This window comes from Carex rostrata, chromosome 25 (assembly GCF_964058835.1).
Source record: "Carex rostrata chromosome 25, lpCarRost1.2, whole genome shotgun sequence".
Lineage (NCBI taxonomy): Eukaryota > Viridiplantae > Streptophyta > Magnoliopsida > Poales > Cyperaceae > Carex > Carex rostrata.
The window spans coordinates 2,822,671-2,894,157 of NC_135942.1; the positions used below are offsets into that span (position 1 = coordinate 2,822,671).

The window sequence follows — 71,487 nt, forward strand, 5'->3', positions numbered from 1 at the left end:
GTTAAATGCAGTGGGTGGTAAATTACCGGTATCAATCCTCATAGATCAAGATCGTGCAATTCAAAATGTCATTAGAAAGGTTTTCCCAACCGTTTCCCATAGATTTTGCCTTTGGCACATCATGAAATTTTTTCTAGAAAAGTACGTTTCGATTTACAAGGAAAACTCACCATTTTGTCGAGATATGAAGAACTGTTTGTATTATTTGATCACTACTGAGCAATTTGATAATGCATGGAAGAAAATTATGATAGATTACAAGCTTACAAAGGATGAGTGGTTGAATAATTTATTTGATATTCGGCAATCATGGATTCCCGTTTACAACCGTACCATATTTTATGCCGGTATGAATACCACCCAGAGATGTGAGAGCATACATTCTTTTTTTGATTCATTTCTCAACAAAGGTACCACCTTGCAAGAATTTGTGATCAAGTACGAGCTTGCTCTTGAGCATCGTTATAGGACGGAGCATGAAGAGCAGTTCATCTCCATATATAAAAAACCAATTTTAAAGTTGAATTCGCCACTTGAAGTACACGCTGCTGATGTGTACACACGAAACATGTTCAATCAATTTCAACATGAGCTTTTAGAAAGTATTAAGTTCAAGAGAGAGAAGTTTGAGAAAAGTGGATCTACAAGCAAGTACAACGTATCAAATTTTCATAACCCTAATGAGGCATTTGTAGTGACTTTGGATGTTGAGTCATAGGAGGTTTCTTGTGAGTGTCACTTGTTTGAATTCAAAGGTATTTTGTGTAGCCATGTGTTAGCAGTTTTTAATAAGAAGGAAGTTGCAAGAATTCCTTCGAAGTATATCTTACCAAGGTGGACAAAGAAGGCAGCAGAAGGAATCTTCATTCCTCTTTTTAAAAAGGATGGAGACAAATCTTCGATGGATCATGATTTAAAATTTAACAATATGATAGTTCAGTTGAGACCATATTTGCACGTGAGCGCTGATACACGAGGCATCGTGATGGAGGCCTTAGATGGGGCACTTCAAAGGATTTCCAAATTAGAGAAAAACCAAGAAGGGAAAAAAGATGCAACAGTAACCACAGATCATGTTGAAAATAGTGTTTAACAATCCTCAATGGCTAATCCACCAATTATTAAAACAAAGGGCCGTAGAAAGGGGGATGTGTCGAAGAATTGGCGCTTTAGAAGTGGTTTTGAAATAAGTATGGAAAATTCAACAAAACCAAAACGTCAATGCAAAAATTGTCATCAATACGGCCACTACTCTTCAACTTGCATGCAAAAGAATTCCAGAGATGATGTTATGGAGGATGCACCAACTGAAATCTAGAGGATGCTTGCTGCTCGAAATATGCACTCAGGTATAAAGCTTCAATGAGTTCATTTTTGCTCAAACTAAATAAAATTTTAAGTTTAATTTGAATTTAAACTAATTTGATTTGTTCTTTTGTGAACTCAAAGTGACAGACACAAGATGGGAAGTGATCTTGAAGGAAGTGCTCAGAATTTCAATTTTACTAATTTGATCATATAATATTTTGTTATTGATATGTTTTGTAGTACTATTTTATGTTATCAATTATGGTTGTTTATGAGAAGTGATATGCACCATTGGAAAAAAAAAGAATCAGTATCGGTTATATACAGTTATCAGTATCGGTTCACAACCGATCCTGATGAGGGCGACACAGATACCAAACAAATCTGTATCGGTTGTTACAACCGATACTAATAATACCTATCTGCATCGGTTGTAATTAACAACCGACACAGTTATATTTTGTAAATTAGATTTTTCAAAAATCAGGAAAAAACTATCAGAATCGGTTGTACTGTACAACCGATACAGATGTATTTTGTAAATTATATTTTTTAAATTCAGAAAATAGAGTATCAGCATCGGTTCTTACTTAAGAACCAATGCTGATTTGTATTTTAATTCAGAAAATAACTATCAGCATCGGTTCTTAAGTAAGAACCGATGCTGATACTATATTTTCTTTTTAAAAAATATTTTTTATTAAATGGCCAGCTTCCATATTTATTTAGCTGGCCAAAATTTCAAATTATCACAAATCCTAAATTATCAATAAAACACATCCAAAATTAATTTTCAATAAAACACATCCTAAATTAATTATCAATAAAACACATCCTAAATTAATTATATATCATACACATCCTAACTTATTACAAAAAATTCATGTTTCTAACTTCCTCTCGTCTTAATTTCTTTCAGCAAGACTTTGGCCCACATTTGGCGAAAGTCGGCCAAGCGTTGTAACGTATATTTAGCGGGAATATCCTGCATTTTTAGAATCTTCGTACAAATTTCCACACATCGACTGTATCATCCAGGCAAACAGGGCACGCTTTCTCTCCTTTGACACTATAACCCGACAAATTTCCATAAGCCGGAAAATCATTAATGGTGCAGAAAAGCATGGCTCGTAAGGTGAATTTCTCCTTGCTGTATGCATCATACATTTGCACTCCGGGTTGCCATAATTCTTTTAAATCCTCAATCAATGGCGCTAGATACACATCTATGTCGTTCCCGGGCTGTTTGGGTCCTGATATGAGCAAGGTCAACATGATGTATTTGCGCTTCATACATAACCAAGGCGGAAGATTATAAATGCACAATAGAACCGGCCAACTGCTATGCTTGCTGCTCATGCTACTGTGCGGATTTATTCCATCTGCACTCAGCCCAACCTTTAGATTTCTAGGGTCGCGTCCGAATTCAGAAAACTCTCTGTCAATATTCCTCCACTGAGGAGAATCAGCGGGATGCCGTAATTTCCCGTCTTTCTTCCGGTTTTCGGCATGCCAACGCAGTAATTTCGCATCTTTAGCATTTGAGAACAAACGTTTGAATCTCGGTTTTACGGGGAGGTACCACAATGCTTTTGCAGGAGGTCCTTTATTCGGTTTACAATCATCACTTTTATCACTGGCAATCTGCTTTGGTTTGTAACGTGATGCACCACATTTTGGACACTCGTGAAGGTCTTCATACTCATTTCGATATAATATACAATTATTTGGGCACGCATGTATTCTTTGAACTCCCAAATCAACTGGGCACAATATTTTCTTCGCTTCGTAAACATTGGGTGGTATCTCGTTTCCTTCCGGAAGCATTTCTTTTAAAGTTTGTAATAGCTCAGTAAAACTTCTATCACTCCAACCGTTAGATGCTTTAAGGTTATACAATTTTAATACACCTTTCAATTTTGAAAATTTAGAACAACCAGGATACAATTCCTTATTAGAATCTTCGTACAAATTCTCAAACAAACAATACTGCTTATCATTATCAAAATCCTCTTCTATATCACGTAACATTTGATCAAAATTATCACATTTATCTACCACTATATCATCATTTTCTTCGGTATGATGCTCCTGTTGCTCAGTACGAGTACCTACGTCGGTTTCCAATCCCCGTAAGTCATTCCCCTCATCCCCAACGGTATGGTATTCCTGATGCTCAGTACCAGTACCTATGTCGGTTGGAAAACTCTCACCATGCCATATCCAACACTTATATCATTGCTTGAATCCACGACGGATTAAATGGCTCCTCACTTGGTTCGGGTTGGAAAATTTTTGACCATTGTTACAATCACGACAAGGACACGACATCATTGTACTCCCCTTATTCGCCATATCTTCCTTAGCAACTCTGATAAATTCCTCGACACCTGTCGTATATTCATCCGATAGACGTGATGCTTCGTACATCCAACTGCAGTCCATCTGCAATTATAGTAGAACACAATTAATTTAGAACAAGCTTGGGGTACTAAATTATATTCACAGTAAGGCTTACATGGGGCCTGGTTACCATCCTATCCCACTCTTTGAATACTTCGTCTCAGTAGTGACCACTTGTTAGTCGTGTTTTAGTATTTAAGAAAATTTCGGCAGCATTTCCTCTTAGTTCCCCGAGTATTCGGGGAACTAATAAGGAGAAATGCTGCCGAAATTTTCTTAAATACTAAAACACGACTAACAAGTGGTCACATCCTAATTGAGACAAAGTATTCAAAGAGCAGTCCCAAAACGGGGACTATTCAAAATTAATCCCTAATGGATTAATTTTGAACGGGTATCATGACTTAAAGGCATTAATCATGCGGTTTTGGCTCTTAAGACAATACTCTAGCTACATATATACTTACTACAAATCTATTTAGTCTAGCTATCGAAATACACATTTATGCACAAAACTAATTAAACATGAGTTTTATGTTGTACTTACAACTTTTTTAGATGCCGTACCGAGTGAGATGAAGATCGCTGCACCAAATCTCTCAATAATAGCCAAACTACAAAATTAAACCATCGGAACCTAAATAAGAGATGTATATATATATAACATGGACTTGGCTACGATGCTATATATGGGTTGCATAGAGGCCTTCGGTGCTACGGCTCAATATTTGAGTTTTCAAAATACTAACTGTCGATCTGAACCGTTTATCTTGTTCTCCGTATTAATATGTGTTTGGAGACCAAATTTTACATTTTTTGGAAATTTTTTACTATTTTTTTAGATTTATTGAAAATCGTTGTTTTTCAGACAAATCTGGACCATAAAAAAATAGTAAACAATTTCCAAAAAATGCAAAATTTGGTCTCCAAACACATATTAATATGGAGAACAATATGAATGGTTCGGATCGACCGTTAGTATTTTGAAAACTCAAATATTGAGCCGTAGCACGGGAGGCCTCTATGCAACCCATAGCATATTAGCCAAATACTATATAACATATATATGATGCATGCTAGGGTATATATGGGTATATATCAAAAGCTCAAATATAGCATGCATGTACAAATATAGTTATATCAAAAATTCATATATATCATGAATTTGCTCATCTTCACATATAAAGAAAAGCTTAAAATATAAAAATGTATTAAAACCTAAAGATAGATTAGGGTTTATAAAATGGGCCGAATTAGAACCTAAATTGTGCTAGATCTAACATCAAACTTGAGAAAAGAGATGATTAATCAATTAATGAACCTGAGAACGAAGAGTGAGATAGCTGATCAATGCCCAGTAAGATAGCTGCTGCGCCAAGCAATGGAGGAAGAAGAAAGAAAAATGATTCTGTGAAGAATCAGACTTCGGGATATAGCTAAATATGACCTATCAGCATCGGTTCTAAGCTTAGAACCGATGCTGATAGTATCAGCATCGGTTTTAAGCTTAGAACCGATGCTGATAATGCATGTGCTGTGCTTTCATTAGCTTTTAGTATCGGTTTTAGTGATAGAACCGATTCAGGTAAGTAGTAGTATCGGTTGTTTAGTACACCCGATCCAGATAAGCTGATCCTGATTCCTGTTTTCCCACTAGTGATGAAAGGAAGTGCTCAGAATATTCACTTCTGCTTTTGTTACTGATGTTGTTTGTACATATCTTTTATATGAAAAATTTGGTTGTTTCTCTTGCTTATTTCTATTTATCTCATGTTATCTATTATTATTTGTTCCATTATAAAGAATTTGGATGCAGATGTGTTATTTCATCATTTATAACGAAAGTGTGTTTGCTGTAAATATGTTAATATGTGTTTGTTGTATGAATAAGAAATACTGAAGGGCATTATGGTTAATAATGCAAATATCCAATTTTTATTTGTACTATTGTATGAATGAGATGAGATTGAAAACCAATAAATACAATAAATATCCATTTTTTATATGTATGAATGAGATGTGATGAGCTTTTATTTGGGTTCATAATAAAGGCTTTAGTAGTAATTATACTTTTTTTAAGGGCAGAGTTTTTTTAGAAGAAACAGAAAGACAAAAAATAGGGTATAATTAGCAAAAAATACACTAGGATATATGCTAAGTGCACCAAAGTGTGTCATCTCCAACAGTTAGAGATATGTATAATCATTTGCATACAACTAAAACATAATAGATATTCTCTAATGAGTGTCACATTTGCAATCCAAAATGCTGAGCATCACAAGTAACACCAACTGGTACATACCAGCAAGACAACTGAAGCAACTATGTATATTTTTAACAGAAAATAAAATAGAGGCTCAATAAGCATGCCAGTAACACTCAATAATTATTTTTATCAAAGATTACACTGTAATATAAATTGATACACATATCTTAACCTTAAAAAAAAAAAAATTGGTACACATTTTTAGCATCTTTAAACAACTAATAATTTGTGCAACACCTTGCTCTGCATGCCTCTCTATGACTCCATCATTTCCCTAAACTGCATATAGACACAAATTGTTTAATGAGTGATCGATTTACTCAAATTCGAATATCAAATTAATTCATGATCAATTAGTAATTAACTCACTTCCAACAAATTGCTCAATCTTCGGAGCATGATTTGCTGCGATTGACAAATATTCGATCAAATTTAAATAACAGCAAGGAGATCACAATGTTGAATTTCATTACTCTTTCCAAATTGAAAGAAATTTTAATAGAAAATTAATAAAATTTAAGAGAGTTTGGAGTTGGCCGATGATGATGCTTGGGCTGGTTTGATAAAGGGCCATGCGGAGGGAGTAGCCACCTCGTATTCACTGCTGGGAGGAGAGTGAGTGTCGTTCACTGCAGAGAAGGAGCGAATTGGAGGGAGAGGATCGAAATGAAGGAGAAGAGCGAGTTCTTGAGTTAACGTGCGAGTTTCGTTTGGCGGAGAAGAAGTTCAAGCGGTAGCAAACTGGAGAGGAGAGAAAGAGGTGAAGCGTACTTGGGAAGTTAATTAAAAGGTTTGAAGCAGGTAAGATCTGAACCGCTGATCTGAAATTAGATGTCCGGTCTAAATGATGGGATATCCTTTGGGGTATAGGCATTGGTGCATTATAACCCTCCTCATTAAACTAACGAACATCTTATGTAAATATTTTTGTAGTTAATTAACTTATTATGAACGAACGTACATATAATAATGTGTGCATTAATTCTTTTGTAAAATATGTTATCATTTTATTTCAATATCCGAATTGTATTCTTCCTCTTATCCGTAATCATCTTATTTTTGACACATATTCATATTTATTTAATATTCGATTGGTTATCTTATCCGAAATTAAAAATGGTAATGAATATATATATACAATATGATCTGTTGACCCCGTTAACATATATATATATGCATGAACCTTGAATCAACTTGTTTATTTATTTTTTTCTGTTTTGCAATCAACTTAATTGTTTTTTTTTTTATTTCTTGGATATCCTAAATAATTTTTCTTTCAGTACATGTTTAGTTGACATTGCAACCTTTTTATTTCTTAGCCTTCATAAAACGTCTGTGCTTGTTCACCCATATAAGTTTATATTTAGTTTAGAATTGACATTGATATATTGAATTTCAATACCTCTTCAGTGAAATGCTGAGATGTATGGTATTAGATCTCCACTAAATCCATTCTATATGAAGCTTTCAGTTATACATGTTACATTTTTTTGTTTTTCGAGGAAAAGTTATACATGTTATAGTTTGACTGAGGTGTTATATGTGGAATTCTACGTACGTACGTACAGACCTTCCGTAAGAACCAAAAATAAAAACAGAAATCACTTGTAAGATAATACGCAAATAACACACAAGTTTTATCTCAATATATAAGTTGTTCTTTGGTTGTGAAAATAAAGAACTTATATTTTATATTATTTTATCTCAATAACACACAAGCTTATCACTTGGTGGGTTCTAATTAAACGAATTTGAATATATAAAAGCATATTAGAAAATGAAAGGTAACGTTGATTAAGTCCAATTAACACTAACTGTAACATTGATTACCAATAAGTAATTTAATTAGTTGATATTATATAAATAGTTAGTTAGGTTGACTTTCAACTTTTAATAATAAAAAATAAGTATTTTAAGTGTAAGTGCACTAACGAATTAACTATATATGCATGCATTTTCTAAAAGTCATCTCATGCCATCTCATTATTACCCTTTACGTGTATCGAAATTTATCCAGGTTAGATATTTTACTCTATATATTTGCCTTTCACCGGGCCAATGGTCCAAATCCTTTCAAACTAAAGAAACCAGAAAAAAAAAAAATACACATGTCTATCGTTTACTTGCTGTACGTTGTTCCTCCTCTCTTTCACATCTCATGTGTCATCTACTAAAGATGATGAAATCATACTTCTCAAAATGAAGAAGCAACTGGGTGATTCCAACATTCTTCGTAACTGGATTAAAGGGTTCGAATACTGTGAGATCGGATTCAATAAACCACCAAATTCCTTGGTATATTTAGCATGTACCAGCACCGGTCGTGTAAGCAATCTCAGAATCCAAAATTTAGATTTCTATGCACCCTTTCCGAACGCCATTTGCAGCTTAACTGAACTAAATTCTCTTGAGATCTATAATTGGACCGGGCTTCATGGTCAGATTCCTTCCTGCATTAGTAAACTTGTCAATCTTAGATCCCTTGTTATAACAAAGACGTCTATATCTGGTTCTTTGCCTAGTTTTTCCAAGAATACCAATCTCATTGGCATTACTCTATCAAACAACCACCTATCTGGTACAATTCCACCATCTCTGTCTACCTTACCAAACTTACATTTATTGGATCTTTCTTCAAATTACCTCTGTGGAGAGATACCTAAGGGGGGTAACATGGGCCAATTTAATGCCGCAAACTTTGCGAATAATACATGTCTTTGTGGGAACCCACTGCCAACATGCTTCAATTCAGCACATACATCTGCACCTGCACCTGCTCCTGTATCTACCACAATGTTTGATTCGGCACCTGTACCTGCGCCTGTATCCATCACAATATTTGAATCGACACCTGCACCTGAGATGGCACCTGATTCCAACTCAGAGTTTTTATCTCCTAGAGATCTGGATACAGAAATCTTGCTTCTCCAAATGAAGAAGCAACTGGGCGACCCTGGCTTTCTTGGTAACTGGGTCATAGGTTTTGAATATTGCGATTTTGGATTCTATAAACCAGGATCTGGGGGGTAACTCTATCTTGTACTGAAACCGGTCGTGTAACCTATCTCAGAATGACAGACTTAGATGTCTCTGCACCCTTTCCAGATGCCATTTGCGGCTTCACCGAACTAGAATACCTTGAGATCTATCATTTGCCAGGACTTCATGGTCTGATTCCTTCCTGCATTAGTAAACTTGTCAATCTTCAGATCCTCCTTATAACAAACACATCTCTCTCTGGCTCTGTTCCTGGTTTTTCCAATAATACCAATCTCAATGTCATTTTTCTAAGAAACAACCATCTGAATGGTACAATTCCACCATCTCTCTCTACCTTACCACCAAACTTATCTTCATTGGATCTTTCTTCAAATTACCTTTGTGGAGAGATACCTCAGGGGGGTAACATGTGGAAATTCAATGCCGCAAATTTTGCAAACAATGCATGCCTTTGTGGTAACCCGCTACCACCATGCTTCAATTTAGCACCTGCACCTTCACCTTGATTACACCACACTATTTGATTCAACAACCTTAAGTGCCTGTTCGACATATACTTGATTGAACAAGTCAAATATACTCATGTGATGTTGTTTTGATGTATCCAATGTGACTTCAGTGTTTTTAATAAGTATAATATGCATTCGCTGATCATAATGTGATTTTTTGCTGAATTTGTGACATATATATGGAAAATAGCATTGCTTTTTTCACCTTTTTAGCAGACAAGGAAAAAATAATCCAATAAACAAAAGAGGAAAAATAGGATAATGGCCAAAATGAGAGGAAACTGACATTAACTTAAGTTGATTTTTTTTTTGGTGAATTCTAATGGAGTAGATAAATAGAAAGCGGAGAATTTTGAAGTTCATATCAGACGTTCAAGATCCTTTATGGACCAACTCAAAATTTAAAATTTAAGTTACTTCAGATGATATGAATTTATTAACCAATAGCTGGTCCCACAGTCCCACTAGGGATGGAGTTACAGATGCCATCGACAAAAAAAAGAAGTTAAATTAATACCATTATGATGATTTTAAAAGATTAAAATATATGGTTAAAATTTTCCAAATTTTGCCATTTAATAAAGAAGGCAGCTAAAATCACGGTGGATCTGACTTCTTCCAATTTTTATGTGGAGCGTAAATGTCATTGTTCGATTGTATGTCAGATAATTGCTGTCGTCAAGTAGCATGGTTGAGAGGCGAAGCAATGAATTTAGCTCAGCCATGCTTCATTGCTTGTATTAACACTTGTGTTCCTGGAAGGATGATCGGAGAAGGTTGCCATGGATCGTTTTCTTTATGGTTAGTGGAAAATTTCCAACTAACAGATATATCAATAAGGAATTTTTTTTTTTTTTATAATAAGATCTCAACTTCGATCAAAGACTGATTCAGGAACCCTCCAGATTAATTAAATGGAATCGATCATTAATGTGGCTCTTTTAATTTGCCAATTTTCAGAATCATTTGGTTTGATAACCTAATTGCTTTGATACCATATTACACTTCTTGAATTTGATTAAATAAGAAATCTGTTGATTTATCTCTTGAATTTCAATGTACAATGTACGACCAATATATCAATTACTAAGCTAGAGAGCCGTTACAGTTCTGTATGGGTGAGAAATACAAGCTGGTAGCCTGGTAGAGTACCGTTAGGTTTCTTACGAGAAATGGTAATAATCGAAAGGAAGGTGCGGAGAGATATATAGAGGGTTTAATTGGTTAATCTTCATACTTGGGTATGGTATGTGTACCTAATTAGTTTGGTATGGCCACAACTTCATCCTTTTTGCAAACCATACTCATTTCTATGGTATTAATTAAGCTGATTAGTCCAAAAACTGAAAAGCTAATGCATATTCATTATTAGCATCATAAACAGTTGAAAAGTACTAACCACACTTTGCTGTCGAAAAGTAACTGTAGAACTGACCAAGTGTGACAGTGTGTAACAGATAGTACTTGTTTTTGTACGCTTTGCTCTTTGTCTGGTACATGTATATATCATCATAATCATCAAACAAAACCAGAACCAGAACCACATGCACTTTGATATATTCTTTACATTTTACTTGGCAATTTTAGTAATTCTAATATGATATGCTTATATAGAAAAATTCCATGCATCGCATGGGTTACATTCGGGTTTGAATTCGTCCCGGCCTGTTGTAATTAACATGATTTGGTCTGGTACTGATACATATACCATTTTTAAGCTGGTTCATTGGTATCGTCAATACTGGTTATGCACACTCTTTGTAGTATAACAATTAACACAACAGCTTGTAGCCCAGAACAAAAAATAATATATTCTTACAAAGCAAAAAAATAACCGTTAGACTATTCCTTATTTATACTTGCAAAACAAAAAAGGAAGCTGATAACAGTACCCGCGCTGCAATACCTACACTGTACCTGCAGGGGAGACCACCAAAAATTAAATGTGAAAAAATAATTTTTTGTGAGGATTGCAAAAACTCCACAATTCGAATTTTTTTTCCTAAAGTATTAATATCTAGCATAGAAATATTTATACCTATGTACGGAAGTATTTATAGTTATGAGATTAACAATTATTTAATGTGCGGGTACTATAGCGCGAAGATAATAGTACCCACATCACTGTACCCGCACTGTACTCGCGGGGGGGTCACCAAAAATTAAATGCAAAAAGATAACTTCTTGCAAGGATTGCAAAATCTCCACAATTTTAATTTTTTTTCCATATTATTAATATCTACGTAATATTTTCTTTCAAATGAGATCCATGATGACATACTTTCCAACTTGTCATCGCGCAAGTATTTATACCTCGCCGTACAAGTATTTATGCCTATACTTGCAAGTATTTTTTACATATGACACTGAAAGTATTAATATCTAAATATTGAAAGTATTTATACTTATACATTAAAGTATTTATACGTATGAGGTCAACTATTTTTGTTAGAGGAAGGCTGATGCGGGGATGATAGGAGAACTCCAAAAAGGATAATCATAATAAGTCACGCATCAAAGTATTAATATTTTTTTAAGTGTTAATATCTTATCTTTTAAGTATTTATAATTATGAAGGTATACATATCTAAATATTTTTTACGTATGACTATGAAAGTATTTTATAACTACAAAGGTATACATATCTAAGTATTTTTTTACATATGAAACTGAAAGTATTTATATCTATGCATTGAAGTATTTATTCTTATGATGTCAACTATTTTTGTTAGAGAAAAGTTGACGCGAGAACGAGTGCGATGATTGTAAAAGGGAAACTATATAATTAGTGGGGACCATAGAGAAATAATGCTGCTGAAATTTTAGAATAATAATTAGTTTAGACTATATAATTAGTGAAAACCATAATATATTATTTCTTTAAGTGTGGGTACTGTAGACAAGTACTAAAATAATTATTCAACAAAAAACTAGCTGTTAACATATTTATATGTATGATATGAAAACGAGTTGTTCTTAATATATCTGAAGACGAGTTATTTTTAATAGGTATGTGTTAGTGTCATATTTAAATCATAAATGTTAAACTTTACCATTATTATGCAAGTAGAATATATATATTGATCCAACTCTCTAGAATTCTTTTGAAAAAAAAAAAATGAACTTGGAGTAATGTGTGAGTCTACATTCTCTGTGGTAACAGAATATTTGGATTTAGATGTGGGCCATCCGATCAGAATCCAGACCGTATGGAATGCACAGAGCTCCTTCAATACTCGTGCCTAAACAGATCGGACAGTCCATATCTAAACTCAAAATTTTTTTTTTTGATCACTGCCCGTAGGCAACACACTCACCCCACAACTCACTCTCTAATTACCTGCGGACTGCATCATGTGTGGTAAGGGCGGAGCTACATTGCCACAGGGGTAGGCAGTTGCTTACCCTTGAAATTTTTTTTTTCTTCTTTTTTTTGGACTATGATCTTCAATGGGTCTTGCTTATTCATAGATTTGATTTTGTCTATCTCTGAATTCAATTCGGAGTAATGATTGTCAGTTCAAATTCTAATTGAGGAAGAAAGATATTTTTAAATCTTTGTTCAATTCAGAGTAGCAATTTTCCTCCGCCCAATTGATATCAATTGTTTAAGTAATTTTTGTATCAATTAGTAATTTAGAAATTATAACCAATTCGATAGGTAAAAATGCAATTTGGTAGGTGGGCAAAGACCGAAAGAGAATTATGGAGACAATTCAAATCCGAATTTGTTCAGAAAAAAGAAACCAAACTTGATTTCTGTCTACCCTGACTCAAATTCTAACTACGCCAGAGTGGCGAAGTAACAATAAACATTCCTCGTGTAAATATTGGGGTTGCTTTTGTTATTCCACATATTTATTTCAGTATTACTGTATTCCTTGTGTAATTACAAAGTTGTTATTTTTTAACGCAAAAAACAATTTACAAATTACAATAATATCTTACTAAAAGAGTACTATTAACATAAATACAGAAAACACATTCAATATAACAGATCGCCGTTTGTCAGATCAAAAACCAAACCAAACCAAAAACAAAAGAATAAGATGTGTAAATAAAATCTTGTCAATCTCCCGACTCGAACCTTCGTTTACTGGTCCGACCATTCTTATTCCCACCAAATCCCAAAATAGGAAGAAGGATGAAAAGCCAAGCGAGAGAGGAGGCGAGAGACACGGCAGCGCCAATCTCCGCCGGAGTGAAGCCCATCTCGCGTCCGGATGCCTCCGCTAGGGACCTCTTGCGTCGCTCTCGGATCAGCACATAAATGGAAGCGACTGAGAGAATCATGAAAAGACGCGTCCAGTACTGGATCCTCTCAGCGCGCGACTTTGAGGTCTCGTCGCTATCGCTACTTGATGCCACGGGATTCGATCGCGCTAGTACCATGAGAGAGGGAAGGGTTGTCGAAGAAAAGAGATCTTATTGACCTGAGATTGATTATACTCTCTAATTTTTACTTCGTTTGCAAATTTACAACTATGCGAATTTCACATATACCCCTAAAAAACTTCATAATTGTCATTTTTTGTCTCTAAACTTTAAATTATGTATTTTCCCATCTAAATTTTCAAAACTTACAAATTTATCCAATCTTTTATATTAAAACTCATTTTAAATTTATAAATTATCCATTTTACTCTTTATTAAAAGTATAAAAAGTTTGTAATTTGTTTAAGAAAGATGTCGATCTTAAAAGATATCCGTTGTACTCTTTGCATTTTATAAATTATTTATTTTAATCTCGAAAACCAAATAATCATTATACCCTTTACCTTTATAAAATAAATATTTTGCCCTCGAAAACCTATTAAATTTAAGACCGGCATTTTTATTAAACAAGCTACACATTTTTTTATGTTTTTTAATAAAGAATATATTAGATATTTTATAAACTTAAAATGAATTTTAATATAAAAGACAATAAAATGGATATATTTGTGAGTTTTGAATGTTAAGAGGGAGAATACGTAATTTTGAAGTTTAGAGGGGGATTGATCATGTTTAATATTTTTTTTCAGGTTTTACGTTAGCACATAAAAAATAATAACAAAATATTATAAAACATAAGAAATATTACATAATAAATTATAATAAAGAAATAATATTTGACAAAAATTAATCATGTGACATGACGTAATCAAATCAATTTGCATGGCGTGACGTGTTATTCTCGTTTAAAAGATAGACATATCATCTGAATGAACCAAGCTTCTAAATAGCGTTTATAGCGGTGTAGCGGGGAGACAAAAAAAAAAACTTTAGCGAATAGCGGAGCTATAGCGAAAGCTATTATAAATAGCGTTTTTTTATTTCAAAAATTATATTTTATATTTCTACTAATAGTAAAAAGAGTGATGCTTCTATGGACATAAGGGCTTATTTGTAAAATGAATATATTTTTATTTTCAAAGTTCAAACAGCCGATCCGAACCGTTCATCTTGTTCTCCATATTAATATATCTTTGGAGACCAAATTTTACATTTTTCTGAATTTATTTACTATTTATTAAGATGGGTATAAAAAATATCAAATTCAGACCATTAAATTTTGTACCCATCTTAATAAATAGTAAAAAAAATCAGAAAAATGTAAAATTTGGTCTCCAAGCACATATTAATATGGAGAACAAGATGAACGGTTCGGATCGACTGTTTGAACTTTAAAAATAAAAATATGTTCATTTTATAAATAGGTCCTTATGCCCATAGAAGGCTTTGCCTAGTAAAATTGTCTCATCAAGAAAACAAATATCAAATTAATTAAGAAGTTCTAATATTATTCATATTAAACCAATACAAAGTTCAAATTGTCATTCAAAATATCCCTAATTCAAAAACTATCGATATATTTTATATTCAAAATATACCACTACCGTATATTAATGCATGATACAAAATTTAATTGATATAGCGGTATAGCCCGCACATGTTCCATTGTATTGATATAGCTTAATAAAGTAAAAAAAAAAAACCAATCTAGATATTAAGGCCCATTAAAATTGCAAAATCATGTTTTCAGAAAAAAAAATTGCAAAATCATAACCCATGTAGCATAGCGGACCGCTATTGCCGCTATTGCCGCTATTGCCGCTACGCGCTACGCGCTATAGCGGACCGCTATTACCGCTATAACGGTCGTAGCTTGATTAGCGCAGTTTTAGCCCGTAGCTTAGCTTTCTGGGTCCAAAACCGCTATAGCGGCGCTATAGCTTCGCTATAGCTAGCTATTTAGAAGCTTGGAATGAACACATGCCTCATGTGACACGCGAGTCACTTCACGTGACAATAAACATGACGTGATAAAAAGTTCATAAAAATCCAAAATCTCTGGATGGCAATTCTAGAGCTCTGAAATTTCATGTCTTTGAAAGATACAAAGTATTAACAAAAATTTCAACAATATTCTCCACAACTAGAAAAGGGAAGAAGTCATATTACATTATTTATGAAATTTTCAACACTATTCCCCACAACTAGAAAAGGGAAGAGGTCCTATCACATTATTTACGAAACTATTTACATACAAATGATGCTGTTCTGTAGGTAGAGATGCAGCTCTACATAATTTTAATAAACATGTAGGTAGAGATGCAATAGTTGTATATATATGACTTCTTGTTTGGAGCGCTGCAGACGACGAAGTTCCTACTGTTCTTTATTTGCATTTTTGTATCAAGATGCACTATCATATAGTTTTAACGAGAGCATATTTCTACCAGCCGTAATAAATTATTTATTTGCACTTTTGATATGTACTAAATAAATTAAACCATATTCATTATTTTTTTTTGCGGATCATTTGTAAATATGGAGTGAATATTATTTATATTTACCTAATTAAAAAATAAGGTTATCTATGCTTACATTCTTTTGAAATCCTTCTAATTTGGTTGAGTAGAATAAGCTGCGAGTTAATAACTATTAACCAAAAAGGTGAACAAATTTAAACAAAAAAAAAAGAAAAAAAAAAAAAGAAGAAGAAGAAGAAGATATTGAATCCTACAACTCTTTATTTTCTCATTTTCATCTGTACACATTTCTACATGACATTTTTAAATTCTAGAAACAAACTAAAGAAAACCCAAAATTGATCTTGTTAGTGTTAGTACTGCAACCATAGGAAGTTGAAGCATCGTTCCCTCCCTGCTCCCTGTACAATAACACCTAACAGGCACAGTTTACAAAAATGGTTAAGGAAAAGAATTAAAGCTACTAAAAGAACCCGTCACTGGTAATTTTTGTCAAGCACCGGGTAATCTTCCTCTTTCTGCCGTTTCCAGATGTAATTGGCCACCTCACTCAATCCACTGAGGGAATGTTTTTGCTTTTTAATTGACCGAGTAAAGGGAATGTTTTTGCTTTTTAATTGGATCAATTTAAGTAACTAAGTGGATAGCGGACGCGGTGAAACTCGTTTCACCGTTTCGAATTTGCAATTTTTATTTGCGCCGAGATGAGAACTGTCTTTTAGTTTTGGGCCCGTTATGGGAAGCTACTGGTGGGCTATGTGGACTTAGAATGGGTTTATATTGTTTTAAGTAGTCACAACCTACCTAAAAATGCTAATAGAGTGAGAACATAGTGGTACTTACAAGTCTGTTTCGTGTATATAGGTCTGAACGAAGTACAAATGATGTATAAATGAGTGCCAATAAAGTACGAACTATAAATAAGATGCAAATCATATCTTAACAATAAAGTGTAAACTATAATTTAAACTACAGTAATATTAATGAGTACCTAAAGTGGGTTCCCATTTTTGCATTTTACACAAGAGTTACAAGGAAGAAAGACAAACAATTCAACCCCACAAATTTTACCTTTTTCAAACCACAGCCAGCTTTAGCGAGAGAATTTTACAATTCACACTAAAACAATTAGTAGTAACAAAAACATACCAGCAGATTGTAAAAAAAAAAAAAAAAAATTGAATAACAAAATTGTGCTATCCTCGTGAGATAAAACTGATTGTTAGTAGGCTAATGTTGACTTACAAATGCTGATTCTAAGCAAAAACTCAAAAAATTATCAGAATGGTGTTTGGTCGTTTTGGTGTAATCTGTTTTGTGCGAACTGGAACTGCATGAAAGTATATTCAAGGATCCTCTTCTCGCTTGACAGGTGTCTCAATCTCAGGCAAGTCAACTAGCATGTGAACAGGAGTGAAGTACAAGTGCAGAGATATCATGCATATAATAATGCCCAATAAAAGCTACAAAGGAAATCAAAAGAGAATAAAAATCAAAGAGTTGGTTTTGCATTTAAGCCATCTGCCCTCCTAAGAGCATTAAATCAGTTCTTATTATCTATGTGAGCTTGCAGTATCAATGCATAATGATACCATGGCCAACTGATATAATAATAGTACCAGTCAGACCAAGAGTTTGCATATATGAAAAATGAGGAAATTAAAGTACCTGAATAGTAGCTTTGACATCAAATAAGAATTGAGATAAAACTGCAGTAAGCAGCATAGCCATTGATGTGGCATACACCTACAAAAATTAAGATAATAAATTACAACAAAACACAGCATAATATAACACAACTGCAATGCCAACTAACATAATACTTTATTTTTCAAAGGAAAGAACTAGATATAAACCATATGTACCTTTACAATATTATCAGCATATTTCATAAGCCAAGAAACAAGCAAACCAGAAGAGGCCAAATTGGCAACAACAAGCCATGCTGTAAGGGTATATCCATGAAAAAGGCGCTGCCACCAAAACCCCTTTTCAAACCCTGATTGGAAGTCTCCTACTATTAACCATCCCATGTTTATAAATACACCACACCTAACAAAGAACGAGGATTAATTAATTTTCCGGGAATAATTCCAGATTGGTTCCATAATCAAAATTAGAAAAGCAAGGGAAGGTTTAAAGTACGTGTATAGTTGGATGTTCTGCCAATAGAGGCTGTCATTATTCTTCTTCAATAGGTACTCAGTGTATACTCCACCAAAAGCTGAGAGAAAAGCCGACACTATTGCAAGAATATACCCTGTTATGTTACCTGATAATAGTGATTCACACATGCTATCGCCACACCCTTTCACCTAGGAAAATTAATATTTGAAAAACGAAAGAGAAAGGTTTTCTATTATTTTAAGAAAGAATGATTGTTTTCATTAAATAGAGAAAGAAACCTGGCTTGTTGTGGTCCCTATAGTCAACAGCAAAATAGCAATCCATTGTAGTTTGGTTAACTTCCTTTTCAGGAATATCCTGAGAGATATATAACGTAGAACTAATTATTCTTACAAAATATGAGAGAACAGAATAAAGAATCATACTGATACCATATGCGTACCAGTATTTTTAGTATCATATTGATCAATACCGAGCAGCACCAGCTTTATTATTATCTGGGGTTTGTGAGTGCAATTTAGCCAAGAAGTTGCAACTTACGAACAAAATAAAGAGAATACCAGTACAAACCAGCTTGTTCTGTTACTGGTACTACCAAAACCACCTAAGCTGAGAATCTATTATCAAAGAGAAAAGACAGGTACCTGAATAAAACACCAGTGGTGATGATCTTGAGATTTCCCATGATTTGGTATGTGGAGGGGCTTAAATACTTTAAAGTGAGGAATGATATATTGTTGTGAAATAGGTAAATGACAGATGGAATGAGGAACAGCCGCATACTTCTCCATTCCATTGTTAGTTTTAGTGGAGTTGGGGATGCCACTTTTTCTCTCCACAGAAAGAAACATGACACAAAAAGCTAATTTGAAATACAAAAAAGTTCAGCAATTAGAATTCTTTATATTGAACCTTTGACAGAATTTTATACAGTGACTCAATTGATCACTAATTCATCTTACAAGAAATTTTGTAGGTTTTCTTTTTTGATGCCTACAGGAATTAAATTTATAGAGGCAATTGACTGAGTATTATTAAATGTGTTGAGCTTTAAAAAATTAGAAGAAAAATAAAGGAAAAGAAACACAAAATTTCACAGAAAAGAACCTTAAATATTTCTCCAAGAAAAGGCACAGTAGCTGTATCATAGTCATAAGTACTATCCTTGTTCTGAGAGAGTTTTGTCAAAATACCCTGAAAAAAGTCAAAATAAATAAATAACCAACAACTACAAAGGACACTTGATTTTATATTATAGTAAGATTTATTATTTTCACACTTATACTGTAGTATTACTAATGACCAGGTAATAGGAGAGTTTTCACTTAATTTAAGGCACTGATTGAAAATTTGGGACTACAGGGCCAAATTCCAACAAAACTCAAATAATAGGTTCTATTCTCCAATTAATACACTAAAAAGAACCCAAAATCAGAATTTGAAAGCTTAACAAGATCTGGGAATAACGAAGGGTAAGAGATCCGCTCAGTCCGACGCAGCCACCTCAGAGCTGACGTGGCCGCATCAGGTGCAGCGGGGGTTAAAAATGTACGGACCTGAGAGCTGGTGAGGATGGTGAGAAGAGCCGCAACGAAGTACCACTGCATTTAGCTGCTTCTCTCTACTGAAACAATGGACTATGAGAAATGAGTTCATTTCATTAGAAAAGAGATGAATAGAGATGATTTTGATTTGAAATTTTCTGATCGGAAGCCATTTACAAGTTAGAAGAAGAATCACCCATCATATTCATTGAATTTACAGAAATTACCATTGTTAGGGTTGCATAAAAGAAGGATTTTATTAAATTTCTACTATATATATAAAAAAAAAGTAAATCGAGTGTGAAGAGAGAGAAAATTAAACCTGCACTTAAAAATCAAATTTTTGCTCTCAAAATAGCACTGTTTTATCATAAGCACATCACAAAGACTAAGCAAATACATCTCTGCAGGTGTTTTTTTTTTTAATTGTGTAATTGGTTCTCTAGCTATGTTTTACTAATTTTCTTCATGACTTGGTTGGTAATGCTCACCAACTCACCATTGAAAAAGGATTTTGCATTGACTTTTATGGTATGTTTTATTGTTTTACATTTAATCTAGTTAATTTTTTACTGGGATAATGTTGTGTCTTTGAAGTCTGTTTAATGTCATTAATTATCTGGCCTCCAACTTTAGAGGTTATCACTAGTCTAAGTTCTCCGAATTCACTGATACTGGTATTGACATGGATTGTTTTGAAACTTGCAATGATTTTAGGATATTGTCCCTTAATATATTGTACTTTCTACATTATTTATTTCACATTATTGCTGCTAATGTAGAAATCATCTTCTCAACTAATTGCGGTAGCTAGCTTTTGGTTGATGTTTTATCTTTGGGTTGTTAAGCAGTATTTTTATAATAATGTAATGTAAATAGTAATTTGTGAGTCTCTCACCTATGCGAGTTTCTCAGCAAAAATCGGATGACCAGTGCTTGACTCGGCCGATTTTCCGATTTTCCGGCCGAGTTACACCGAGTTGAGCCGATTCTCACTAACCTGGACCGAGTCTCAGCCGGCGGCTGTGCTGTCGTAGGTCGAGAAGTGATTGAAGAACTGATTGAAGCTGTGCTGTCACAGGAGAAGTGATTGAAGAAGGCGCAGGCGCAGGAGAAGGAGAAGGAATTTTAATCGGCAGCGAAGAAGGCGCGGCGCAGGCGCTGTAAGAGGAAGAGGGGGCGGAGGGTTTGGGGGGCTTCAGGGTTACGCTGCAAGTGAGAGAGGCACGGAGGAGGTGGACTGGAGAGGAAGGTGAAAGAGGGCTGGACCCGAAGTTTTTATTAAATAGAGTTAATTCCCTTCCCTCCTTGCTCAATCGAATGGATCAAATGCTTCCAATTTTCGTGCTAGATACATATCCAACGGATGAAACAATTCCAGTATATTATAGAGGTTCTAATTGATATGAATTGGGTGAGTTAATTGGATTTCAATTGAAATTGATTTGAAAATTCCTTAGGAACTATTCGAACTTTATCGTTTTAATTTACAATCCAATTAATTCAATATTAAATTATATATATCCAATTAATTAATTATTAATCAATCTAACCGACTAAATTTGAAATTAATTCTTTTATATACGAATTTTTGTGAATGACCTGCGTGAATATTCTAAATTATAGTTCTCTTTATAACTCGTAAAATTCTAATTATAATCACATCATAATAATTCATCATTTAATTATAGATTTAATATTTGTGATGTATACTTAGTTAGTACATTGATCAATTATTATCTAATTAATAAAATTTTAATTAGTCGTAATTTGCAAATCGTTCGTTAATTATTTGTTTAAATTTTTCGGGTTATAACAGTATTTATTTTAATAGGTTGTAATTTGCAAATCATTCGTTAATTGAGGGTCTCAATCGACGCAGGCGCAGGAGAAGGAATTTTAATCAGCGCAGGAGTCCCATTCAAATTTTACAATCCGCCCCTCTCGTGTTTGCTAAATGTTTTACTCAATTTTACTATTTTATTTGAGTATAATATTTTGTCAATTTTTTTACAAATTATTTTTATCAAGCGGTGTACATGGCCCCGATTGTGTTACCGAAAAATAGGATTATGTTACCGAAAAACACGATTATGTTACCGAAAAAACATGATTGAGCGGGGGCAAAAAACACGGACCGCAGTGGGCAAAAAACACGATTATGTTATCGAAAACACGATTATGTTACCGAAAAACACGGACCGCAGTGGGCAGAGAACACGATTATGATACCGAAAAAAATGATTATGTTACCGAAAAAACACGATTATGTTACCGAAAAACACGGACCGCAGTGGGCAGAGAACATGATTATGTTAAATTGAAGAAAAAAATATATACTAAAGAACAATAGAAGTTCCGAGAAAGCAACAATACCTCGTCGAAGCTCCTGGTGTGAAAAAAAGAGATCAATTTCACCTCCGTACAACTGACGAAGGAAGAAAGAAACGAAGAGGGTAGATGTGTCTTCTCACCAGCGAACAGTCAATTCTCGGCAAATACCTTCGTTTTGGGTGGGATTTCCTGACGCGATTTGGGGGTCCAAAAGTCGCGTGGATTGAACTCTTCTCTCGCTTCTCCTTCGCTTCCGATCTACCGTGCGACATGTAATTCTGATTCAAATTCGCGTTTGAAGTCTTTTCACCCTTTCCGATCAGAGGGTTAATTTTTCTTTTGTCGGAGAAGAATAAACAACAGTCAAGCGCATATAGAGAGCCTATTTGAGAGACACGATTCCTAGCTTGGATCCTCTGAGGTAACTCAAATTTTGAGTGTACATCGGACTGTCCATCAGAATCCGGACCAATCGGCTTTAAGCCAGAATGGACGGATTCCTTTAATATTCGGACGTTGGTATATATAAACTCAAAATTTGAGTTACTTTATGTGATTTGAATTTAGACCAGTTGTAAATAACAGTATGCGGTCGTCGGACTTATATGATATCACCATAATTAATCGGGAAATAATCAGCCATAATTAAAAATAATCGGTTAATTAATTAGAAAAATTCATAATAATTTGATCACCGCCAATGACTAATCAACCGATTAATCGATCTAAATGGACATTTTTTAGAACACTATTCAGACTTCTCTATGAGAAGATACAACAAAAGGACTGCACAATTTCTGGTTCTGGACAAGAAAAAAAACAGTTTCTTATTGCAGAAACCGTATTAGAAATTAAGAGATAAATTTTAAACTGTATCTTCACCACAGTTCCAGATATAAATTGTAAATGTGATGTACCTAAAACTAGGGGTGTACAAAAATACTGTCGACCCACCCGACCTGTCTGACCCGTCCTACCCGACCCGTATTTTACCGGGTTGAGATGTTACTGGGTCGAGTACGGGTTGGATTTTGACAAACCCGTTACTCTGGGTTGGGTCATGGGTTTGCTCTTAATAACCCGTTTATATCCGGACCCGGCCTCAAATCTACGTTTCTACATTATCTATTTCCGATGACAGCATATGTATAACTTGATTTATTCATCCTTGTGACTTACCTGTTGTAATTATGCAATTGATTTTCCTTTTTTTGATACTGTGCTGTGGTTCTCTTTAGCTTATATTGTTGTTGCTTGATCAATTACCTTATCCTGTGTAGTGCTGGTTTTCTTATTTTCTTCTCTGAATTGTAAATTAATTCTTCCTCTGATGATTGTTATTACTGGATTGAATTAAAAGTGAATAATGTTGTGATTCTTGACCCAATTATCCTATTCTATAAGATCTAGGTTGCAATACTTGTTAATACATGCTGATATCAGTATCATAGTAATTCATTTGACTTTGTTGTTTTGATGGAGGTGAGCTGTTGTACACTTGAATTTCTTACTTCAAAAGCTTGTACCGATTTCATAATTTATATCTAAGGTGTTGCTAGTTGCTATGAGTAATTTTGACTGGTACATGCTTGTACTTCCTTTAAACCTTTCTTACACCCCTCTTTGCTTTGTACCAATTTGTAAATTCTTGTACCAGTATTATATCACATCAGTTTAAGTTTCTAAATCAATTCTAGCACTGGTAAGTCGATACAAGTGTATTTTGGATTTTTATATATTCTAATACAATTATAGGGACTGAATTGTTATATTTCAAAATTTAGAAGGTTGACATTTGTAAATTTACAAGCTGTAGTAAATACTCTTTGTCAGAGGGATTTATGCACAAAATTTTTTTACCTCTTCTCTGTATGGGCTTTTCTCTAGGCGTGTGAAAATTTTGTTTATCATTTTTATTTGTATCTAGTTTTAATAAAAACAGTAAAAAGATATATAATAGATTTTCGATAAAAATTATAACCCGTTTAACCCGTATAACCCGTAATAACCCGTATATAGAAAAATAGATGGGTTAGGTTGGGTTATGGGTGGGTCAAGTAAAGAATTTTTTTAACCTGGTGTAATCAGGTTAGATTCAAATTTTAATAAAATATCATCGACCCGCCCGTTGTACACCCCTACCTAAAACAACTAATGGTACCAAATTTTTTGAGGAAGTTTATGAAACTTTGTCATTTCTTATCAATTTTTTTTCTAACATTTCGAATGTCCACCGTACCTCTGTTGTCACCAATTTCGCCTCCATTCCTCCGTTCCCTTTCATCCGCCGCTCTTCCTCTCCCGTTCGCCTCCATTCCACGAACCTGATAGCTAAATTTGTAGTTCATGATTCGATTCGAATTTGATTAGGATTTGATTTGAGTTTAATTCGATTTGAAATTAGTTCGAATTAAAACAAACCAAATCAGGTTCGGTTCGAAATTAATTTAAACCAAATTCAAACTGGGTCTGGTTCAATCGAAATGGGTTCATGAACTTTTATAGTTTGAATCTCATAATAACATCGGCCGTTCATTTACCTGATAAAATTAAAACTCAAGATAGAGAGTCATAATTTAACCTAGCCGAAGCTCCATTGCTTTTAAATCGCAATAACCTAGTTCTATCTCCGCCTTTCCCTGACTCGCTCTAAAATCTAGCCAACGCTCTCGGCGATTGGCCGTCTCTCGGGCCGTTGCTCCTCTCTCCGACCTAGAGGGCTGTCTCTCCTCCGTCTTCTCTACCTTTAAAATTCTAACTTCATAAGATGGTCCGATCGAGAGTTTGATCGAGTGAACACTTGAGGTATGATTACTTGTTTTACTACATATTCAGTTCATGTACTTAATCCTCTTTTTACAATTATTTGTTGTGATGTATTTTTTCATGAATAATTTTTCAACTTAAAAACACTCATTTCATACCGGTAAAAGGAAGCCGTGTAAATTTTGTCCCGCGAGAAGAAAATTAATATATAAACTACTGGTATAACTAGGGCTGCTAAAAAAAAAATTAGTTCATAATTCGATTCGACTTCAATTCGAAAAATGTGTAGTTCGCAATTAATTCAATTTGAAATTAGTTCGATTCGAAACAAATCAAATCCAGTTCGGTTCAAATCTTATTCAAATCAAACTCAAACTAGGATAAGTTCGATTCGGTTTGATTCGTTGCCACCCCTACTGACAGCGGACTTCACTTCTTGCTACAAGGTAAAACACTAAAACCCTAGCTCAAAGATCCATCGATTTAGGTAATACAAATTCTATAATCTCGTGGAAATGACCCGAGTAATTTCATTATTGAGCAGATCCCATTTTGCAATTGCAACCACAAATTATTGAGCAGAATTTTTCATTACCTTGCTGCAATTTGACTGGAGATGATCAATAGGACTTGCCAGTTATTTACCAGACCAGTGAACTGAACCAAGATAAACCAGCGTGATTTTTTATCAATCATTGATTTAACACGGGTTTAGCATTCATTCTCCTTGTTTTTATTTGTTTGCTTGTTTCGTCTTTTAACGTTTCAAGTCAAAAGAGACCAAGCTGGAAAAATTAATTCAAAGGAAAATTAAATAGAAATGTTTGCACTATTCCTACTTTATTACGAGACAATTTGGTTTTGCACTATTCCTACTTTCTTTTATTACGAAAATCAAAAAATCAAAAAAATTAGAATTAAAATAAAAAAAATTAGAATTATAAGTCAGGTCATTGCAAAACCAAAAATATAATTATTTTATGTTATGTCTTATATCATAACAAAGTTATTCTAATAAAAGAAATTTGGAATAGTGCAAAACCAAATTGTCTCGTAAACAAGTGATATAACTAAGAACACATATTTATGTCCTTAAAAGGTAATTTTTGTGAAGTAAATTTAATGTATATCTTGTGCTACGGATGTACAAGCAAATCGACTAATTCATTTGACCGAAAAATCACATATTATATTTTATATGATTAGGTACGAATTGAATATTAGTTAATCCGACAGATATATATTATTTATAGATTTTCCAAAGTATATTTATTAAATCTGACCCGACCACAAAATTTAATTGAATATGTATTTCCCAATAACTTTTCGAAGAGTTCTAATTATGTTTTCAATCAACATAATTTACACGGCCATTTTATTAATACCCTAAAAAAACAATTAATTTTAAAAATAACCCTGCATTGGATTTTTTTTTTTTAAAATGCCCCGACTGCCAGGCCCACGGGCGGCCCAGAAATGCCACCAGACGCCCCCCCCCCCCCACGGGCGGTCCTTTTTCTTTTTTTTTTTTAGAGATCTTAGTATTTTGATTTAAATAATTTTGTGAAGAAAAAGTTTTCATGTTTAGAGTGTATGCTAAAAAATAAGACATTTGATATATTTATGAGTGAGATGTCGTAACTTTTTATAACTTTGATCTTATTTGTCAGTTGGATATCACAAGTCTAAATATAACAATAATTAAGGACTTGGTCTTTATTCAAAAATTTCCAAGCTCTGACAGCTTGTTGATCTTCTTCTCTTTATTTATGGTACTAAAACAGTAGTTTAGAGCTACTAAAATATGTTCAAACATCAAATTAGATCTCTGTCCATGCACAAAGTATCATAGACTGACCTCTGGTATGGTATCAAGTCCAAACTTAGTAGCCAAGCACTAGGCAAATGCCACTGGTATAGTGCAATGCACTAAAAATATCAAATTTGACATTTGCTGGTAAATCAGCAAGTATGAATTGATATAGGGACTAAACTGCAAAAGTGATTGCACCAGCATGTAGAGTATTAAAAAATACACAGAATTGATATAAATTTCAACTTATTTGGGTTTTTCTACAGTTAGTTATGAATTTTCAAAGTTTAATTTTCGAAAAAACTTTAAACAGCCATAACTTTGGCTAGGAAAATCAGATTTACGCGTATGAGCACTTTTCGGAAAGGGGAGGACGAGACGGATCTGATTTTGCCCCGGTGATACACCGGGCATCGTCACATCGGAAGCATCAGAATTAAAAAAAAAACGTCATTTAGTGCCTCAAAAATCCAGTTTAAGTTTTCATTCGACGGTAGGCATTAAAAAACATCAATTTTCAAACCATCTTAATAAATAGTAAAAAATTTTTAAAAAATGTAAAATTTGGTCTCCAAACACATTTTAATATAGATTAAACATCTAATGGTTTGGATCGGCTATTTGGACTTCGAAACTAGAGATATGAGTGCGAATTAAAACACCCCGTTTAATTCTCAAAGTAGCGTAGCCTTACTGTACATATATATATATATAATATAATACATGTATATATATGTATATTATATATGTGTATGTATATATTTATACATATATACATATATTATAAAAAAAATGAGTTTATAAATTTTTTTTTGTATATATGTATATGTATATGTGTATATGTATATGTGTATATGTGTATATGTATATATGTATGTATATATGTATATATGTATATGTGTATATGTGTATATGTATATATGTATATGTCTATATGTATATGTGTATATGTCTATATGTCTATATGTATATATGTATATGTATATATGTGTATATGTATATATGTATATATGTATATGTATATATGTATATATGTATATGTATATATTATACATATATTATAAAAACCGGAAAAAGAGAAGGAGATCAACAAGCTGGCAGAACTTGAAAATTTTTGAATAAAGACCAAGTCCTTAATTAGTGTTATATTTAGACTTGTAATATCCAACTGACAAATAAAATCAAAGTTCACCAAAAAAACAAAAATCAAAATTATAAAGAGTTACGACATCACTTCATAAATATATCAAATGTCTTATTTTTTGTCATACACTCTAAACAAGAAAACTTTTTCTTCACAAAATTATTTAAATCAAAATACTAAGATCTCTAAAAAAAAAAAAGAGGACCGCCTGTCCCACGGGCGGTCTACTAGTGTTGTGACCCGCCCGTGAGGGGGGCGGTCTGGTGGCATTTCTTGGCCGCTCGTGGGCCTGGCGGTTGGGGCAATTTAAAAAAAAAAACCAATGTAGGGTTATTTTTAAAATTAATTTTTTTTAGGGTATTAATAAAAATGGCCGTAATTTACAAGATGAAAGACGAATTATGCACATGCATGATTGAATTTGTTTAATTTTTGTTCTACTTAAACAATTTGTTTATTTATTATTTGATCAATAGCGTTGTTTAATCAATGAAGTTCTTATGTTAGTTAGGTATGTTGCATTAGATTATACAGTGCTATTGAATCGAAATTTTTAAATATACCATAATCTCAAAAAAGATAAACCAAACCACCACATTTCCTGAAAATTTCGAATTTTGACACGGCCGCATCCTCTAGATGCGGCCACCTTTTTTTTCTCTCTCTTTTCGTGCGGCAGTTCAATCTAAACGAAAAAAAGGGGTGACCGCATCCCCTAGATGCGGTCCGAAAAATGGTGGCCGCACCTACAGAATGTGGCTGTGTCAAAATTCGAAATTTTCAGAAATCATGGTTGTTTGATTTATCTTTTTTGAGAGTATGGTATATTTAAAAATTTCGGGCTATTGAATGAATATTGTTATTTTTAGATTCTTATTAAAAACTTCATTTATGTTATTATTTATTATGCTTATTGTTTGTTTGTATTTTTTTAATTATTAATAATAATTAGATATGCTTATCTATAGAGAATATTTTTCTTTCATATAACCAACACAAGGCTACAAAACCTGGGTGCCTAAAATATGTAAGAGTCAATGGATTTTTTTTTTTTTTTTTTGAAAAGTTTGGTAGAGGCTACCAAAACAGAGATTACAAAGTTTCAATCCATGTCTAAACTGCATGAGAAACACTTCTGTAATTACAATCTAGTTTAACTAAATTTAGCCTATTCCACTTCTATTGATCGAACTTCTGCAGTATTTCATCCATAGGTCACCTTCTTGAATTATTAACTTTGCCAGTATGGGTGGAGGCATGGCTCTAAGAGCATCTCCATCGCCTTGCATATACTCTTGCAAAAGCCTACGTGGCATTTCAAATGAGAGATTGCACCGATGGAGAGAGAATTTCAAAAGCGCAAGCTTGCATAGCGCTTGCAAATCGCTCAATATACCAAATCGCGCGCGCGTCTTCTTGCTATACGCTACTTCGAGCTGCCGTTGAGATCCTCTCCCCTTCTTCCCTGTCCGTCCCCGTTCCTCCTCCGCCGTTGTTCCGCCAATGGTGACCGCCGTTCCTCCTCCGCCAATGGTGACCGCCGTTTTTCCCCTCACCGTTCTCCTCCATCTGCCGCTCTTTCCCTCCCGTTCGCCTCCTTGCTACAAGGTAATAAAAATTCTGATTTAAGAAGGGCATTGCCCCAAAATTCGTTCTTCTGGTTCCCCTTTTGGGTGGGGGTGGTCAAGGGTTCTTAGTGTAAAAAGTAAAAACTAAGATTTCATAAGAAACTGCAAGGTTAACAGAAGGAATGGTTTATCAAAATTTAGCTAGTTTACAGCTCCGCCTTTTGGAAGTTTGATGCTGCTTGTAATATAAATTTGATTTAAGAAGGGCATTGCCCCAAAATTCGATTTAGGTAATACAAATTCGGTTTAGGTAATACAAATTTGAATTTGTGAGCAAGGCAGTCACTTCTTGCTACAAGCTCACAGATCCATCGATTTAGGTAATACAAATTCGATTTAAGGGCATTGCCTCCTTGTTCTAGGCCGTTCAGGTTCTTATTGTTCAATTGAGTCTAAATTACAGGTTTAGGTTCGTTTTGATAAAAAAAATAGGGTCAATTCATGTTAAAGGTACTTTAAGTTGGTTGATGCACATTTAACATGAGTCAGGTTTGATTGCATATCTGAAATTTTGTCGGTGCTATGTTCTGTTAATTGGGGCTCTATAAGGGTCCCCTACTTTCTTTTTATTTTGTCTTGGCACTTTGAAAACGAGACATCGAATAAAGAAACAGAAAGACACTATACCTGGGAACACTCGCTTTTTCTCTATTTGGTCTTGCGGTATCAGATTCTGTTTCTCAAAACAAAAGACAGAGATACGAAATTAAGAGAGAGAGACACAGAAAGATATGGCATCTCCAATGTTGGGAGGAAGTAGAGATGTAGCGGGAGCAGAGAATGATCTCAATACTGTCGAGCTCGCACGCTTTGCACTGGATGAACACAACAAGAAATTGGTGAGCCTTTTGCAAATATTCTCTACTGCTGTGCATTTTTGTTTGTGCTATTGGTTCATGGATTTATCCCCATTTTTCCACTATGGTCTTTTTATTGACCCGATCACCATTTTTTAATGCCTTGATCAACAAAAGCTCTCCTGATCAGAATTAATTACTCGTGTAGGATCTATAATTTGTACAATTGAGAAGTCTAATATCTACCCAATTTGGCCACATATCCAGTATGTACTCAAATCAAGCCAACTAACAGTGAACAGTCAGGTACTTTGTAGAAAAAAAAGGTTAAAAGACTATATAAAAGAATTAGTGTTCATGGTCAGATAAAAGTGTACGGTGAAACCCCTAAATAAAATAAATAAATCAGTTTATACGCTAAAATAAAAAATAATATTGCAATTTTGATGAATTATACCTAAAGAAACTTCTAAACCAAAAAAAAAAACATTAGTTTATATTCTGGTACAGATCAAATTACAATGACCAGAGTCAACTAATTGAATCATCCTTCTAGTTTGTTGCTTATAGCATTTCAAACTCAACTTCACAAAATATTTATGCTATATGCAGAATGCTGGTCTAGAATTTTCACGGGTGGTGAAGGTAAAGAGACCCAGGTGGTATCTGGTACGATGCACCACTTGACAATTGAGGCTGTTGATGCGAGCAAGAAGAAGTCCCTTCTAGAAGCAAAGGTGTGGGAGAACCATGGGAGAATTTCAGACCCCTTCACGAGATCAACCATCTGGGTGACTCTACAAGCACCTGAGGTAATCTTTTCTTTGATTTATTAACTTGAGATAAATTTAGCTTGTACAGTATGCACTAATTTAGTAGGAAAAACATGCCTTTTGTTGGTTCATGCCTTGTAATTTAGGAATTAACATGTCATGTACCACGACTAACAACATGCCTTTTAATTGGGAGCTCCTCATTTTTTATTCTGGTATGTGAAATCATTTAGCATAGTACAGTTTGTTGTTCATTGGCACAACAGTCTATGACTATAATCATTTTGATTTTTCTTCCCTACATAGGCTTTTATTGTTCTTCTTTGTTTAATTTAGTTTCTTTGATTAAGTTTTTTGGGTGTCATCTGTTTTAGTTGTTATTGTTGTTTCTTGTTTTAGCAGCCTCTTATTCTTTCTTGAGACAATACGTGGTTTAAGAAAGAAACTGTAACTTTTATGTTTTATGTTATTGTAAACTTTATCAATTTTTAATATATCATACCAACAGTCTATGATATTGTAAACTGTAGAGCTGCCTTCAAGCACAACATTGGCATAGAGCTGCTATTCATATTTTAATAATTTCTTAATATTGCAGGGCTGCTGAAAGATAGGAAAAGGACAAGGAGGGCCTACCAAATAGCTGCTAAAGACAGTACTGTCTTAGCTCCAAAATGATAATTTAACAAGTATTCAGTGCTCTGGAGTATCCAATTGATTCAAAATGTATGAGACATTATGATATCTCCAGAGTATATGTGAATTTAATTTTCTCGACCGATAGGAAGGTCGAAACTGGTGTATATTGAGAAATGTAAATTTGAAGCTAACTACATTTATATCTTTTTCGAATTATCCTACTATTAAATCTTATATATGTATTTTTAGAGAGCATTAATAATATATGTTTAAATCATGAACAAGAACCAAATAATTATCTCTACATAGGCTTTTATAACATTGGCATATTGTCGGTGCTTCCATATATGCTGTGCTTATTTTTTTTTGTCTGTTTCATGGAGAGGAGAGGAGAGGAGACAGAGAGAGAGGGCGAATTGTTTTTTTTTTTTTTCCTGTTTCATGGAGATGAGAGGAGAGAGAGAGCGAGGGAGAAGGAAGTGGAGAGGAGAGGATATCGTAGAGACTAGAGGAAGGAGAGAGCGATCCCAGGTATTGTGGAGAGGAGAGAGAGGGACCTGAGTTTTACGTATTTTGAATTTAGTATCTCTATCAACAGTCAACGGAATTTAAAAAAAATAAAAAGTATTGCTGACGTGACATAAATGCAATTGAAATGCAATTGCATGAATGTAGGACATTTGAAATTAAGTTTGAAATTAGTTTCATTTGACAGTTATTTTTTATTTGCAATTGCATTTCAATTGCACCAATGGAGATGCTCTAAAAATTAAATTAAAAATTCGCCGTTGCCGGACACGTTGGCCAAATTAGACGAATCCGACTCGTGCACACTCCTATCTTGGAGTCCGCATCGTCTGCATTAACTAAAAAAAAGCATCTTTTGAGTTAATACATATCAGCCGTTTGATTGTAAACGAAGTTCATTCGGCTTCCATCTAAAACATAGGAGTTCTTTAATATTAGTACAGATCTAATTAGCATGAATTTTGAAGCTGATCGGATGATCTATATGCATTAACTCAAAAGATTTCTTTTTGAGTTAATGCAGAGGATACGAATTCCCTATCTTGTGGTGAAGTAAATGTCGAGTAAAAATGTGGTTTTTAATCATTTTAATTCATCTTAAATGATCTTATGTCTTATATCATAACAAAGTTATTTTAATAAAAATATAATTATTTTATGTTATAATAATCAACAATCAGAATAATAATTTTAATTAAATAAAGTTACTAATTTCTTTACAGAATTATTATTTGATTCGTACTTGATCCGAATGCAAATTCTCATAAAAGATGGATATATTTGATATTTACAATATTTACTTGAAGATCCAACTATTTAATGAATATAATTTTAAAATTTAAATGCAGATTTATTCACGTGTTCGGATTTAATTTACACTTTCTTACATTATATTTAAATTATTAAAAAAAATCAGATTTCAATTTTATTTACGACAAAGTGTCAATAAATCATAATAACATTTCACAAAGCAGTTTATCGTACAACAGCGGGCCATAGGCCCATAGCCGAACTGGCCCAATCCGAATTGGGTTCGTTTCTAGTCTAGCTCGAATTCAGATCCAGTGCAATACCTGACTGCGTAAGATGAAATCTCAGTCATACATTTAATATGACACGAATCTTAAAGCAGAATCATATACCCGGCCAGCTCGACGCCTCGGCCTCGACAAAAGAGGAACGCAAACGAAAACTAATGGAGAATTGAAAAAAATGGCGTCTCTCTCTTCCCTTCTCTACCACTAAATACCAAACGCGAATTTAATCCGATTTCGTCAATTCCTATAGATGAATCGTGTAAAGTTCGCGCCTTTGCGCTCAATCGAGGGGGCACAGCAGCAATCTCTCTCCGCTGCTCTTTTCAGGGCGAGCTGTTCCTTCCATTCTACGGCTGCGTTGGAGAAGAAACGAAGAACTCAATGGAATTATGTGAGCTTTTTATTTGGGTACTTCTCAGTTGTTTTCATTTTTTTTTTGCATTTATGTCTGGTATCTGGTCTGTATTGTGCTAATTGGCGCCTGGCCATGAATTGTTCGCAAACTGTTTGATGAAATGCTTGTTAGAATCCTCTATTATCATGTGTTTGATTAAATGCGACTGAGAAGTTGGAACTGTGCACAGAATGTAATAGATTTGGTGGTACTTTTATAGGGTGGAAAGGTAACAATTCAATTTATTTTTTTCCTTGCAAGGGATTCAATTACTATGGAAAGAGGAGGAAAAATAGAAATGGGGATTCTAAGAGAGCACTATTTCGCAATATGTCTGACTATGCCGAGCTCCTATTCCAGGTGCACGTCGACCCATGTCAACATTTCACCTCTCTTTATTTTCTTTTTAAATAACGTCATGAAAACAAATTTTGCTTAATATCCTCTTGACTCCTCAAGATGAGAAAATTAGTTTCAAAGACACTGAAAAGTGCTCTCTGTTTACATTGTTTTTGTTGAATTGGATTATACTTCAGAGCTGGAGAGAAGAGGAAGAAAGAAAACCAATAAGTAGGCGCTCTTGGTTTAGAAACCACCATTGGGTCAGAGGCACTGATAAAACTAGCGGGTTCAATCCTCATGGGCCCCAAAATTCAGCCAATTTTGATCGTAAAAATGGTAAGAAAAATAGCCAGTCATCTATGAAAAACTTATTTTTTTATGTACATTTGTTTCATTTCATGCATTTTCTACCAAAGACGTGCTATTGCAATCTTTGGACGGGAAAAAGAATGAAATTTATGTTTAAATATAATACATTGGAAAAGGCATCTTTGATTCGAGCTCAAGCGATGATGATGAAGAGGTAGAGACGATATTTCGGTCTACCTTTGGAGGGAGGTTCACTTATTGGAGCTTTGACCGGAGTAATTCCACTTACCGCAACTTCCACAATAGGTCCCGCGACTGGAGCTATGATTCAGATGAAGATGAAGATGAAACTTTTGACCGCAATAAAACCAAATCTGAGATGGCATTGGCTAAAAAGACTCTTGGTTTGAGCATTTCTGGTCCTTTAAAACTTGAGGAGGTCAAAAGCGCGTAAGTGTGTTTCATGCTGTTACTTTATCCGTGCTACTCATATTTACTCATTTGTATAATTTTAACTCCGTCTTCCCTCCTGTACGAATTTCCAGATATAGAACATGTGCTTTGAGATGGCATCCTGATCGGCATCATGGTTCATCAAAGGTATACTAATCATTGGCACATAACCTTTTTTTTACTGTTTTGCACCTCAACTGAGCCCAGTGTTGTAAAAAACGTCCATTTAGGCTGATTAATCGGCCGTTTAGTCGTTGGCAGTGACTAAACCGTCATGAATTTTCCCGACTAATTGGCAGATTATTTCCGATTATGGCCGATTATTCCCGATTAATCGTTTGGCGGTACCTTGTCCGTCCAACGACCGCATACCGTTATTTACAACACTACTGAGCCCGACATTTTTTTTGTTGCGATTGATTAATTACTGATATGTCTCACTGAACCAATGGAGTGTTTGAAGCCAGGTAGCATTGTTGGTTATTACAAGGAGCACAATTTTTTTTTTTTTTTTGCCAATAAAGCTATATTATAGCACTGATCTATATTTTCTTATTTTCTTTGCATGAGCAGGTGGAGGCAGAGGAGAAATTCAAGAATTGCAGTGCTGCATATAAGACACTTTGTGATAGCTTGATATAGGTTGAGTTATTATAATTCAAATTAGATTCTCCTTTTTGTTAATTTAGTACGTTTTTTAGGAATTTTATTTATCCCAATTAATAAATTTTTAAGGCACTCAAAGCATGAAACAGTCTTTGACACCTATTTGTACTGTTGTTCCCGTTGTAAACTACTTCCTGTCCTGCTTATGTTTTTTTTTTAATATATATAGTTTAGAGTTATATTTATTATTTGAGATTCCCTTCTTGCTTTTATTCATTTATTTGTTGCTTTCAATTTTATGTATCCAACAAGGAGATGGCTTTAACCATAAGCCGGGGATTTTAAATGACTTAATTAAGTACATAGTAGAGGTGATTAACTCGTCAAACTATACTTGTCTAAAATCACCAATTAGTATGTATATTACTAATTTCAAGCATAGATCAAGTTAAGAACATGGTTTTACTTGAGACCATGATATATGATATATAATTTGCAATGAATAAAATTTCTATAATAATCACTTTGCCATACTCATCCTTGCATTTTTTTTTTCATTTTTCCTCTCCTGATCAAAGCCTCAAATGTACAACTGTCACTTTGTCTATGCAACCTATTCTGATTTTGTTATCAACATACCTAAAGTTCAGAAACACACAATTAGCAAACTTCTCAGTAGTAAGAATTTTGTATCAAAATAACAGGGAAATTAAAAATAAAAACTCACAGGATTTCCATGATAAATTTCTCTTTGACATCAAAAGGAAGCTTCAATGGACCGAATTCGAAAGCCCCTTCGTTCATAAGGACACTAGTCTTGCTCTTAGGATTTTCACTGCAATTGTAGTTTTTAGTATGTAAAGTTCTACATCATAGGGAACGGATAAAGATATTGATAGCGCTGTTTTGACTTCACGCAGTAAAGTCAAAACACTGCTACATATGACTAGTGCGCTGCATGAAGTCAAAATTGCGTTGGCATATCTAACTATTGTTGCTTCACATTGATCACTTTGGCACGTCTTGCTTTTTTATCTTTTCTGCAATTATAATAATTTGAATTGTTTTTGAAGATGCATAGACTTACACCAAAGTGCCAGTAGCTGTAACTCTAGATCCTGGAAAAGGAACTGTCCAGTTTGTCACCTGGCCATCTTCCTTTATAATCTTCAATTTGTAAAAAAATCGCAATGATAAGAATGATCCAGAGGAAAGGAAAGGATATCATATTCATAAAAAGAAAAAGAAAAACAGTGCCAGAGAAAATGATGCAAGTTGACCAGTAATAAACAATCGTAAGCATGTCATATAGTTGAATTATTGAACTTTGATTTTATTGACATAATTAATAAATTTATCATCATTATCAAAACCAGTAATTTTTTTTCATCATATTAATATCTTTTTTTTTATATTGAACTAACCTGCATTCCTTTCAGGCCTCTAGAAGCGACAGATGACCAGCTTTCACTATCAGACTGAAAATACAAAAAAATGAGAAAAGATGTCCCAAGATTACGACATAATTCTAATTTAAATATAAAGAGGGAGAAATAGTTCAAAGAATTTTGAAAAACCTCTTAGTCAAATTAAAATTATTATTTGCCTCCATAACCTTTTCAACATAAAAAGGAACAAAAAAAGTCCAATTCATTTGTTGAAAATAAAATTTTGTTACAGGCAATAAATTAAAATAAACTATAGAGAGAGAGATAGACCTCAGAGGCCCACAATAATTGCCATTCTCCAACTAAAGATCCGAAATCTCTTTTTTGGTAGCTTCTACCAAGCTTTTCAAAAAAGAAAAATCCAAAATCTCCTCCTCTCTTCATTTTATTAGATGAGATAAGTTCCTCTATTGCCTATCCATCATGATATAAAAGTTTAACGAATTAGGAAAATAATAGATAAAATAAGTAAATAACATAACTTCTCTTGTAATTTTAAAGCTCAAGAATGCACACCTCTAGTATGCCTTCACCATTTGCAATAGCAGATAATAGTTTCTGTCTCGGTTCAGTTACCTTTTGAAGCACAAATGTTGTTCCCTACACTATATAATATTTTAGATTAACATAATAAATGAAGAGGAGGGTTCAAATGTCTCCATTTTTTGTGCCTCCATCATGCCTCCATTTTTTAAAAACTTTAACAATTCAAAATTTAAAACTTAAAAGTCAAAATAAAACCATTAGATATGATCTATTTTATTTTCTCTCTGTGCTCATAAAAAATGATCACATTTCAATTTTATTTTGATTGTCATCAAGAGCTTGTAAAAAACGTACTAATGTGGACAATTTCTAGACGTTGATTTTTCAACTTATTAATTCACATAAAAACAAAATTAAAATGTGATAATTTTTTATGAGCACATAGAGAAAATAACATAGATCACATCTAATGGTTTTATTTTGACTTTTAAGTTTTAAATTTTGAGTTATTAAAGTTTTAAAAAATGAAGGCATAGTGGAGGCACAAAAAATGGAGGCATTTGAACCCTCCTCATAAATGAATTTGTAACAGATAGAAAAGTTTGATCAATGATCCCAAATCTCTCATAAATCATGATGAAAATATTACAATTCAAGGGGTATTACTCGTATATATGACAAAAGTGTACCTTGTTGCCTTTCGAAATGCGTATATTTCCTGTATTTGATAGGTACGTGGTATCTAGCCAACCCTTAGCCTCATCCCCTAGAAGCCTGAATGGTACCGGATAAGGTACCTTGAATGGCAAAAATTTGAACGAAAATGCCGCACGGTCAAACCTGAAGAGAATTCTATTCCCATCGTTTATTGTAGCCACGGCCTGAAGCACCGAATTTGCAACTTCAGTACAATTTTAAATTAAAAAGAACACAAAATGATAAAGAGAACAAGAGTGGTGTTATGCAATGACATTACCTAAAAAAGCAGCATAATTTGATTACTGCACAAAAATAACCAGAAATTAATAGCTTACCTCTACTCGAAGCTCCCCAATTGAATCTGAGAATTTAACAACATTAGTCACTCTTGGGTCATCTGTTCTGAGATACACTTCTTGAAATATCTTAAATGAATCAACTGCAACAAATGTTCTCTATAAAATAAAATGAAAAAAAGAGTACTAGTGTATTAAAAAAAAGTTAAAAACAACAACAGAGAAGTAAATTTAAGGTTAATCTAACATATTTATTTAGTACCTGAATTGGGGATGCTGTTCCAGGCCTTGTAGTGAAAATCAGCTGCCAAGATCCCTCTATCAAATTCGAGCTCGTCTACATAATATTTTTAGAAGTATTAGTAGCATTATAAAAGTAAAGTCACAAGTAAAAATAAGACATAATTCTCACAGGATCTGGCACGCCATTCGATGTCTCCAGATCTTGTATAGCACGTTCCACATCCTGAAATTCATATAAGCAAAATGGCCAGATGCTTAAGTTTAAACTTCACAGGTGACAAAAGTTTCTTCCTTTTATGTTGTGGTCCCTGAGGTTTCAAATTTCTAACTTGTATTTCATATTGATTCTGAATTATGATTCTTACCTCTTTCGGTGATCAACAACATTATCTTTCACTCATAATATTATTTTACAAGAATTTTAGCCAGGGTATGTGTGATAAACTTCATTTCCAACCTGCCTTTTTGTTCTATTTAATCAGGTCAGGTAATACCAGACGGCGATCTGGTCAGGTGATCCTGGTCACACCTGACATCCCAACCATCTCATATACAAATGACTTGACCAAATGCTACACAGTACGACTGGCCAAATTTAGTTCCATTTTAGTTGCCATTAACAATTTTCTCATTTATATTTCTTTAATGAAGAATATAGGGGCCTAATTTGTTTGGTTTGTTTAACCAGTTCCCTACTTATGTACCAAAATAGGTCAAGTTTCATATTCCAGGGTGAATTTGCTAATTTACCTAGCATGAAAATTCACACCGAAATAGAGAGGAAAATGTAGATACCAGGAGTTGCTTGGGAGAGACGCCACGACCTCGGCCCTGCACCCCGAGCAAAGCTTCTATAAGATTTGTCTCTGGCTCGGTAAAAACGAGACGGTCTGACCTACTCGGCTTGACAGCGCCACTTACAATTGCACGGCGCCCCGGTCTTGCTCGGCTGCTCATCTTGGAGGCGAGCCAGAGTGGCAGTGGCGCTGTACCTGTGACGCCTACTGCCATAAGTTCCTGCTAGGTCTTTAGATATCTTTTCTTTATTTTCGTTGCCTTTTTGTTTTGTTTTGTTTTTTTTTCTTTCTTTCTTTCTTTGGTCGGAGAAGAGTGAAGGGAGATGATGTGTGGTTGTGTCCGGGAAACGGTGCTTGGCGCTCTGCTGCTAGTGTTCGCCAGTGGTTAGGCTGCTGTATAGATCAGATAGCATCTACACCGTCCGATTTAAATAAGAAGTCTGGATCGGTTCTGTATGAATGGTCCAGATTAAGTACCCTTGATCTAGAAACGGACTGTCCAATCCGGGCTCCATATTATTTTCGAGTTCTAAAACAGAAGGGGACTCCTTTAAGATTTGTGTCAGATTAAAATATTTTTTTCTTAGAGTAAGATAAGATGTTATCTTACGAAATTTTATTGATAAAAAGTTCTTTATAAGACCCAATAGACCATTCAGCTATTAAAACGAATTCTTCTCCTCCGAGTTAACTCAAGTTTTGAGTTAAGAAGTGAATCGTTTGATTTAAATCCGCACTAATACTAAAGGTGTTGTTCGGTAAGAGCCTCCTTAAATCTCTTTAAAACTAAATGAGCATCATTTAACTTTCTTAGCAGCTTAATTTTGTCGAACACCTGTTCTTTAGCGTGGATTAAGACAACCTCCTTTAGCTTTCTTTTGCTCGGATCTTAATCTCCTGCCCCTTTCTTAAGGCGTCTCCCCCCTTCTTTTAGTTTCATTTAACTATCTTAATCCATTGTCATTTCCTTTAGCTTACCGAACAACTTCTCCTTAGCTCGAATTAATATTTAATTACTATTTAATCCCCCATGTGGTGCCAACAACCCCAAGGAGGCGTTTGGTTGGTGCTATAGATCATTTCAGGGAATAGAAGAATTTCAGGGAATGTAATGCCAAGAAATACCATTACAGGGAATGTCTCATTGCCATATTTGGTTCGCACATGACTATTGCTTCAGCATTCCAGAAAAATGTGTTATTACTATGTTTAGTTCTCACATTGCTATTACATTGACTATTGACAAATGTCTTCACTGCTTTTGAATTATCAGATAAATTTTATTTCTTTATTTTCCGTACATTTATACACATCCACCATTTATTCTCTCCACATCAATATCGATCAATAAATTAATTTGTCAAAATTGATTATTAAAAAAAAGGTGTTGGATATATGAACAAAAGTTCCCAGCTGCACCAGTAGGAATTAATACATTTTTTTTACCAGTCCTTCCATATCCCGTTCTCTGGTCCAGGTCTGAGCCTGCTTCAGCTCATACCAGAATGTACCAGTACCAGTTCGGTACTGTTCGGCACTGTCACATCTTCTTGTCAGCATACCACTCGCTATGTACCAGTCCATTTGTTGTCTTTTCACAGCCTAGCCACACTCATGTCTCCCTGCAGAAGGTATTTTAGTGTGCCGATCCTGTAAACTGCTCCCTGTCTCATGATTTCTTGCTGAAACAATATTTCATACTTTTAGACTGATGTTCAATAAAAATCATAACTACATGGTGCACAGTGATACTTTTAAGGAGCAATTATAAGTAGCAACTTATAATTTATTGTAATTTAGGAATGCAACATATGCGAAGAAGTAATTGAACTAATCAGGGATGGTGCTTGATGTGACTGGATCCAACTCGAGATCGCATCTATCATTTCCACAAGGATAAAAAAAGAATTGAGGTTTTTCTAGATCCGATTAATTTGGGGTTTTTCTTACCTTTTGTTTTGTTATTGATGATGACGAATTTGTCAAATTATTGAGTTTCAAAGTTGTTGACTCGATAATTCTAGCAAAAATTAGAGTCAGATAAGGAGCAAGAGGAGGGAGTGGGGAGAACTAGGGGTTGACGTACCTATTGGAAGAAGAGGTTCTGGAGAAAATTAAAGAAGCTGAGGAAAGGTTAGCAGTGATTTCTGAAAGAGAAGAAGAGAGAGGAAGAAAAAGAAGCAAAGGATGAGAAGTTAGCAGCGAAGGAGAAGAAGAAAACGATTCCTACAGAGCGGTAATAGAAAAAATCCATGTTTAGAATGGCTAGCGCAATAGCCATCAATAATGGAATTGCGATAGCATGGAATCAGCGATTACTACGTCTATTCCCTCGTCAATTTAGCCAAATGCGGTAATAGGATAATATGGCATTAGGATGCCTGGGAATTGCCTTCCTAAACTGTGAACCAAACGCCTACCAAAGGGTTTTGTGCGTTATAAGCGTGGGCCGGATTAACTGAATATTGATCGAACGGTAACAAAAAATTAACTCAAATGATATGTTAATGCTGAGGATGCGGATTCGATTAAAAGTTTTTTTTTTGGAAAAAAGACTAGAAGTCTGTTTCATATTAATAAAACAAAGTTAATTACAAAACATAGCATCTTGGAGAGATGAGTGAACATCTCCAAATCTTGCAGTATACTTATAAGCTAAAATAAGGAACACAGTCCAAAATGCAAAAAAACAAGCTAATAACTAAGCCTTTCTTAAGGGTTTAGATAAGAATCTGAAATCATAAAATGCATCACTATTCTTAATTTGGTGCAGCTTCTATAGCCAAAATCTGCTCAGCTTCATTGTCAGGGGTAGAGAGCATAATGAAATCATGTCTAAGGTCTGAGGGAGCCATAATAGTGCTGCCTCTTTAATCTTCTTGGGCACAGTTAGTGTCCAATATTCCACCAGTGAGATAACAAGCAAAATAATGTTTCTAACTGACTTATGTGAACTTTATCTAAATATAATTTCATTTTTTATATTTTCAAATGGTCCAACACATTGCACTATAGACTAACAAGAAAATAGTTCTATCTATTTTGCTCAGGGAAAAAAAATTGGAATATATCATGACAGTTAGACCAGTTGACCATGTGTTGTTGAGTTTGTCCTAGCCAAAATAGAACTTGTTGTATTTTAGGGCATTGTAAAAGCAAATTATCTACAGTTTCTAGTTCCTGAGAACACATTACACAGTGTGGATCTCATATCCATTTTTTTCCTAATTAGTGTGTATTTGGTGATAATTTGATTAGAGCTCAATAACCACATAAAAACTCTAATTTTGGGGGGAACTAGCATTGTCCACCAAAGCAAAGGCTGTAACACTTGAATTCCTCTAAAGTTTAAAAATTCATATAAATATTTTACTGTAAACCTTCCTATAGATTCCCATTGCCAGGTGAACTTATTAAGTAAGTGTGTAAATGATATTTGACTGAGAATATATAAAATTTTAGCTCAATCTTGTTGATTAATGCCTATCAGTATATCTCTAAATCTCACCAGTTATCCTTGAGAATGTACATCCTCAATGAGGATAATATTTAGATTAGAACATAAACTATATACTTGAGGGTACCTATGTGCTAGTGTACAAGATTCAAACCACAGATCATGCCATAAAGAGACTTAAGAGATTGGATACCTGGTTCATATGTAGTGCTAATGTGCCTTAATGATTATAATTTCATTGTTTCATTCCGAAAAGGAGAGAAAGATGTCTTAGAAGTGGAATAATATTTATGTAAAATCAGAGTTTTCCACATACTAGTATAAGGGCAATCTTTTAGCTTCCATAACCATTTCAACAGTAAATATATGTTAATGAGATGTAGATCAAGGATTCTTAACCCTCTAAACTGTTTTGCAATACATGCATGTGACCATCTAACCAAGGCATACCTCTTTTTGGATGTTTTAATACATTGCCACATAAATCTCCTTCTAATTTTATCTATTCTAGCTAAGATAGTTTTGGGGATTTTATAAATGGACAGTATATAAAGTGAAACTGCTGAGAGAATAGAATTGATCAAAGTTAATCTACCTTCACTAGAAAGCATTTGCCCTTTCCATTGTTGCAACTTGTGTTCAATTTTGTCTACTAGAAAATTCCAATTAGATATAGTTTTGGTATTGTGTAAGGGCAAACCAAGATATGTAATAGGAAAGATCCCCTTTAACATCTAAATATCTTATCTAAATGACTATTACTATCTAAATTAATATGGTGCATTTCTATTTTCTCAAAATTGGCAGAAACAACTTCAAAAGCAAGCATAGTTCACCAGCTGCTTGAACTACTTCCTCATGCACTTGCAAAAAAAGAATAGTGTCATTTGCATAGTGACAATTAGTGATAACTTTGTGATCAAGACATAGAGGGCCTAATCTTCTAATCACATTGGCTTGTCTACCTTTGTGAAAAAAAATTCCTAATGTATTAACTGCCAGAATGTAGAGAAAATGAGACAAAGGATCTCCTTGTCTCATACCTCTCTTAAAGTAAAAATAATCAGTTAATTTATCATTAATGATGATAACATGATTGGTAACTATATAACCAATTTTCTATCCGCTTAATCCATCTAATACCAAAATCTCTACTTTTCAAAACTTCAAGCAAATAATCCCAGTGTATTTTATCATATGCGTTCTCAAAATCAACCTTAATGACTACTCTTAGTTGTTTTAATTTGATAAGACTTGATAATTTCTTGGCTAAGTACTACATTATCTAAAATATATCTATTTTTCAAGAAAGCATATTGACTTGGGTCAATCAATCTTTGCATACTACTTTCTAGTCTATTAGTCAAAGTTTTGGAAAAGATTTTGAAGCTACAATTAACTAAACTAATAGGTCTAAATTTTCTAATATGAGTGATACATTTTTCTTTTGGAATCAAACATATGCATGATTTGTTCAACTTGTCTAACTTAAGGGTATGGTTATGGAAAGCCTGTGCAAGAGTCATCAAATCTTCTTTCATGAGATTCCCAAAAAATTGATAAAATTTAAATGAGAAACTATATTTCAATTGGATCAGAGTAAAAAAAGATTATTTTAATTTTCTATTATGTGAAAGGAATTTCTAATTGAGATTGTTTTGTTAATGTTAGCTTATCTGCAGGATCCCATAATTTTTTTTTTTATCTAAGAAGGCATATTTATTACCGGCTGTTTCTAACAAGTGTTTGAATATCCTGAAGGTTGTTTGACATTTGACCATCATTCTCTAAAGTGTTAATTCTGATTTTTTTGGATCTGATTCGATTAAAAGTTAAAACAGACGACTCAGGATCTCATTCTACAGTGTATTGCCTTATCAACTATATCGCGTTATTAATTATTTAAGCGAACGAATTTTAATGACACTTTTGCCGGAGTTCGTTGACTTTGCTGGAGTCCATGACCCATGTGGTCTCTACACAACGCACCTAGATTTTTATATTTTTTGAGGGTAAGGTGGCAACTTGCCATCTTACATTTTGATTGATAGAAAATTATTTACAATTGTCCAACGGGCGTAGTTGTATAACTAATATTTAAACCTAGATTTTTATAAGTATTTCCTAATTTAATAGAGTCAAATGAGCATGTCATTGGAGAGGAATTCACATCCTCTCAGGTTACCGGACTGAGTACAATTGAATTGAACGGTCCAAAATTATTCCTTTTAACTTGGCACGAATTTCAAAGAACAAATAATATTGCCTTGCATCATTCTGAGAAAGAGCCGTCTGTTTCAATTGTGTTGAATCAGGTACCTGAGAGGATACGGATCCGGGGACATTTTGGTGTGCATCAAATTAAATTATGTTCAATCAGAATCCGTATCAAGATTCGCACCATTCAAATTCACAGACACAGATTTTAAAATAAGTTATATGCAGCGGATCAAATTCAAATAATTCCGATAAAAAAATCGAATCTAATTTGATCCGACATTCATGATTCATCTCACGCCTCCGGATTCCATGTTTTGAATCTTGATATATATATATATATATATATATATATATATATATATATATATATTTTTCGGTCATCAGTCATCACCAATCATTTTATTTTATTCTTATCGGGCCTGTTCAGCAAGGTAGGAATTATCAAGAGAATAGAGGAATTGTAGAATTGGAAATTGATCTCTCTTCTTCCCTATTTCAATAGTGTTCGGTAAACTCAACTATAGGAATAGTAAAAGTGAACACTCATTAAAATACAATAATAGTTGGAAATGACTCTTATATCCTTATTGAGTTGGGTTAGTGCACCAACGTCATGTGTAGTACATGATTAAAATGCATATTCAATAAAATGGTGAATGTAAATTCAATAGATAAAATTATAAAATAAAAGTTAATAATATAGTTAAAATATTCTAATAAAGTGTTGAATTAGTATTAACAACAGCTAAAAATGATAATTCATGATAAGCAAAAAACGTGTTCTCTGACATGCTAATTGTCTTTTCAATCATTCTAACTAAATTTGTTTCCTTAAGTTGAAAAATTAAACACAGCAAAGATTATGGTACAACAAAAATTGAACACAGCAAAGATAAAATTGAATACAGCATCATATTATCATTCTCAAAGCAAGACTAAGCTTTTTTTTGAGTCAGAAATATAGATGCCAAAAAAAATTGTCAGTCGAATCATTTTCTTCATCTGAATCTTCATCTTCCTCGTCCTTCCGTTCTCTTAGCTCTTCTTGTTGGTCCAAAAAATAATCATCTTCATTTTGTACCGGATGCAATTGAAAACTGAAATGAAAAATAAAAAAGAATGCAATTGAAAAGGATTACATTTTAGTTTGATTTTCAGCCTTTTTTGTGCTTTTCGGTACCAGCAGATGTTGGTTTCAATTTTTTCTTTGATTGTAGCCTGGTACAGTGGTTGGTACCTGTCCAGAGGGCTGGTACAGGATGCTGGACAGTGGCACTCTTGTTTCATTGACTTAACACATTTGTATGGTTTTTATGCTATGTTATTTACATGAAACAAAGGAGACATCAAAGATTAAACATCTTTATCCAGAGAATCATAAGGCACTCTTTGTGAATTTCATCTTTCCTTACATAGGTCCTTGTACATTCATCTCTAACCATTTTGCACATAAGTCCTTTATATTTTATTTACAAAATGTGGCATGACAGTAAAAAAAAGAGGGTATTGAAATAGGTTCGAGCAAGCTCTTGTGAAAGAATAGAGGCACTTGACCAATTTTAAGAGGAAATTTTATACAACAAACAAAAGGGTAATGGAGAAAAAAAAACATACAATGATTAATTTCTTCTAAGAAGCTCTTCGACTTTATAGCCCATAACCTTCTCAGACTCGCGATTTAGGTACGAGCAAGCTGTCAATGGCAGTTTTAACAAATACATTGATAAAATTCAAAAGGGGAAGCTAAAATGGAAGAGCAAGACTAGATAAGAGGGATCTCATTTGAAAGATAAACCCGGATCTATTGAACTCGTAGTCTTTATTTGTCAAATCTCCAGACAAGTTGTCGGAAAATTTGGTCGGAGTAAAATAGAGGAAAGAGTTTTTCCTTCTCTGGAAATGGGCACGAAGAAGAGATGGGGAAGAAAAGTGAGGGAATATTAAATTAGAAAAAGTGAGAGAAGGGTTGCCACATCAGCCAAACACGGGGTAAAAATGGTCTTTTTTTGTTCCTTTTCTAGCTCAATTCCCTATTCCAGCCTCCCCCTGGAATTGGGAAAAGAGGAAAAGAGCCTCTATTCTGCCCCTCTATTCCTACTTATCTCTCAGCTGTTCGGCAAGAATAGTTGTTCAATTCCATTCAATTCCCCTATTCCAACCCTGCCGAACAGGCCCATCGTTATTATCATTATCATCTTTACCACTACTATTATAATTGTTACTTCAATGTCATTTTTAAAAATAGCCCTATTCTAAAAGAATTTTTTTCATGAAACTTTTCTCCTAAACTAACTATAAAGTTGCTTCAAAATGTTTTGGAATTCATATCCTCCACATTAACTCAAAAAAGAATATTTTGAGTTAATAAATCTCAACCGTCTGATTTTAAATGGAGTTAATCTAATATCTGCTTATGATATAAGGACCCTTTAATAATAGCACGAATTTAGTTTACACGAATCTAAAAGCAACTCGGATAGTCAATATTCATTATTCCCTTTTGAGTTGATGCAGAGGATTCGAATTCAATGTTTTGAGGGTCAAACATTCGGCTCCGTGCTTCTTAAGGAAACTTCGTAGGAAACTTCAATTATAACAGTAGCTCCGTTCATTGTGATCCCTTCGATTTTAATCGGAGGGTCTCCATTACAATGGATGACTCCAATACTTTACAATTGGAGAATATTGGCATTGCCCTTCCCTCCTTCCTTTTTCCACAGAGGATTAACACGAGAGGAAAAGGAGGCAGGCACAAAGGACAAAGGAAAGAGAGATTACAAGCTTCTGTGCCATTAGAGGGAGGGGGAGACCTGTACCAAAGGGAACCTACAGAGCATCTCCACTGTTGGGCTACTTCCTTCTCTTCCATACTTCCTCTCCCGTCTAGGGTTTCTTCTCCGTTAAAAACCCTCTCAACTTCTAAAGTCGATGCCTTTACTCTGATCTCCTCCAATGAAGGTCCTCTCAGCAATAATTTACGCGCTTTTGCTTCTCTTCGCTCGTCTGGGGAGCTTCTTTGTCGCCCCTGTCGAGTTGGGACAAGGGGAAAGGGAGAATTTCCCTCCTCTACAAGCCTCTTTGCGTGAATTAACTGGGGATGGGCTAAAGAAGGTGAAATTGAATGTGGAAAGTCGCGTTTCCCCACTGGAAGGGCTTGATCGGTCACTTGTTTCACTACAACAGTATGCGGATCAAAGTGCCGAAGTTCTGTCTCTAACTGATTCTGATTCAGTGTAAGAAATGATCTATCAAATTTATCAGAGTAACAGATTAATTTTCTACTAATTTAAGTATAGCAAAGTTCTACTTTATCATTTCACTGGAGACTGTAACTAATTTAAAATATCCTTGTAGATCTGGCACGGTGCTGGTCGTACACGAGGATGGCAAATTCGAGCTGCAAGATACCGGGTCTGAAGCGACTTTATGGGAAATTTCAACAGATAACCCGCTTCCATCCCAATCTCAACTGTATATTCCCACTGATTCAGAGTACTTCCTTTTTCCTGGTCATGGCTCTGAGCTGTACGTCTTTACCAGATCTGCTGGTATAGAGGTACTATTCATTTTTTATTTTCTGCACTTTTTTTTAGATTTTGAGTACCATTATCCTCTGGTAGCCTACCAAATTGTATATGAAATTGTAAAGCTCTATGTACTAGATAAAGATTATAAGGGAAATCATCCAATCTGGAGCTGAGGTTGAGAATGAATTATAGTTAAAAACTGAGGCATTATTGGAAAAGAGAATTTAATAGTCCAGATTTAATAGATGTCAGCTTTATAGGGTATTTGGCTAAAAAATAAAATGATGCCTTAAGAACCAAGTATGATTTTTTGAAGTTGAGAGGGGTATTTGTTACTCCGAAACTTAGAGGGCATATGAGAAACTACATTTTTGTTTAATTGTTCACTAAATACTTTTTTTCTTTTTTGTTGCTAGAAACATCCACTATCTATTGAAGAATATGTTATCAGAACACCAGAAATTAGAGACTCTACTGTCACTATTGGTTCCAAATCATCAACCATGTACACTATAAATGCAGACACTGGCGAAATAATTTACCAAAGTACCCTTCCTGTTAACTTGTCTCAGTTTGAGATGTCTATGACTAAAGATCCTTCCCTACTATCCCAATTACCCTTTGCAACCAAAGAGCAAAATTCAAAAATTAACTATATTACAATTATTCGTACCGATTACACTGTCAGTTGCTCAGACATCAGCAAAACTCTCTGGAATTGGACCACATCCTTTTTTACTGCTTATTACCCCAATGGTAATAGATACATGCTGAAACCACCTTCTAGTACTGGTGTTACCATACCCATTCAATTTAAGGGAAAGGGAAAGGACTATCTTTTAGCATGGAATTTTGATGAAAATGTCCATTCAACTGAGAAATTGGAGCCATTGCAATTGGATTCAAGTAGAGATGATAACAGGCCAGTGAAAGATTCTCCAAACGGGCTTGTGCTGGGTCCAATAGATCCTGTCAATGGAAACAGAAATGGTTTGGTTATGCGTGAGAGGCTGTTTAAGATTGCTGATACTGAGACCGATTTTGCTGATTTCAAAAGGTTAATTAATAATTCTTGGGTAGGTTTAATTTTGCTTTTTTTAGCCATCAGTGCAATGCCTTATGGGATCCTTTGTTTAGCCGACTTTGTATGGAAGTGGTTAAAAGGGAAAAAGAAAAAAGTGACAACCGAGTCAAATGCACGCCAGAATGGTGTTTCAAAAAAGAAAAAATCTCGAAAAAATGGTGTTAACAGGGATGGTACTGGTGCCATGCCAGGTACAACCCATGACAGAGATAGCAGCGATGGTGAGAAACTGTTAGATAGCAAGATTAAAGAAAAGCTTTTGGAAAATCTGCAAAATACCGAGTTGAGCGAAGGCAAATGGGTTGGTAAATTATTTGTATCAAGCAATGAAATTGGGAGGGGAAGTAATGGAACTGTAGTGCTGGAAGGGTTTTATGACGGCCGACCCGTGGCAGTAAAAAGATTACTACATGCTCACCATGATGTGGCCCTAAAGGAGATAAAAAATTTAATCGCGTCAGATCAGCATCCAAATATAGTTAGGTTATATGGGGTTGAACAGGATGCTGATTTTGTTTATATCTCTCTTGAGAGGTGTAGTTGTAGTTTGGCTGATTTGATCCTGTTTTCATCTGGGGATGCAAGTGGTGCTGCTTTTGGGGTTCCTTTTTCAGTGTCTGGGAAGGGAATGGATAAGGATATGGTACTTTGGAGAGAGAATGGGCTTCCTTCTCTTCAGCTTTTAAAATTAATGAGGTTAGTAGCCTGATAGGAGCTCCTTCACTGTTAAATTTTTTAGCTTTTAAAATTAATGAAGTTAGTAGCCGGATAGCAGCTCCTTTCTGTTAAATTTTTGAGCTTTTAAAATTATTGAGGTTAGTAGCCTGATAGGAGCTCCTTTACTGTTAATTTTTTAGGCTTTTAAAATTAATGAGGTTAGTAGCCTGATAGGAGCTCCTTTACTGTTAAATTTTTTTAGCCTTTAAAATTGTTAGTAGCCTGATAGGAACTCCTTTTATGGTTAATTCTTCAGCTTTTAAAATTAATGAGGTTAGTAGCATGATAGGAGCTCCTTTACTGTCAAAATTTTCAGCTTTTAAAATTAACGAGATTAGTAGCCTGATAGGAGCTCCTTTACTATTAAATTTTTTAGCATTTAAAATTAATGAGGTTAGTAGCCTGACAGGAGCCCCTTTACTGTTAAAATTTTTTAGCCTTTAAAATTAATAAGGTTAGTAGCCTGATAGGAACTCCTTTACGGTTAATTTTTCAGCTTTTAAAATTAATGAGGTTAGTTGCCTGATAGGAGCTCCTTTACTGTTAAATTTTTAAGCTTTTAAAATTAAAGAGGTTAGTAGCCTGATAGGAGCTCCTTTACTGTTAGTTTTTTCAGCTTTTAAAATTAAAGAGGTTAGTTGCCTGATAGGAACTCATTTACTGTTATTTTTTTGAGTTTTAGATCTTATCTAAAATGCAATTACAAACTCCTACAGCGAATACTACTAGTATATAAGAAATGATCTAGAGAAAAAGGGTAAGGAACAGAATAAAAAAAAAGGAAAAATGAAAAGGAAAAGAAAAAGTGAATGGTGAAACCAGTAAGCACCTGTAATGACTTGTATGTGCCATTGTTTTACTCGTCCAAAAAAGTAACTAAGTTTTTCTAATGTAATAAATGGCAGGGATGTGGTTTCTGGTCTTGTGCACCTACATGAATTAGGGATTATTCATAGAGATCTGAAGCCCCAAAATGTGTTGATCAGTACAGAAGGGGTGATAAAGGCCAAGCTGTCTGATATGGGTATAAGTAAAAGGTTGCAAGAAGACGTGTCATCGCTCAGTCATCATGCTACTGGTATTTGGCACTTTCCTATTTATTATACAGATTATTTAGCAAAATATCCATGTGTATTCTTAAAAAGCTAGTACAGTGTGTCCCTAAATAAATTCTGAGATAAATCCCGTACCTGCGACACCTCCTCATTGCCTTCCCCTATAAGAAATACCCAAAACTATCCCTCTTTCTCACCTTATTTTTTCTTCTGATTCTGAAGAAAATGTAGCGATGGTTTGGTTGATTGCTTTTTCTCCTGTAGAAATTTATAGTATAATTCAAAATTTACAATTTATATCTTAATTTTTACCTTATTGCATTTGTATGCATTGGTGAGAAATGTTAGGTGTTACCTCATATTTGGCTCATCCTCATGTTTTTAAAAGAAAAAAAAAAGTAATAATAAATAAGTGAATACCCAAACAAGTCATGTGCACCTTTTATCACAGGATCTTCTGCTTTATTGGCAGTGGGTTTGATTTGTTAATTTACAAAGAATATCATTAGGTTTGATTTATTAATTAAAAAAGAATATCACTAGTTTGTCTTTAATAGATAAAAGATGGCTGTAAAAAAAAATTGAATCTTTGAATTTCAAATTGTTCGTAGGATTTGGTAGCTCAGGTTGGCAAGCACCGGAGCAATTATTGCATGGTCGTCAGAGCAGATCTGTTGATTTATTCAGTTTGGGCTGTATACTCTTCTTCTGTATCACCAAAGGGAAGCATCCATTTGGGGATTATTTTGAGAGAGATCGAAATATCATTAAAAACGAGTTTGACCTTTTCTTGGTCGATTTTATCCCGGAAGCTGTGCATCTCTTTTCTCTTTTGCTAGATCCTGATCCTGTGATGAGGTATTGTCTTTATATTTTATTACTTCTTTTGTGATTGATTTTTACAAGATCAGCAAAATAAATGCATTTCTCTATAATGACTTGCAGAAAAACCTTGCTTTGGATAATTTATTTTTGAAGGTCTGCACTACTAGGATAATTAAAAGATGCATTTCTCCTTCTTGTGTTTATTCTTTCAGTGTCTCTCACTTGTAATTTTTTGAGAGGATGGAGGATTTTAAAAGTCTCTTATATTGTGAAATTTCAATTTTCAAAATGTTCTAAAAGGGTAGTTTTAAAAGCTTAAAGAATTAGAAGGGAAAACAATAAGCGATATTTTTCATATTTTGAAATTGCAATGCAGTAAAATGGGAGACTGTTCTTTCATCTCATTTGATTTCTTGGTGAATTAAGGCCGAAATGACATATTCCTATATTTCTTTCTCAATTTTTCTCAAATTTCAGACCAAAGGCAATAGAAGTATTGAACCATCCTTTCTTTTGGAATGCCGAATTGAGAGTCTCCTTTTTGAGAGATACCAGTGATAGAATCGACAAGGCAAATGAGCCTGATTTAATAAATGCAATGGAAAATGTTGCATCGGTTGCATTCGGAGGAAAATGGAACGAGAAATTAGATCCGGCCTTGATTGCTGATTTGGGGAGATATAGGAAGTACAATTTCGAATCAGTTAGAGATCTTTTGAGAGTCATACGGAATAAATCAGGGCACTACAGAGAGCTTCCCAGTGAACTTCAGGTGAGCCAATTTTAATTAGTCCACATTATCTCAATTCAATTGCATTGAGTTTTAGTCAGCAACTAAACTCAAAAGTAACTGAGTTTTGCCTCGATGAACCTCTACATTCTGCAATTGTTGTGACAATTTAAACAAGTGAAACTCAAATATGTGAACCTAAGCGTGATTTATTTGTGCATAAGATACCAAATTAACAAATTAGCTTAGGTTGTGTATAGTGATGCCACAGTTAAGCCCCAGTTTAGCATGCGCTTTAATTAACCTTAGTCAATATTCAGTTTTGTAATTACATTACAGTTGAGAGTAATCACTAGTCGTAGAATTGAGGTTTAATTTAACCTAAATTAGATTTAGTTAACTTCATTTTTTATGGATAGAAACACAAATGATGCTTAGGACTTTTTAATACTAGCTCTGTTATTATTTATTTCATTAAATATTTTGAGTCTATTTTGTAATATTAGGAGTCACTTGGGTCACTTCCTGAAGGATTTGATCGGTATTTTGGAACCCGGTTCCCCAAATTGCTAATTGAGGTATACAAGGTAGTATACACACATTGCCGTGAAGAGAATTCATTCAGTAAATACTTTAATAGCAGCATGATGTAGTTGTTACTAACTGATGACTAATGTAAATATGTATGTTATCTTTATAACATAATCATTGTAATTATCATGTCAGCAATAAAATTGTATTCTTATTTGTCGCTTCTCTTCTCTGTGTTTGTTGGGTTGAATTTCGTGTTGCTAACTCTACTCAAGTGCAAAAAAATTAATTTGTATTTCTTCATTAAATATTTGGTATTTGTGATACTTATTAATTATCACTAAATGATTTCTTATTTTGTTCTCTTGATAAAGAGTGAGGCTTTATTTGTTCAGTGATAGCAGTATTATCATAATCGGACCAGATCGGTCGGTTGAATCAGGGAAAAAAAGAAGAAGATGAAATTGATCAGATGTCCGGATTGATTATGTTAAAGAATCACTGATGTTGTTGTCCTGGTGAAGCTCGTTTAATTGGCTGGTTTTAATAGAAAATTGCTGAACTTGTTTGATGAAAAAACTGGTTCAAAGCAGATTAATGCGATTTAGGAACAAATTCTCCGCTCTTTCTATCTGATATCTCTTTTTTTCCACAGAAACTTGGAGTTGCACACCCTAATCTCTTCGAAGCAAAATCAAAATCCAAACTTGAGAAACTTGGTTGGTCTCGCTTTAGAAAAATCACCTTGGTTTCACTTGGTGATTTAGCACCTCATGTGTTGTTTGGAAAGAGGACTTAATGCCGGAACGAAAAAATATGGAGAGAAACGAAAAAAATATTGAGAATTGAGTGATGCTTCTATGGACATAATGACCTATTTGTAAAATGAACATATTTTTATTTTCAAAGTTCAAACAGTCGATCCGAACCGTTCATCTTGTTCTCCATATTAATATGTGCTTGGAGACCAAATTTTACATTTTTCTGAAATTTGTAACTATTTATTAAGATGGGTACAAAATTCAATGGTCTGAATTTGATATTTTTTGTACCCATCTTAATAAATAGTAAAAAAATTTGGTCTCCAAGCACATATTAATATGGAGAACAAGATGAACGGTTCGGATCGACTGTTTGAACTTTGATTTTTTTAATTCTTGTGATTTTCAGATTTAAGCATCGAGTTATTTTCCTGCATAACTTCTCCTACAGTATCGTCACCTACGTTGCCTCTAATATGTAGAGGTATCGACGTAATTTGATAGAGTCATTCGGTCTGAATGCTACATGAGAAACATAAGTCTGATGACGGAAAATGAAGCACCTACATGCATCTTTGCCACCAAAACCTAAGACTGCAGAGGAAATTAAGTGAAGTACTCCAGATAGATACAAAGTACGGAAAGGTTGCTGATTTGGCTGCACTTATTAGAACTTGTAGTGAAACCTTAAATCATCCAAGGAAAAGTTTCGCCTACATCGCTCCAGATGGTTTGACAGCCCTTTCTTCTTACCTTTTTGCTGTTTGTCTATGGCTCAATAACTATTATTGTGTCAGTTTGTATGAGATCTGATTATGTCCCTCGCTGATTGTTGTGCTCCTATTCAAAGGAAGAAAAAAATAGTAAGAAAATTCTTATTTTGATGAATTACATAATGAATAATAAAAATACTGATGGGTACCAATTTGAAATGAGAAAAAAAAGATATTGCCCACTGAATTATTTATATAATGAAATTATGCTATATACAAAACATAATTGAAATTGGCATTCCAATTTTATAAGAAATCGCAACTCACTATTAAATTTGAGTACTTGACTGTTTTGAAAAACAACGGTTGAACCGGTTGATCCACTGATCCGATCAAGAAACCGTTTATCTGGAGCTTTAACGGGTTAATATCTAGTCCCATTATGATAATATTGAGTGATAGCCTTGTGTTTGTGTGTGTGTTTTTTTATTGAATTCTCGTCCGGACTGAATTTGGATGGAAATGAAATTCTTAGAGCATCTATATCTCTAAAACTCAACATAGTTTCTAAATAACTGTTAATCATTTTGTATAAATTAAGTCCTCTAAAGTTTCTAACTCCCACACATCTGAAACTAATTTTAAAGTTTATATTAAGCCACATCAGCAACAAATTAAAAATGCGAAATAATTTGAGCCAATTATTTAGTCAGCATGAAGTTTATAAACAGTTTCTTAATAAGAAACTTTACTGCAGAGTTTATAAAATATAAACTCTCTCACATATCTGAAACTGAATTAAAAACTATTACATTAAATTAGAAACTCTAATAGTTTTAGGGATGTAGATATCCCCTGATCTCGACGAGTCGGGAGTAATTAGTTACAGATCCTCTCTGCTGTTAGTCTCTGTAGAGTGGGCCCCACATGTAAGTTAGGGGGCTCGTTCTTTGTGCTGGACCTGCTGGTAGACCCACTTTCGACTCGGACAGGAAGTGTTTTCAACTTTTGCAGGATATGGATCGGAGAATGTGTAATTGTGGATTCATTATTAGAGCCGGTGTAATACCCTGACCGTGTATAATGAGATCTGAGTCGTCCGTTTTAATCTGGCACGAATCTCAAAACGTACTTCATATACTATCCAATTGATTTTGGGCCGGCTACCCGTATTTTTCCATGGTCTCAGGTAAGATACGAGCAACTGTTTAGAGGATCGCAACCGTTGGATCTCCATGGCCGGAGAAGAAGAGAAAACAATGGCTGGAGTAAAAGCACTTCTCAGTTGGGCGGCGGTGATTGGCATCTCCGATTCCCACTCTCCTAAGTCTCTCCTGTCCAGTTGTCTTGGTCACTCTTTGTATGTTTCCGATTTCCCGGGCGCCGGCGGGTACTTCTTCCGTTTATACCCTTGGACTTTTACTTTATGCTTGTTTTTCTTTTCACCTTGTTGGAGGTTAAAAGTGGTTTTCTTTTCCTCATGTTATTTGTAAATAGGAGAGGTTTAGGTGCAGCCAGGGAACTCAGGAGAGGAGAGATGGTTTTAAGTGTGCCTAAAGTAGCTCTTCTTACAACAGAAAGTGTCCTTTTGGATCCAAAGACTTCATCTCTAATGGAGAGACACAAGCATCTCTCTCCAGTTCAGGTTGGTATTTGCTTTTCAATCCTCCATTGAGCTTTGATCCTTCCTTGAAACCACAATTCGTACTTGACAGCTTCGTTTCGTGCCAGTGCTGAGTTCTAACTGAGTAACTGGTGATTGTTCTTAGTTTAATTTTATAAAAGAGAGTAATGTTTGGTTTCTAATTTTTATTTTGTTTAAAATTGTGCAGAGACTTATTGTATGCTTGTTGGTGGAAGTGGATAAGGGAAGGAGCTCCAAGTGGTACCCTTATCTGTCCCAATTGCCTCGAGATTATACCACTCTATCAAATTTTACAGTAACTGAGATCAAATCATTGCAGGTATAAATTTCCCCCCTTTCTTTGTTTGCTCTAAGTTCTGTCTCTTTGCATGATATATATGGAATATCTCTCTTAATTTTTTAGGTAGACGATGCGATTTGGGTTGCAGAGAAAGCAGCTGAAAAGTCAAAATCAGACTGGAATGGATCTCTATCCCTTTTGAAAGAATTGGATATTAAACCCCAACTTTTGAAATTCAAATCATGGCTTTGGGCATCTCAAACTGTGAGTTGTTGTCTACATTATTTTTTATCCCTGCATTTTGAGTAACAATGGAGTTTTACGTGATGTTGTTGTTATTAATAGTTATTGAAATATTATTTTTTAGCTCTTGAATTCCTTGATGCTCTTTTTTCTCTGTAGTTTCTTGTACTGTGAAACTTTTGACATGTCATCGGTGTAGCTTACTGCTTACTGTTGTTCAAATTCACAACTGAATGCTGTCATTTGGCATATCAATTTTTGGCATGTTGATGATAGTTTGAATCTCTGACATCCTTTATATGGTGTAGGTTTCTTCTCGCACATTACATATACCATGGGATGAGGCCGGCTGTCTCTGTCCAGTTGGTGATTTATTCAACTATGATGCACCTGACGATTCGGTTTTGTATGAAAATGATGAAATTGAAGTTGCATTAAAATCATGCAGCTTGAAAAGTACAATCGAGGCTGTTAATACTTCTACTGAAAGTTTGACTGATGGTGGATATGAAGAGAGCAGCAGTTCTTACTGCTTATATGCAAGAAGGAGATATAAACAAGGCGACCAGGTTGAAATTTTCTATTGTTTTATCTTCCTGATAAATTCCTTCTCCTTAAAGTAAACATTCGATTCAGTGGTTAGAATTCACTAGAATGCAAGACACAGAGAAGCTTTTGTCTTTGCATACAAAAAGTAATAACTATAAATTAATAAATTTAGCTTGGGTAATTTCATAATGCATTACATAATTCTTGGTTGCATATAATTTCTGGTATAGATGAAGTACTATATTGGATTTAAAAAATTTAGTATTAATTTAATTTCAGGTTCTCCTAAGCTATGGGACCTACACAAATCTAGAGCTCTTAGAGCATTATGGGTTTCTCCTACCCCAGAACCCGAATGACAAGGCGTTTATCAAGTTAGACCCTGATATGTACAAAATTACATCATGGACGAATGAATCCTTGTACATTCAACCAGATGGGACCCCTTCCTTTGTGCTTATGTGTGCACTGCGCTTGTGGGCCACACCTGTCAGCTGTAGAAAGAGTTGCATGCAGTTGGTTATAACTGGTTCCCAGATTTCAGTGCAAAACGAGTTGCAAGTTCTAAATTGGTTGGCTAAGAGGTGCTATGAAACATTATGGGATTTTCCTACTACAATTAAAGAGGATAAGATTTTGGTTACTGGTATAGATAAGTTTCAGAAAGGTACTGCTTGGATGGATTTTTCAGACTTTGGGCCTGTTTTGCAGGAGTTGAAGAATTTTTTTGAAGAACATAATTTAAAATTTGAAGATAGTAAAAATTTGGTCCTTGATGAGATGCCGATTAGAGTTAGGAAATCAGTCGAGAGATGGAGATTAGCTATTGAGTGGAGATTAGGGTATAAAAATATGATATATAAATGCTTTTGTTATTGTAAAGAGAAGATTGATGAGCTCTCTTCGTGTAGCAAGAGTTAAAGAGTTACCTTGATTTACAGCTTTCCTTTCTTTTTGTAAGAAAATTGAATTCTTGAGAGTTGGTGAAATTTCATTTTCTGGGAAAATTGAATTCTTAAAAATTACCTCGACTTCTTAAAGACCAACTTGGACTTATTTTGTTAAAGTTTGAAAATCAATTTGATACAAAGCAAAATTGATTTTTAGATGACATCTTCAAAAATATATTGTTCTATGAGGAGGGATTCAATTACACTTTTTTTTGGTGACACCAAATTACAATCTTCATTTTCAAAGTTTTTAAATTCGAAGCAGTTGATCCAAACCGTTCAACATAATGGATATGTTAAAATGTGCTTGCAGATCAAATTTTATATTTTTTGGAATTTATTTTACTATTTATTAAGTATTTAAAAAAATTACTATATTCAGACCGTTGAATTTTTGTACCGTCTTAATAAATAGTAAAAAAATTCAGAAAAATGTAAAATTTGATCTGCAAGCACATTTTAACATATCCATCAAGTTGAATGGTTTGGATCGACTGTTTTGACTTTGTAAACATAGGATGTAATCCGATGTCACTAACAAAAAAGGTTGTAATTGGATATTCTATAGGATGTTTAAAACTTTAAATCGAACTCATGTTCGAGGAAAACTCTTGGGCCGCATTAGTGGGCCTTTTATTATGAAATAGGAAAATAATTCTTACGGTATGAAAAAAAAAAATTCAATTCAAATTTTGTTGGTATATTAATTTGTATAATAGGATATGCCAAATTAAACTGTTTGGAAAACTCCATATTAATTTTGTCGGTTGTATTACCCATGCAATTGATGTCAATTGCATAGGTAGGCCATATAAATGAAGTCCATGTAGTTAAATATGTAGTTATTCACATCTCACAATCTACCGTCATAAAATATTTAATATAATTTCGTAATTCATATACTTTATTTTCTTGATGTTATTTAACAGACCAATAATTAATCATGCTTCGTTATTGAAATTGCTTAATGCCTTTGCTTGTTGTCTTTTAGGGACGAAATTAAAAAATTGAGATAGGAGAGGCTAGATGAATAAGTGTCATGTAATTTCATTTTATGAGAGAACTAATAGTAATTATTTTTGTAAAATTTACAAATTTAAAAAGACAAATAAAACAAATTCAGTACAATGACTCAGCCCCTTTTTATTAGAAGTATGTTCCGTCACTATTGTCCTTATGAATGATTTTTTTTTTCTCAAAATAAAATTATACTTCAACAATTATCAAAACCGGCTTTAAAGTTTATGAAATACAAATATTACTTGTAATTAAGATAGTCTACATACTATATTAGTCGATCAAATTCTAACTAAAAGAAAAATTACATATCTTTGTTATATATATAAACTAACAAAAGTATCAAAAACAAATTTGAAACTCTTTTTATGTTTTTTTTTTTTTTTAAGATGGTTTGTTTCATTTACAATAATTTCCTTAACAAAGTCCACCTTATTTATCTATTGCAGATTTAATAACACACTATTCAACAAATATATTAAGAATATATAATTTGTTACTACGCGTGTTATGCGTGGTATCATGCCAGTATGGCGCAAATATAAGCAAGAATGTACAATCTTTTAGTACTTGATGAAATAAATATTGATACCTTATTATCAGTACCATTCTTATGTTGTGAGAAGGTTAAACAATTTCTTTATTTAATTGTTGCAGTAGATTTTTTCTGCATGCTTCCATTAAAAACACACAAAAAATATGATCTAAATAAGTTTCTTGTGAGTGGATTTCTCATATAAATTTTCTTATGGATCAAGAATTTTACACATATTATATTATAATGTTTGACCCTATTCGTATGTATTACACATTTAACTATATACACATATCTTTATATTTTGCATTAATGTATCACAAATACATTTTGCTTAATTAGATATTTGAGAAAATCAAGAAAAAAGTATTCCTATATTGCCTTAGCATTTAGCTTGTAAGGTTTTGCTATCTGGATCTGAGCCGGTTGAAAATATTGGCTAGCCAACAGACAATCTCTCAATGCATAATTTTTTTTGACATCTTTTTGATAAAAATATATAAATTATTATCGAATAATTGTTTTGTAAATATGCGAGAAAATAAGCTGATATTAAAAAAATTGAAAGCAAGATTTGTTGATCAATTATAAAAAAAATGAAAGAATTTTAATACACAAAAATTCATACTGGTAAGAGGAGTTTGTGATTGTTGAATGAACTTTTGAATTCTAATCATTTAGTCATTTTTTTTTTCCTTTTATTTATTAATGAATAAGAAATTATGTTTGAATTAATCTGAATAAGTTAATCTGAAATTAATCATTTAACCAATAAATTTTCATATTTGAATCTTATAATTAATTTTAATATGGTGCATTAGGATCAAAATGAATCTGAAATTTCTTCAACATGTGTTGTCCTGAACTTGCATCAACATTTGTAATTGATTAGGAATGTTAATCTTAATTTATTTTTTAAAATCTTTGAATTGTGTATCTGTACATACAAGCAAACGCAGTCTTGCCCCCAAAACCTAAAAAACGAATGAAAAAATTAATGTTTGCAAAAAAAACAAACAAGCGTAGCAGACAGGAATATAAAACAGAAAAATATACTAAATTCCAATTTAGCGAGTTATAAGAGAGTTGAAGTGCTACCTAAGAGAGAGTTGGAATGTGCCTAGCCTTATTGAAACGGCTATGCCCAACATCTCATTATCGATGAAACATGAGCCGACCAAAGATAATTGATGGTCTCTTGATGTTACTTAACTGAACATAATTAATTATTTTGTTATTGAAGTTGTTTAATGCCTTTGCTTGTTGTCTTTTTGGGGTGGAACTAAAATATTGATATAGAAGAGGCTAGAAAAATATCTATAATGTAATTTCATTTTATGAGGGAGATTGATAGTAATGTTTTTGTAAAATTTACAAATTTAAAAAGTCAAAAAAAAAAAAAAATTCAGTTCAGAGGAGTGTCATGTAATTTACTTATGAGCGACTTTTATTTTCAAAATAAAATTATACTTCAACAATTGTCAAAACCGACTTTAAAGTTTATGAAAATACAAATATGACTTACTATATTAATCGATCAAATTCTAACTAAAGGAACAATTACAGATCTTTGTTATATATATAAACTAACAAAAATATCACAACAAAATTTGAAACTCTTTTTTTTATTATTAATTTTTTAAGATGGTTAGTTTCATTTACAATAATTTCCTTCCTTAACAAAGTCCACCTCATTTATCTATTGCAGATGTAATAACAAACCATTCAACAAATATAATAAGAATATATAATTTTATGATGTACATTACTTACAAATTACAAAAAAAAAAAATTACAGTAGTATATTTTCGTTTCTTTATATAATTTATTATTAATTACAACACAAAGCAAAAGACGCTAGGTATGATAATTTATAAAAAAGATTCACTGACTATGCGTAGTATCAAACCAATATGGCGCAATAAATATCAACACCCTTTGCAAACTCTCTTAGTACTTCATGAAATAAATATTATTAGTACCTCATTGTCAATATCATTCTTATGACATGAAACGCTCACGTTAAACAATTTTTTTATTTAACTGTTGAAGTAGATCTTTTATGCTTCCATTGAAACACACAAAGAATATATATGATCTAAATAAGTTTCTTGTGAGTGGATTTCTCATATAAATTTTCTTATGGATCAAGAATTTTACACATATCATATTATAATGCTATATTGCTATTTATTACACATTTAACTAAATACACATATATGTAAGTATTTTTGTATTAATGTATCACATATACATTTTAGTTAAATTAGATATTTGAGAAAATCAAGAAAAAAAAAAAAATTTTGATACAAAAACCAACAAATGTTACAAAATATTTTTGATACAAAAACCAACAAATATTTTAAATTAGAGACATTAACATTTCTTTATGTTTTCATTTACTTTTATATCTTTCCTTATTTGCAAACTGGGTTTCTACTCACAAACCCAAAAAATTGTAACCAGTTTCGGTTAATGAAAAACAGAGGCATTGATAGAGGTTGATTCTCTCAAAAAAAAAGTTTGTTAGCATTAATTTTATTAATTTTGATTAGACCTTGTTAAGTGGTTTAGAAAGATTTTGGATAGAAGTTTTGTTTAAATGCATTTGCACAGATTCCCAACCCCGTGAGAAAATGTACTTAAATCCAATTGTGATCGACCTATACAACATTTCATTATTAAAGAACGTAAGAAGTAGAGAATGAATTGTGTACCTATACGTACTTACAAGCAAAACGCAGACTTTCTCAATAGTCAAAACCATAAAAGTATTATGAAATAAACTAGACGTTATGAATTATGATTTTTAATATATTTATATATATATATATATATTTTTTTTTTTTGCGCTATTTTAAGAGATATCTTGGATATAATTATGAGTTCGTAACAGCTAAAGTAACAGAATATTTCTGTTTGGATCTAGACTGTCCAAACAGGATCTCCACTGCGTTTCACTTCAGTCCGGATTGGCCGAATTCCGATCGGACGGTCAAAATCTAAACAGAAATATTCTGTTACCTCAGAGATTGATTCAGAAATATTCTGTTAACGGTCGACGAACTGTCGTCTGTTGATTCCTCTTTCTCCAAAATCGCATCACCATCTCTTCGCCACCGCCTCCGTCATCTCTACTCCACCACACCGACGAGCGGACGATGTTCTCACAATCTCCCCGTCCAAGCTCTCCGATTTCGCACCTCCGCCATCTCTACCCCACCACGAGAGGGCGATCCAAGGATATTGTAAAACCTGCTGGATTAATGACGCACTTAAGCTGTTTGATGAAATGCTAACAAGTGGTGTTTGTGGTGATACCCTAGTATATAACTCTGGTAGATCGGCTACTCAAGGTGTGCAAGCTTGATGAGGGTGCAAGTTATTTGAGAAAATGGTTTATGAAGGAATTCCTACTTTACATATTCTTCTAACATTTTAATACATGACCTTTTCAAAAATGGCCGGCTGGTTGTTATTGTTCATTCACAACATATAAGCCATTCCATTTCAGTCAAGTCGTATCTAGTATATTATTGTTCATTCAAAATGGAATTTGGGACTATTTATGTCTTTGGAGCAAGGGTTGTCACACGAGTTAACCACAATTTATGTACTTTTTTCTGTAATCACCACAGTGTAAATATACCAGTACCAAATGCACATTATTTTTAGAATTTATATTTTCAGGCTTATAGCCTCAAATGAATCCTTGATCTCTGCACGGAATTCAATTAGATGTAAATCAAGACAAATGGGTCTGAAGGAGATAGACAGAATTAGGAGGCAATTCCTCTGGAAAGGAGCGTCAGACCAAGCAAAAGGCTTTAACTTGGTGGACTGGCAGATTGTGTGCAAGCCAAAAACGATAGATGGTTTGGGGGTTCTGAATATGAGAATTTTCAATCAAGCACTCCTGCTAAAGTGGGTGTGGTGGTGGCACAAACAAGATCATAATATTTGGAAACCAATTATGGCGATTGCAGCAACTTATGACAACAGCTTACCAATGGCGCCCATTTTCAAACAGGTCAGGGAAGAAATTATAACCTTCTTCAACAACTCAACAACATTCATACCGGGTGATGGTTCAAAAATTATGTTTTGGGAACACAACTGGGGTTTCAGTATCCTAAAGCACAGGCTGCCATACATCTACTCCTATGCCTTTCAACCTGAGCTGACACTCCAGCAGCTAGCAACATCGCAAGACATGGCAATCAATTTCAGGCCAAACCTATGAAGGGAGGCCCATTTGGACCTTCAAACCATGATGCAATGGGTCTCAGCAACGGTTTTGCAACCACTAATGGCAGATGAGCCGAAATGGAACTGGACTGGTACTGGAGAATTCACGGTACAATCAGCGTATAGAGCATTAAAAACTGGCCCCTGCATAGACACTGACATCAAACACATATGGAGCCGGAGGGAACCACCACGGATGTTAATATTTGGGTGGCTGACATGCCGCAACACGATTTTAACACACGATAACTTGATTAAAAGAGACCTCCAAATTGTGAGTAGATGTCCCTTATGCAAGGCTGAGGCAGAGACAGTTCGTCACCTGTTCAGAAGATGTGCTTATACCAAGCAGGTTTACAATGAGTTAAAACAAGCAAACCCTCTGATACATGGCCATTGAACCCGGTACTTAACATAGTGGACAGATCACTAGCAAGAAGACTCACAAAAATGCAAAAAACAGCGCTGCTAATCATGAACTTCGTAATTTGGTGAGAAAGATGCGCAAGGCCATCCATGGAAGCTGTCAGAACACCTGCCGAGCTGGTCCAGGACACATTGCAACAGTTGGAGTATTTGCAAGACCAGAGAGGCCAGACCAGTATGGCGCAAGATGATATGCAGAGTTGAGGGCACCAGATCATAACAGTTGATACCAGAGCTGGGACGACTGCATTTTTTGTAGTTTTTACACTGCCTTTCAAAACAAAAAAATTTAGTTTTTAATCAATTTGTGTGTTTGCTTTAAATCAAACTTGTTTAAATGTTGAATTTGTTATTTCTTACCTTTGTTTCCAATGTTATTCAATTGTTCCCAGAAGCAATAAGGGATACGAATTTGGTAAACTTCATTTTTGATACTATTTATTATTGTATGATCGATGAGATGCAAACGTCGGTATAAATACTTGCCTGGGCCAACTTCTAGTCCGTATCTGATGCCACGTTTAATGCATAAAATAACATATTATTGATACCTAGCCATCTGATTCCAATTTCAATATGCTTCTTATAGTTATTCCAATTTCAACATGCTTCTTATAATTATAAATTATCCACGCTGGTGTGCAAAGCGACATTTGAGGTATATATTAATATGTGTCAGCGATATAATGATATCTGGTGTTATTACGAACAGATCCAGTTCCTCCAGCTTTACGGTTTGAGAGTAAATCTCAAACGGTTTGGAATTCAGGCTAGCACAAGGGTAGTATTATTGGGCTTTGAGATTCGGCTCCAATAAACAGTGATTTTGTACCTATTAAAAAATATAATAAAAAAGTTTCAAAAATATATATATAATTTAGGCTCCAAGCACATATTAATATGGAGATAATGTCAACCAGTTCAGATTGACTGTTTGGACTTTAAAAATTGAGATATGGATGTGAGACGTGATTGGGGCATGAAAGACATGAGGTATTTCAAGATTATGATATTTCAACTTTAGTTTTATTGTTTTCAAGTGCTTGCAAAATATATTGATTGGATAAGTTATGAACGTTGATTTTTCAACTTATACTTATTGATTCATAGAAACAAAACTAAAATGTGATAGCTTTCTATATGTTTGTAGAGAAAACAACATAGATCACGTCTAACTATTTCATTTTGACATATGAATTTTAGAATTTTGTTATTAAAAAATTAAAATATAGAAGAATGATAGAAACATAAAAATAAAAACATTTGAATTCTCTTATGCAAATATTAGGGACATGAACTTTTTCTCTATTTGTTTGAGCTTTGTTTAATGTCTATTTTCTGTTCAGTTAGATTTTAGAGAAAAAAAAAATATAACTCAAAAGAGTGTAGGGCACCAATTTAGGTCACAAAATATATGCAGGTTAAAGTAGATCTCATTTTGATGGTTTTAGTTTTTATATCACATACCAACAATTATGTTTTCAGAAGGATTGAAATCGAGTTGAAATTCATTGATGATATTTTTTTTTTTATCACATAGCGATATTCTATGTTTTCTTAGAAGGATTTAAAAAAGAGTCAAAATTCGTTGATAGTTTAGATATGTTTTAAATGAAACAAAAACTGCTTTCATTATAAAAAAAGTTTACTAGCTTGTTGTTAACTTTAATTTTTGTTGATATTAGATTTTGAGTGAGTCTATGGTACTATGCATATCACGGATTGTTACCGTGTTACGGCTCTATATTCGAGTTTTCAAATTCTAACGGTCGATCCGAACCGTTCATCTTGTTCTCCATATTAATATGTATTTGGAGACCAAATTTTACATTTTTTGAAAAAAAAATTTACTATTTTTTTAGATATTTAGAAAATCACTTGATCTGAAAATTCTGGACCATCCAAAAACAGTGATTTTCAATAAATCTAAAAAAATAGTAAAAAAAATTCAAAAAATGTAAAATTTGGTCTCCAAACACATATTAATATGGAGAACAAGATGAACGGTTCGGATCGACCGTTAGGATTTGAAAACTCGAATATAGAGCCGTAGCACGGTAACAAATCGTAATATGCATAGTACCATAGACTCACTCTTAGATTTTATACAATTTTAAAGTTATTTTATAGGATCTTTTTTTCAGTATAAATCTAATTTTCTGTGGATTCAGTCTTACCATCTAGAATGTAATAACCGTCAATTTTAAGGACAGAAAAGTAAATTTCAATAATAGAGCAATTGGTGTATTTTCTGTAGAGTATATGTTACTTTTCAATGCGTATATAGGTCTACACTATGAATTTATATTTTCGATTTTAAAGATCAAATGGTTGATTCAAATCTTTTAACATAATTTTTATATGAAAATTATCTTGAAAACCAAATTTTAGATTTTTCATAAAATTTTACTATTTTTTTTAATAGGTAAAAAATCATCTAATCTAAAGATTATGGACCATGTGACAACATTTTTTTTAAAAAGCACGTGACAACAATAATGTCTCATATATTTAAAAACATAGTAAAACTTCCTTTAAAATATTATATATAAAATTTTGTATGTATGTATATTTCATGTGAAGATTATATTGAACGATTTGAATTAATTATTTAGACTATAAAAACAGAAATATATAGATCCATTGCAAGGATCAATCCGCGTATTGCTAGTAAATACCATAGCCTCACTCTTTCAATTCTTTTTATATAAAAAAAGATTGCATCACAATATTTGATCTCTAGAATACAATTTGATACAAACTCTTTCATTTATCTACAAATAAAGTACACTGACAAAACTAATTTATTTTATATAAAAGAAGTTTTTTACATTTCTTAAGTTATAAGTTTAACCATAGGATATATGATGAGTATCAGGTTTTTGTCTGATGGAAAGGCAATGTTTCATGTTTGAGAGAGGTCGCAGGTTCAAAATTTAAATAAAAAAAATTTCATGTAAATATTTAAATAATTGAGTGGCGTGACTTCCAACTTTTTATTCAAAAAAAATCATAAGATGTATGTTAATATTAAATGTGTAATTATGAACTTGGATTCGCACTTATTTTTGATACAGAACAAGTCCCGGAGGATGAGATCGTATGGTTTTGGTGGTTTCGAGTGCTCGACTCATCCCGGTCTGGGAATCCGGTTCGAGTCTTGAGCTTCGGGACTTAGGGTAATTGTCGAGATACTCTAATTCTAACCTCTAGCTAAGTGCCTTCTATTGTCTAAAAGCCAAGCCCCTAATACTTGGGGATTCGTGGTTTATATAAGCGATCCTTTGACAGTCATTTTGCGTTGTCAGAGGAGTTCGCATAGAGGACGGTGACCCTCGCATAATCACCTGTCCATCTGTCTCGTGCGGACGTAAGGATGGTGACCACATCTCAAGTCGAGATGGGCTTCTCGGGTCGAGCCCGTGGTTTGAGTTTGGCGTGGCGGCTCGGGATGATACTTTGGACGGGATCCGGGCCATAGCGGATTAGTTCCGCATTGCTGGAGACACGGGTCTTATTCATAGTCTCGGTCCGGCCCTCAAAAGAGGTTTCGGGACCAGTTTATTTTTGACCCAAGCCTAGTCTTTCGGGGGCCTTGTTTACATGGCCCTATCATCTGCTTTGTCAATTTCACCTTTCTTCAGCAGCCCCTATACAAGAATATTGCGAGTCACTGAATCAAGCTTGATGCCTTTGGAAATCATGGAGTCCAGATGCTGGGTAGCCTTCTTTGTGTTTCCCTTCTTGCATAGACTATACATAAGAATCTTGTATGTCTCAACATTAGGCTGGAGCCCTTCATACGACATCATGTGGAGAACATCCTCAGCTGTCTTCGTGTCACCAGCTCTACACAGCCCATGTATTAAGGTATTATACGTTGTAACATTCGACTTATGCCCTCTGACAGTCATTGTATAAAACAGTTGTTTAGCGCTCTCTAAATGCCCCATTTTGCATAGGCCCTTTAACAAGGTGTTATAACAAGCCAGATCAGGCTCGAGCCCTTTAGAAATTAAGCCCTGCATTATATCCCTGGCTGCATCAATGTGTCCAATATTACAATAACCATTCATAAGTGATATGTAATTCTGAACATCAGGCACAACACCGTTGGAGCTCATAATAGCCAATAGTCTCTCGGCCTTTTCAACATTCCCAATTCTACATAATGCATGTATAAATGAGTTGTAAATCAATGCATTAGGCTGGAGCCCATAGGAAATCGTGCTATCATGCACGCCCTCTCGGCTTTTTTTAGTTGTCCTATTTGACATAACCCTTTAATGAAAACTGAGAAAATAACAACAGTAGGCTTCATGGATTTCATTTTACATAAAGCTTCTTCATCTTTTTTCACGTCCCCTCTCTTGAACATCTCTTCCATTAAAATTAAATGGGTTATAATGTTGGGGCTCAACCCATTCAAACCCAGTTTTTTCATTGACCTAGCGTCCACAGTTTCCCCTTGCTCGTGCAACCAATAATTTAGCATGGTGTTGTAGGTATAGATGGATGGATTTACCCCTTTACCCCTCATTTTTCTTATCACCTTATATGCCTCATCTCTCTTCCCTGTTGCCAATAGTCCATTTACAAGACTGTTATAGATCACCTCATTTGGGTTTTGCATCTCATTCATCAACCTCTGAGCTTTCTCTATTTCCCTCTTGCTGCACAGAGCACCAATGATAGGAGAATAGCTATACTGACTAGCTTTTAACCATTTTACATTAATCAATTCTATAACATTTTTTGTCATACCAATCAAACCTTTTTTATAACATCGGTTGATTAGGATGCTGTATGAAATGAGATCCGAAACACATCTCAACTTCTCCATTTTCTCGTTTACTAGAGCATGAGCCTCATCAATTCTATTTTTGTAACAAAATCCCTTGATTATGCCATTAAAATCTATGGTCTTAATTCTACCTTATCGGAGACGGCGACCAAGATAAGCCCAATCTGACCTCATTTTCGAAGAACAGAGGAGACAGACAAGAAGAGAGAAAAAAGAAAAGAAAAGAGACACTGACTTCGTCCAACATTTACGACAAAGTTGCTCCTCGGTATCTTGATCCACATAGATAAGTTCTCGTTTGACAGTCCACAGGACACCACAAGTGACGACGAAGACACTGTCCAACTAGACATCATCCAAATAGGCCCCATCATCACGATCCCGGCCTTTTTCTTTGTCGACAACGACACTGAAGACGAGGATATCGGCATCGACAAGTCTTGCCAACAGAACAGCGACACTGATAAGACTAACGATGAGGAGTTTGATGAAATCAACCATGATGACCACAACATCGGAAAGGATGGCATTTCCGAGATAAGCACAGATGGATATTCTTCAAATGAAAGTTTCGATGAATAGTTGCAACTCTTTTTAATTTTTTTTATATGAAACACGTACATTTACAACTTAACTATTTTGTCGTCTCATAACGGGACAAACACATAACTGTCGAGAAGGAAAACTCTATAAACCCTCAATTTTCGTAGAAGTTTAATGATTGTCTATCTAGTACTTAGCTTGTGCACAATTTATACATATTTTGTGAAATAGTATCATTTCACACTGCGAGACAAAACACAATCTCTAATAGGGCCACCATAATAAAGCCGTTAGAACTTGTTCTCAAGGCATATTACGAAACCAGCCCAACCTATTCACATTACCATTTGCGGGAGATATAAGTCAGGGTCCAACGCGTTTATCGCTTATGAAACCCACGAACACTATTTTTAATGTATACTCACACCCTATATAAGACCCGTTGCTTCCACAATCCTGCAACATCCAATTTCATGTCTCACATACCCCCATCACGTGCAGCTATGCCTTCCAAAAGAATTACATCACAAAGCAAGAAATTAGCTATGCAAGAATACATCGCAAACCTAGAACAATCTAGTATGCCGAGACAAGCATCTCGTACTTCTGAGCAATCCCAACACGACTACACCCCAGAACAACGTGCGACACTGCTTTATGATATCAAAGAAACTGATCTCGAATGGATGATCAACAACATCACTCTGCCAATAAGAAAGTTGCTTGAAGGAAAACTTTCGGGTGGACCAGTCAAGCTCTCAGATGATGAAGAGATAGACATAAACTAGCTACTTGCCGACATGGAATGCTCGCAACCAAAATATTGCACCTGTGAGCTCTGCAAAGAACAAGAGCTCAAAGATAAAATGGTTAAGTGCCGCGTTTGTTATCACTGGTTCTGCACATGGCATGACGGTGACATTGAACGAGACAGACGTCCCGATCCTCGCTTTCGCTTTTGGAAGTGTTTTCAGTGCTGTAAAGACGCACCAGGAGGGCCTACTCCAGGATGTGCTACTTTTCCCGAAACCGAAGCCGATGAATGCTTCAAAGATTCTGAAAACGAGATGTATGCTTAGATATTATGCCATATTTTTAATATATTTTCCTATGTACCGTCAGACTCGTCAACACTCCAATGTTTTACGATATTTCACTTTTTGTTATAAACTCGTTTACTACT

At 34.1% G+C, this 71,487-nt stretch overlaps 7 protein-coding genes and 1 pseudogene across 10 annotated transcripts in view; 6 read left to right on the top strand and 2 right to left on the bottom strand.

The window, feature by feature from the left end:
• LOC144543927 (protein FAR1-RELATED SEQUENCE 5-like) overlaps positions 1-1,093 on the top strand; it is a 2,653-nt gene extending 1,560 nt beyond the window's left edge. Inside the window, exons 3-4 of the mRNA XM_078292375.1 lie at positions 1-651; positions 769-1,093. The exon at positions 1-651 is cut by the window's left edge and continues 403 nt beyond it. Of these exons, the coding sequence (XP_078148501.1) occupies positions 1-651; positions 769-1,093 (976 nt within the window). The remainder of the gene's footprint in view (positions 652-768) is intronic.
• A 7,083-nt stretch (positions 1,094-8,176) lies between these two features.
• LOC144543928 (uncharacterized) lies at positions 8,177-9,483 on the top strand. Its single transcript, XM_078292376.1, has 2 exons — positions 8,177-8,957; positions 9,083-9,483. The coding sequence occupies exons 1-2, from the start codon at positions 8,177-8,179 to the stop codon at positions 9,481-9,483; spliced, it is 1,182 nt and encodes a 393-aa protein (XP_078148502.1).
• A 7,673-nt stretch (positions 9,484-17,156) lies between these two features.
• On the bottom strand, positions 17,157-21,140 carry LOC144543685 (Nucleotide-sugar transporter family protein). Of its 3 annotated transcripts, none has more exons than XM_078292040.1 (9): positions 20,811-21,140; positions 19,925-19,989; positions 19,476-19,562; positions 19,013-19,230; positions 18,647-18,725; positions 18,387-18,556; positions 18,107-18,293; positions 17,910-17,987; positions 17,157-17,704 (listed from the first exon to the last, which is right to left on the bottom strand). In XM_078292040.1, exons 2-9 carry the CDS (start codon positions 19,973-19,975, stop codon positions 17,588-17,590), a joined length of 987 nt encoding a protein of 328 aa, XP_078148166.1. In that variant the 5' UTR covers positions 19,976-19,989; positions 20,811-21,140; the 3' UTR covers positions 17,157-17,587. The 3 variants fall into 3 exon arrangements, with proteins under 3 accessions (XP_078148166.1, XP_078148165.1, XP_078148167.1); XM_078292039.1 differs by having other exon boundaries at positions 19,925-19,992; XM_078292041.1 differs by lacking the exon at positions 20,811-21,140 and having other exon boundaries at positions 19,925-20,005.
• Positions 21,141-29,243: 8,103 nt separating this feature from the next.
• Positions 29,244-32,054, top strand: LOC144543675 (cysteine proteinase inhibitor-like; annotated as a pseudogene). The gene is made up of 4 exons (XR_013508031.1): positions 29,244-29,577; positions 30,290-30,436; positions 31,007-31,206; positions 31,766-32,054. The product of XR_013508031.1 is annotated as a cysteine proteinase inhibitor-like (transcript).
• A 1,449-nt stretch (positions 32,055-33,503) lies between these two features.
• On the top strand, positions 33,504-35,728 carry LOC144543597 (uncharacterized). The gene is made up of 6 exons (XM_078291918.1): positions 33,504-33,762; positions 34,027-34,125; positions 34,302-34,443; positions 34,593-34,866; positions 34,962-35,016; positions 35,443-35,728. The coding sequence occupies exons 1-6, from the start codon at positions 33,622-33,624 to the stop codon at positions 35,509-35,511; spliced, it is 780 nt and encodes a 259-aa protein (XP_078148044.1). The 5' UTR covers positions 33,504-33,621; the 3' UTR covers positions 35,512-35,728.
• Positions 35,729-35,974: 246 nt separating this feature from the next.
• On the bottom strand, positions 35,975-39,792 carry LOC144543595 (Plastid-lipid associated protein PAP / fibrillin family protein). Its single transcript, XM_078291916.1, has 11 exons — positions 39,443-39,792; positions 38,817-38,870; positions 38,667-38,741; positions 38,444-38,563; positions 38,099-38,290; positions 37,440-37,523; positions 37,194-37,337; positions 36,900-36,953; positions 36,563-36,642; positions 36,203-36,310; positions 35,975-36,114 (listed from the first exon to the last, which is right to left on the bottom strand). Exons 1-11 carry the CDS (start codon positions 39,656-39,658, stop codon positions 36,048-36,050), a joined length of 1,194 nt encoding a protein of 397 aa, XP_078148042.1. The 5' UTR covers positions 39,659-39,792; the 3' UTR covers positions 35,975-36,047.
• An 8,035-nt stretch (positions 39,793-47,827) lies between these two features.
• LOC144576296 (serine/threonine-protein kinase/endoribonuclease IRE1-like) lies at positions 47,828-53,806 on the top strand. Its single transcript, XM_078326622.1, has 7 exons — positions 47,828-48,354; positions 48,476-48,677; positions 49,065-50,428; positions 51,355-51,527; positions 52,116-52,362; positions 52,807-53,101; positions 53,566-53,806. Exons 1-7 carry the CDS (start codon positions 48,074-48,076, stop codon positions 53,710-53,712), a joined length of 2,709 nt encoding a protein of 902 aa, XP_078182748.1. The 5' UTR covers positions 47,828-48,073; the 3' UTR covers positions 53,713-53,806.
• Positions 53,807-56,244: 2,438 nt separating this feature from the next.
• Positions 56,245-58,806, top strand: SDG40 (SET domain group 40). Its single transcript, XM_078292320.1, has 6 exons — positions 56,245-56,454; positions 56,562-56,709; positions 56,897-57,028; positions 57,113-57,253; positions 57,541-57,801; positions 58,061-58,806. Exons 1-6 carry the CDS (start codon positions 56,300-56,302, stop codon positions 58,700-58,702), a joined length of 1,479 nt encoding a protein of 492 aa, XP_078148446.1. The 5' UTR covers positions 56,245-56,299; the 3' UTR covers positions 58,703-58,806.
• The last annotated feature ends 12,681 nt before the right edge of the window (positions 58,807-71,487 follow it).

Coding starts and splice junctions, on each gene's coding strand:
- LOC144543928 (XM_078292376.1), top strand. CDS start 8,177: ATGAAGAAGCAACTGGGTGATTCCAACATTCTTCGTAACTGGATTAAA. Junction 8,958..9,082: donor TCTTGGTAACTGGGTCATAG/GTTTTGAATATT, acceptor CACCCTTTCCAG/ATGCCATTTGCGGCTTCACC.
- LOC144543685 (XM_078292040.1), bottom strand. CDS start 19,975: ATGCAGTGGTACTTCGTTGCGGCTCTTCTCACCATCCTCACCAGCTCT. Junction 18,726..19,012: donor ACCACTGGTGTTTTATTCAG/GTACCTGTCTTT, acceptor TATATCTCTCAG/GATATTCCTGAAAAGGAAGT. Junction 17,705..17,909: donor ATGTCAAAGCTACTATTCAG/GTACTTTAATTT, acceptor TTTCCTTTGTAG/CTTTTATTGGGCATTATTAT.
- LOC144543597 (XM_078291918.1), top strand. CDS start 33,622: ATGAATCGTGTAAAGTTCGCGCCTTTGCGCTCAATCGAGGGGGCACAG. Junction 34,444..34,592: donor CAATTTTGATCGTAAAAATG/GTAAGAAAAATA, acceptor ACATTGGAAAAG/GCATCTTTGATTCGAGCTCA. Junction 35,017..35,442: donor GGCATCATGGTTCATCAAAG/GTATACTAATCA, acceptor TTGCATGAGCAG/GTGGAGGCAGAGGAGAAATT.
- LOC144543595 (XM_078291916.1), bottom strand. CDS start 39,658: ATGGCAGTAGGCGTCACAGGTACAGCGCCACTGCCACTCTGGCTCGCC. Junction 37,338..37,439: donor ATGGTGAAGGCATACTAGAG/GTGTGCATTCTT, acceptor CATGATGGATAG/GCAATAGAGGAACTTATCTC. Junction 36,311..36,562: donor ACAGCTACTGGCACTTTGGT/GTAAGTCTATGC, acceptor CTACAATTGCAG/TGAAAATCCTAAGAGCAAGA.
- LOC144576296 (XM_078326622.1), top strand. CDS start 48,074: ATGAAGGTCCTCTCAGCAATAATTTACGCGCTTTTGCTTCTCTTCGCT. Junction 48,678..49,064: donor CCAGATCTGCTGGTATAGAG/GTACTATTCATT, acceptor TTTTGTTGCTAG/AAACATCCACTATCTATTGA. Junction 53,102..53,565: donor AGCTTCCCAGTGAACTTCAG/GTGAGCCAATTT, acceptor TTGTAATATTAG/GAGTCACTTGGGTCACTTCC.
- SDG40 (XM_078292320.1), top strand. CDS start 56,300: ATGGCCGGAGAAGAAGAGAAAACAATGGCTGGAGTAAAAGCACTTCTC. Junction 56,455..56,561: donor GATTTCCCGGGCGCCGGCGG/GTACTTCTTCCG, acceptor ATTTGTAAATAG/GAGAGGTTTAGGTGCAGCCA. Junction 56,710..56,896: donor AGCATCTCTCTCCAGTTCAG/GTTGGTATTTGC, acceptor AAAATTGTGCAG/AGACTTATTGTATGCTTGTT.